The following is a 72,089-nucleotide window of genomic DNA, read 5'->3' as shown; positions in this document are numbered from 1 at the left end:
GAATTGATCATGGTGAATGAGGGGAAGTTATTCATCGGAAAATCAAATATACGATATATTGATTTCAATTCTCACGTCCCTATATAATTCCCAGCGTGAGATCCGTGCAACACTTCGTGTCACCCTGGAAGTGACCTCAATTGGAAAAGTGTTCATCATAGATCAAGACCAAAGTGAATGGGGAAGATAGTTCATAGTAAGTGGGTGAAGGATATGTGTCAACATATGCTATAGTCTCTTCTATTGGTTTGAACCATGAGATTCCTATGTTGCGTCTGCTTGTCGTCTTTAAGTCTGCCTCGCTAGTCGTTTAACGACGACTATCCCCTCAGAGGGTTTTAACATAGGATTCGAAACAACTCAAACTCTAGAAATGGATAGGATTGCAAACAATCTTCGAAAGAACTACTATACACAATGAAGTTGTCCACGAAAATTTCTATGCACTTTTCCACATAATCAGAGAATATGCTCATCATGCATCTTTGAAATCTACCTGGGGCGTTACATAGCCCAAGTGGCATTCTTCTAAATACATAGGTACCATAAGTTCAAGTAAAAGTAGTCTTTTTTCGGTCTTCCTAAGCTATATGTATTTGATAAAATCCAGAAAAATCATCAAGAAAACAAAAATATGGCTTCCCAGCTCACTGTTCAACCAATTGATTAATAAAAGGTATAGGAAAACGATATCTTTTTTTATTACCTCAGTGGGTTTCCTGAAGTCTATACACATTCTCCAACCGTTCTGCACTCTCATAGGGATCATCTCACCTTTTTCATCTTTCACAATGGTCATGTCGGTCTTCTTCGGTACCACGTGTATTAGACTTACCCATTGACTGTTTAGGACTGGATAAATCATACTGGCTTCAAGTAGCTTGAGAATTTCTTTATGAACAATTTCCTTCATAGTTGGATTTAGCCTTCTTTGAGGTTAAACGGTTGCCTTAGCTCCATCCTCTAGAACGATTCTGTGCATGCAAAGGGAAGGGCTTATCCACTTGATATCTTCTAAAATCCAACCAATCACTTTCTTGTGATCCTTAAGATGTGAGTTCTCTAGATATGATCACTGGAAAGGCTTTTTCTCCTCCTAGGAAAACATACTTGAGTTGAGAAGGAAGAGCCTTAAGCTCGATTCCTTGTACCTGAGATTCCAAAACATCATCATTAGAGAGGTTATTATTCAAATCAAGATCATTCAAAATAAAGAAAGAGTCAATCAAAGAGACATCATTGTCAAGGTCAATGGAAGGAGCAACCAAACAATCCAAATTTTCATCAATTGAAAATAATAATTCATCAAACATGTCGCATGTATCTATTGAACAAAGAGACAAATATTCTTTAGGCAATTTCATGCCGTCATAAATGTTGAAAGATTTTACCTCTCCACCAAATTCTACTGACAAAGTCCCTTTATCTACGTCAATTCTTGTTTTTTCGGTTTTCATAAAAGGTATACCAAGTAGAATATTAGAGGAAGAAGTAGAGTATGGTTCATCCATTTTTAAATGTAAAAATCAACAGGAAAGATTAATTCTCCAACTCTCAACTAAACATCCTCTACAATGCCTAGGAGTTGAATATATGACCTATCCGGTAGTTGTACACAAACATTCGTTTTTTGTAGGCCACTCAATTTGAGATCTTCATAGACATGAAATGTAAACCCCAAACTTAGGTTCCTTAGATAAGCATGTTTAGCCAAAGGGACGTTATATTATATATTTATTAAGTAGAAATTAATGTTGTTTTATAGGGATTATGAAGGAAAGGAAGGAAATATATTAAATGAAGAAACTGAATCATTAGTTTGGTTGGAGGCACTAAGTTGGGGTGACGTGGCAATCTGCTCTTTGAACTCAGGAAGTAACAGAAAGATTAAAAGGGAAGTGAAACTTCAAAACCATGGTTTTGACAATTGACAAGAGCAAATTCAGCGAATTTGATGCCATTTGAAAGCTGGGAGAATCTAGTTTTCAAGGTTTTCCTGCTGGAGAAAGATTACAAGAGGAGAAGAACAAAAGTGGATAATTTGCACAAGTGATGAACCATAGATTAATCAGGGCTCGAGGTGAAGTTTGGAAGTTCCAAGCCAAATTATAAGGAATTTTGGGTTGAAATTTTAAGATAAGGAAGTTAACTCAAATCTAAAAAAAAATTAGAAGGAAGTTTCTTGGAAAGAGCTCTGGATTTTAAGTTATGAATTTTTGAATTTATAACAGGGAATTGGTGCATAAGCAGGCAACTGCTTGCGAAGAACAAGCAAACAGTTCATCATGGAGACTTATAGCGAGATTTGGGCTTGAGGATCCCGCTTATAAAGGAAATCCCACTGTTTTCATAAGGAGGATCTCGCTCTAGGAGAAACTCTCGCTAGGAATTAAGATAAGTGTCGCTAAGAATTTCACAGGAAAAGCTTGATCTCGCTCTAGAGGATCTCGCTGGTATCGCTTAAGAGGATCTCACTGGCATCGCTCTAGAGGATCTCGCTAGCATCGCTCAGGGGGATCTCCTGACCTCGCTCAGGGGGATCTCGCTAGTAAAGCTGTCTGTATTGATGGAAGTTCCTTTAATAAATTAATTATTTGAGGTATTTTACTAGGAATTCTAAGTAGTTTAATCGAGAATTATATCTTTTCAGGCCAAGAAGAGCTACGAGAAGTGTATAAACCAATAAGAGCGTGACGAACGGTGAGTGACTAAGTAAACTTAAGGTTTCCAACATGCATATATGATCAAGTAAATCACAGTGACATTAATGATGTATTTATACTTCCTCAAGCAATAAATGGTTGGAGAATAACTTAATGCATGTTTCCCAGCTTGTATGTGTGTAACACAGGCCAAGGTATGTCGTGTAACCATTACAAAAGCTATGTTTCTGATTTTGATATATGCTTCCTAGAGGAAGGCTATGAGAGAATCAGTTCTTATGTAAATGAGTGGCAATGGAACAGCTCTTGTGTAAATACTAGACAATGGAACTTAATTTGATTTTACAAAATATACATTTGATACCGAAGGACGTTGAGAAGGTATCTAACCAATTAGATACCGAAGGACATTTGAGAAGGTACATGGCCAATTTGATACCGAAGGACATTTGATAAGGTATTTGGCCAATTTGATACCGAAGGACATATGAGAAGGTATCATAGTAACTCGATACTGAAGGACAAATTTGAGAAGATATCTGAGCGAAAGTACCTAAAATATGATGGTACTTAGTGTGGCCACATGCACGTAGGTAGTTATGAATGATAGACCGAAGTATGTGTCTCTTGGTCGGAAATAAACGTTTGGGAGCTAGAGCGTTTAGGCTCGTTCTCAACTAGGGAATAATAATGTTTAATGATGTCTTAGAATGGTTTACAGCTACATATAGAGATGTTTGCTTGAGTTTACTCATTGATATATTTATATGTTTATAGTGATGCTACGCTTGTTGCTTTACGATTCTATAGTCACTCACTGAGCTTTTAGCTCACAGAATTTATGTGTTTTCCCTTTTCAGGTAGCGGTCAGTTTCCCCAAGGTTGATCCTCCTACTGCTTGCCACCAAAAGACTCGGCTTATTAAAAGAGTTAAGTTGATGGTCTGTTTATGTACACATGTTTTGTCAGGGACTAGGGCTTTTGTAGGAATGTTTGGGCCACCTGTGAATAATTTTTTTTCCTATAAAATTAATGTCTTGGCTGTAGCATGTATTTATGTAATCTTTGTACGAGAGGTTAGCTGTTTGCATATATTACTAATGAGATGAATAGGTTGGTATTTAGATTAGAAGGCTTGGGTGGTGAGTGCTGGCAGTAGGGCTAGTAACTACCACGGTCATATCCTCTTCCAGAATAAAAGGGTAATCTGGGAGGGGGTGTGACAAGTTGGTATCAGAGCATAAGGTTTTAGGAATGAGAGGGAAGTTTATACATAAGCCTAAGTCCCTAAGTGTGAGTCCCTAACATATGTACATTGTATTAGGTGAAATGCTGAGGCAATGTGGCAGACTGAGTAAGCAGACAGGTGGCAGGACCACTGACCCTACCAATAGGGGCCCAGAGGTTAGGGAGAACCCACCGGGTGGCAAAAAGAAGTTGAGTGATCCAGTGGGTCAGGAAACGATGTCCGAGGTAGAGTCTAGTACTCCCCAAGCAAGGGCAGATTCACAGCTAGAAGATGTAATGTTTGATAGGATAGTGCAGAGGTTAGCAGCCAGTATGAGCTCTGCACGAACCGACCCAGAAAAGAAATATGGTATTGAGAGGTTTAAAGCCTTAGGGTCTGTGACATTTGAAGGTACAACAGATCCAGCTGAAGCTGAGTTGTGGCTGGATGTAGTTGAAAAATGTTTCAATGTTATGTGTTGTCTAGAGGACAGGAAAATGAGATTAGCCAACTTTCTACTACAGAAAGGAGCAGAAGTGGTGGAAAGTGATATCCACCAGACGAGCCAGTACAGATGTGATGTTATGGCCTGAGTTCAGGAAGACCTTTGAAGATAAGTATTAGCCCAGCTCGTTTCAGGATGCAAAAAGGGATGAGTTCCTCATATTAACACAGGGAACGATGTCGGTGGCAGAATATGAGCAGAATTTTACAGAGTTATCACAGTATACCCTGCCGATTATTGCTGAGGAAAGAGATAGATGCAGGAAATTTGAACAAGGTTTAAGGAAGGAAATCAGAACTTCGGTGACGTCTACGGCTAATTGGCTAGATTTTAACCAGTTAGTAGAAACAGCAATACGAGTCGAGTGAAGTTTGGCAGATGTTGAGCATTTGCCAAGAAGCAGTGAGGCCATAGTAGGGCCTAGAGACAGGGAATTCTGGTCTCCAGTGGCAACCCAGACTAGTGGAAGCCATTCCAGGGGAACCAGTTGGCAGGGATCCAAGAAAGGGAAAACGAGACCTGGCCGGTGCAGTTTGCCGATCATAGATGCCACGAGTTGGTGAGCCGGTAGCCAGCGTAGACAAGAGACCAACATGCCTTAGTTGTGGCAAGAGGCATTCTGGGGCATGCTATAGTGGCAGAGGTGCATGTTTCCAGTGCGGACAAATAGGGCATTTAAGAGGGACTATCCCCAGATGAACAGGGACGTTCCAACAGCACAACAGCCGACCTTCTAGATAGTTAACCAACCAAAGAGTTCTGGAAATCAGGGTGAAGGGTCAAGTGGTGCCAAGCAGAAGAATGTCGTAGGTCGACCCAGCAGTAGGGGCAAGTGTATGCCGCATCACACCAGGAGGAGTGGAATCTTCAGATGTTGTGACTGGTAATGTTATGTTATGTGGGCAATCTGCTTATGTTTTATTTGATCCTGGTGCCACACATTCATTTATATCTAGCATGTATGCACCTAGTAGATAGGTTGTTTGAACCTATGCCTGAAGAGTTATTTATCTCTACCCTTTGGGAGATGTGATAGTAGTAGATAGATGTTATAATCATTGTGAGATATTGATCAATGGTCAGGACTTTCATGCTGATTTACTTCCTTTAGAACTGTTGAAGTTTGATGCTATCTTGGGGATGGATTTTCTAAGTAAGTATCATGCTTTAGTAGGCTGTTACAAGAAGAAGGTAGTGCTAGAAATCAAATAGCCAAGATGCAATGTTGATAGGAAGCAAACAATTAGTCACGGGAAATTTGATATCGATAGTGAAGCTCGGAAGTTATTAAGCAAGGGATGTAAAGCCTATCTGGCTCATGTGATGGTTGCTCAAGGGAAAGAGCTGAATCCAGAAGATGTCCCAGTGGAAATGAATTTTGGGATGTACTTCCTAAAGGACTATTGGGATTACTACCCGACAGGGAGGTAGAGTTTATTATTGACTTAGTTCCAGGGACAACTCCCATATCGCAGGCACTGTATAGAATAGCGCCGATTGAGTTGAAAGAATTAAAGGTTCAACTGCAAGAGTTAATTGACAAGGGATACATTCGACCTAGTGTATCACCTTGGGGAGCTCCGATATTGTTTGTGAAGAAGAAAGACGGTACACTTAGATTGTGTATCGACTATATACAGCTGAATAAGGTAACGCTTAAGAATAAATATCCGTCACCATGCATTGATGATTTATTTGATCAGCTAAGAGGAGCCACGATGTTTTCAAAGATAGACTTGAGATCGGGTTATCATCAACTGAAAGTGAGAGAAGTCGATATTCCTAAAATCGCATTTAGAACGAGATATGGACATTATGAATTCCTGGTAATGTCTTTCGGATTGACAAATGCCCCTGCGGTATTCATGGATCTCATGAACATGATATTTCATCCCTACTTGGACCAGTTAGTGATAGTATTCATTGATGATATACTGGTGTATTCTGATAATAGGGAGGATCATATTACCCACTTGAGGATAGTATTGCAGACATTGCGAGATATGCAGTTGTATGCTAAATTCAGTAAATGTGAATTTTGGTTAGATCGGGTAGTATTTCTTGGGCATGTTGTTTCAGAAGAGGGCATTAGTGTAGATACCAGAAGACGGAAGCAATAGTTAATTGGGAACAACCCACAATCGTTTTAGAAATACGCAGTTTCCTAGGGTTGGCAGGTTATTATTGGAGGTTCGTGGAAGGTTTCTTTAAGACAGCCCTTCCGTTGAGAACCTGACCAAGAAAGGCATGAGGTTTGGATGGTCATTGGTGTGAACATAGTTTCCAGGAGCTAAAACGGAAACTAGTATCAGCATCAGTGCTTACCTTGCCTATTCCAGGCAAGGAATTTGAGATTTATTGCGATGCATCCTGAAAAGGATTGGGATGTGTGTTGATTCGGGATGGGAGGGTGATTGCATATGCTTCTCATCAACTTCAGAAACACGAGGGCATTTATCCCACGCATGATCTAGAGTTGGCAGCAGTTGTTTTGGCTTTAAAGTTGTGGAGATATTACCTATCTGGAGAGCGCTGTAGGATATTTACAAATCACAAAAGCTTAAAATATATCTTTGATCAAAAGAAATTGAATCTAAGACAACGAAGATGGATTGAATTGATTAAAGATTACGACTGTTCCATCGAGTACCACCCTGGTAAGGCTAATGTTGTGGCAGATGCACTAAGTAGGAAATCCTTTGGACCCAAGGCCATTATTGGTTCAATAAAAGGAATGCTATTGCAGGAGTTCAGGAATTCCAGAACCGCCTTATCAATGAAACCGTCAGGAGGAATGATAGCTACTTTTCAGATAAGGCCGACCTTAGTAGAAAACCTTAAGCAAGATCAGTTGGAAGACCCTGATTTTCAGAAGATTGCTGATGATGTGAGTAAGGGCATCAGGGTTGACTTTCAACTGGGAACATATAGTGTATTAGAAAAGGAGGGGAGAATGTGTGTGCCAAACAAGTTACAACTTAAACAAGCCATTCTAGAGGAAGCACATAGTTCCGCTTATGCCATGCATCCAGGTAGCATCAAGATGTATAGAACTTTGAAGAAGTCGTACTGGTGGCCTGGGATGAAGAGAGACATAACATAATATGTGGACCGATGTATAGTCTGTCAACAAGTAAAACCTGAGAGACAAAGACCAGCAGGATTACTCAATCCACTTCTAGTGCTTGAGTGGAAGTGAGAGCATGTGACAATGGACTTTCTATTTGGTTTACCTAAGACACCCTAAGGATTTGATGGCATTTGGGTAATAGTCGCTATTCTAACTAGGACGACCAAGTTCATACTAGTAAAAGTTACTTTTACACTGAACCGTCTAGCTAAGATTTATGTGGATAGGATAATCAGTCAATATGGAGCCTCAGTGTTGATAGTGTTGGATCGGGACTCGAGGTTCACTTCAAAATTTTGGCCTAGTTTACAGAAGGCTATGGGCACTAAATTGCATTTTCGTATGGCTTTTCATCCGTAGATAGATGGACAGTCGGAAAGAACTATACAGACACTGGAAGATATGTTAAGAGCTTGTGTACTACAATTCAAAGGAATTAGGATACACACTTATCGTTGATTGAATTTTCCTACAACAATAGCTACCATTCTAGTATCGGAATGGCTCCCTGCGAAGCATTGTATGGCCGACCTTGCAGGACTTCAGTATGCTGGAATGAAGTCGGAGAACGAAAATTACTGGGTCTAGAATTAGTTCAACAAACAACAGAGAATGTGAAACTTATCAGGGATAATCTTAAGGCGGCTCGCGATAGATAGAAAAGCTACGCCGATAAACGAAGAAGAGAACTAGAATTTGAAGTCGAAGAACGGGTATTTCTTTGACTATCCACATGGAAAGGAATTCTCCGGGCTGGGAGAAAAAAGAAGTTAAGTCCACGATACATCGGACCACATGAAATTGTGGAATGAGTTGATTCAGCAGCTTATAGGTTGTAGTTGTCGATGAAGCTAGCTCGTATACACGACGTATTTCATGTGTCAATGTTAAGGAAATACGTGCCTAATCCTATGCACGTACTAGCAACACAACCGATACAGCTCAAAGAAGATTTATCTTACGAGGAGGAGGCCATCGAGATTTTGGACAGGAAAGATCAGGTACTAAGAAATAAGACGATTCCTTTGGTGAAGGTGTTATGGCGTAATCATGGGACCGAGGAAGCAACCTGGGAACCTGAAGAGCAAATGAGGAAGAGAAACCCTCAACTTCTCAAATGACATATCAGGTAAATTTCGAGGAAGAAATTTCTTTTAAGGGGGAGATGATTGTAAACCTCGAACTTAGGTTCCCTAGATAAGCATGTTTAGCCAAAGGGATGTTATATTACATATTTATTAAGTAGACATTCATGTTGTTTATAGCGATTATGAAGGAAGGGAAGGAAATATATTAAATGAAGAAACTTAATCATTAGTCTGGCTGGAGGCACTAAGTGTAGGGTGACGTGGCAATCTACTCTTTGAACTTGGAAGCGGTAGAAAGATTAAAAGGGAAGTGATAATTCAAAAGCATGGTTTCGACAATTGACAAGAGCAAATTCAGCGAAATCGGTGCCATTTGGAAGCTGAGAGAATCTAGTTTTCAAGGTTGTTCTGCTGAAGAAAGATTGCAAGAGGAGAAGAATAAAAGTGGAGAATTTGCAGAAATGGTAGAACCACGAATTAATCAGGGCTCGAGGTGAAGTTTGGAAGTTCCAAGCCAAACTATAAGGAATTCTTGGCAAGGTAAGGAAGTTAACTCAAATCTAAACAAGTTTGTAGAAGGAAGTTTCTCAAAAAGTACTATAGATTTTGAGTTATGAATTTTTGAATTTATAACAGGGAATTGGTGAATAAGCAGACAGCTGCTTGTGAAGAACAAGCAAGCAGTTCATCATGGAGAATTATAGCGAGATTTGGGCATGAGGATCTCGCTTATAAAGGAAATCCTGCTGTTTTTGTAAGGAGGATATCGCTCTAGGGGGAAATCTCGTTAGGAATTAAGGTGAGTATCGCTAAGAATTTCACAGGAAAAGCTTGATCTTGCTCTAGAGGATCTTGCGGGTATCCGCTCTAGAGGATCTCGCTGGCATCGCTCTAGAGGATCTTGCTAGCATCGCTCAGGGGGATCTCGCTAGCATCGCTCAGGGGGATCTAGCTAGCATCGCTCAAGGGGATCTCGCTGACCTTGCTCAGGGGGATCTCACCAGTAATGTTGTCTGTATTGATGGAAGTTCCTTTAATAAATTAATTATTTGAGGTATTTTATTAGGAATTCTAAGTAGTTTAATCAGGAATTATATCTTTTTAGGCCAAGAAGATCTACGGGAAGTGTATAAACCAATAAGAGCCTGACGAACGGTGAGTGACTAAGTAAACTTAAGGTTTCCAATACTCATACATATATGATCAAGTAAAGCACAGTGACATTAATGAAGTATTTATACTTCCTCAAGCAACAAATGGTTGGAGAATAACTTAATGCATGTTTCCCGACTTGTATGTGTGTAACACAGGCCAAGGTATGTCGTGTAACCATTACAAAAGCTATGTTTTTTATTTTGATATATGCTTCCTAAAGGAAGTCTATGAGAGAATGAGTTCTTGTGTAAATGAGTGGCAATGGAACAACTCTTGTGTATATACTAGGCAATGGAACTTAATTTGATGTTACAAAATACACATTTGATACCGAAGGACATTGAGAAGGTATCTAATCAATTAGGTACCGAAGGACATTTGAGAAGGTACCTGGCTAATTTGATACCGAAGGACATTTGATAAGGTATCTGGCTAATTTGATGCCGAAGGACATATGAGAAGGTATCATAGTAGCTCGATAATGAAGGACAAATTTGAGAAGGCATCTGAGCGGAAGTACCTAAAATATGATGGTACTTAGTGTGGCCACGTGCACGTAGGCAGTTATGAATGAGAGACGGAAGTATGGGTCTCTTGGTCGGTAATAAACGTTTGGGAGCTTAGGCGTTTAGGCTCGTTCTCAACTAGGGAATAATAATGTTTAATGATGTCTGAGAATGGTTTACAACTACATATAGAGACATTTGCTTGAGTTTACTCATTGATATATACATGTTTATAGTGATGCTACATTTGTTGCTTTACGATTCTATAGTCACTCATTGAGCTTTTAGCTCACAGAATTTCTGTGTTTTCCCTTTTCAAATAGCGGTCAGTTTCCTCAAGATTGATCCTGCTGCTGCTTGCCACCGAAAGACTCGACTTATTAAAAGGCTTAGGTTGATGATCTGTTTATGTACACATGTTTTGTCAAGGACTAGGGCTTCTGTAGGAATGTTTGGGCCACTTGTGAATATTTTTTTTCCCCTATAAAAGTAATGTCTTGGCTGTATGCATGTATTTATGTAATCTTTGTAGAACCTTAAGAGAGGTTAGCTGTTTGCGTATATTACTAATAAGATGAATAGTTTGGTATTTAGATTAAAAGGCTTTTGTGGTGGGTACTGGTAGTAGGGTTAGTAACTACCACGGTCATATCCTCTTCCAGAATAAAATGGTAATCTGGGAGGGGGTGTGACATGAAAAGGCATCACATTTATTGATGCACCTAGGTCTAGTATGACATGAGTGATAATTCTATCTCCTATTCTGCATGGTAAGGTAAACATTCCCGGTTCTCTACATTTTTTAGGCATGTCTTTTTCTAGCAAGTAGAAACGTTCTTACTACAATTATTCTCTCCTCTTCCTTCCCTTTTCTTTTCTTAGTGCACAAGTCCTTTAAAAAATTAGCATACCTAGGTATTTGTTGAATAGCATTAAGAAAAGTGATATTAATTTGTACATTTTTTAACATTTCAACTAAATCATGGTCAGTGTCTTCTACCTTAGGTCTTGATATTCTACTAGGGAATGGTGCCTTAGGCACATACGAACCTACTTTAGGGGAGAGTAATCACATACTTTGAGAAAAATGGGAGTGTCTTTTGGCTCACTTACTTTGCTCTCTTGAGAACGAGTTTAACAGTCTTTAGTGGTACCTTTTCTTGCTTCTTGGAAGGAGATTGAACCGAGTTTGCATCTTGAGAGGAAGAGGGGATTTTCTTACCACTTCTTAGAGTGATTGCGCTCACATTTGCATGCTCTGATTGAGTGGGGAGCTTTTCGAATGATTTACTCTCAAGCTTGCTTACCATAGTTGCAAGTTGTGTGATTTGTGTGCTCAAGTTTGAAAAGCCTTGTCTAGTCTTTTGTTGAAAAGATTTTGTGTCTTGTTGAAATTGTTTGGTTTCTTGATGAAGTTGAATATCGTCCTTTTGCAAATTGAATAGTTCCTGTTGAAATTTTAATGAATGGTCAGCAAGGGATTTCACTACGTCTTCTAGAAACATACCTGAGGACTTGAAGAAGATGGTGGGTTCTGGTTATCGCCCTTGAGATGCCCACTTGAAATTGGGATGATCTCTCAAGCCTTGGTTATAAGTTTTCCCACGAGGGTCGTATTTTCTATGAAATCCACTAATGGCATTGACTTGGGCTTGTGGGCAAGCCTCGAAAATGTGCCCGACTAATCCACACGCCTCGCATGGTTTGACTTGAGGAAGACCTCCTTGAGCTACCTGAGTAAAAAGAGAAACTAGATTAGATACTTGGGATCTAAGCTACCTTACTTCACTAGATTGAACAATAGAGTTCTCAAGAGTCCTTGTCCAGAAATTCTAGAAGTTCTCCGCCATGGTTAAAATGAGTTCGCTCGCTTCGGTCGATGTTTTGTCTGCTAGAGCTCCACCGATAGCCGCATCTATATTGTTTCTCTTGGACGAGAGTAAACCTGAATAGAAATATTGTACTAAATATTGCTAAAAAATTTGATGGTGTGGAAAAGATGCACATAACTGTTTGTATCTTTCCTAATATTCATACAAAGACTCTCCTAAACTTTGTTTAATTCCGTAAATTTCTTTTCTTATGTTATGGGCCTTAGATGCCAGAAAGAATTTTCCAAATTTTTTTTAATTCACTCCATGTAGAATCTGCCAATAGGTTATAGCCAATCCTTAGCCACATCTTTCTAAGAGAAGGGGAAGGCTCTAAGATTAGGCTACTCTTGTGTCACTCCATGCGAACGCATTCCATCACAATCAAGGTGGAACTCCTTCATGTGCTTGTGAGGGTATTCGCTGGGTTGCCCTCTGAAAGTAGGTAGTAAATGTACTAGCCCCGGTTTGAGTTCAAATGTAACAGTTGTCTCCGGGTACACGATGCAAAGAGGTTGTTGATTATAATCCAATTCCGTTAACTCACGTAAAGATTGTTCTCCTGCTTTGCCCATGATGTTTGGTTGTGGTTGTTCTTCTTATTGATCCAACTCTTCAAATTCTTCTTGCTCTCTTCTTGCTCTTTCCCTTTGTAATCCCCTCTCCTCGTGGTCAATATATAAAATCAAATCACATAGTAAACTCCGAGAGGAGCGGGTCATACACAAAAAGAAAGTTTAAAACCTACTATTTTTTTGTTTTATTATTTCTTTTTTTATAAGGAATTAAAAAATTCTAAAAGACCAATTGCTTGGTTCTTCGACAACGGCGCCAATTTGTATGGAGCGAAATAGGTATCGTTAATTCTATCTTGCCCAAAAAAAATGAAATTTATAAAACTCTAGCTATAACTAGAATTAACACGTAGTAATAGTAGAAGTAAGAGGTCGATCCCAAGAGAACCGCTATTAATTGGCCTGGGGGAGGGGTTGGTTGTTTTAAAAACTAGAAACTATCTAAATGAAAAAGACAAGAATTGATATAGGAAGTTTATTGATGAGAGAAATAAGAGAGATTGTGAGATAAGATTCAATTAAAATGAAATCCTAGGGATTTTATGTAAACTAGGCAATTCTATCATTGACTTAACAAAGAATCATGCAATTAGATTATTCAATAGTTCATTAAGAATAAATTCCTAATACCCTAATTAGTTAATTTCAAAATTAACCTTAATCTAGGTCTTAATTGCTTCCTAAAGATATTTCACAACCAACCCCTAAATTGCATTAAACTCATGAGTTTTCTTAACTATTCCGATCCTAAAATCAAAAGATTGAAAATTCAAGATTAATTGCATGAATGTTCTGAATTAATAGATTCTTTAAAGAAAAGAGGAAAAGAGGTCCACATTTTCTATCAAGACTATTAATTCTTGCAACTATAATTACAATTTTGTTATAGAACCATGTAATTGTTGCATATAAAAGTTGATTAATCTTGAGTCTTCAATTCAGTCTTAATCAATTTTATTCTAACTTAGCAAGAACATTCAAAAGAAAGTAATTACATGAAAGAAAATTCAAGAAAAACCTCAAGAAAATGTTAATTTACATAATTTCCCAAGAAAAAGAATTACCTACTAATGGATGATGAAATTCTTCAAGTAATCCATTGATACAAAGTCTAAATACAAATCGATTGATTCTCGCAGAAAATTATAAGAATCGCTCTTGAAAATTCGAATCTCTCTCTAAAAAAAATGGATTTTTCTTCTCGTTCGAAATTTCACTCTCTAAAATGAGTTTCTCTTTTTTCGAAAAGTGATATCTCTTTCTTTTGCTGAAGGACTGAACCGAAATTTAAAAGGTAGCTTAGTGTAGTGAGGCGTAGGGATGAATTGCATCAAACTCCGAACAAAAGAATGAACGCATCGAGTTTTATGTAGTTTAAAAAGCGAGTTTTCTGTTTCATACTCAATCCTCGATGGACGATGATGCAATACTCGACGCTCGATGCTAGATGTCCTTTACTTGATAGCTTCTACTCAATGGAATTTTATGAATAAGAAGAAACTTGATGACTCATTGGTTGATTACTCGATGGCATAAAATATAGAATACTCGATGACTCGATGGTCTTTTACTTGACGATATTTGATGGTATTTTGCTAAATACTCAATGTTCGATAACTCAACAACCTTACTTGATTGTATTCTGGGTATTTACTCGATTCTCTTCAATTTATTTATTTTCCTGGTTATTTTGGATCTTTTTGGCTCAATTTTTTTTGTAATGACTCCTAAACGCCTCGGGGAACATTTTACCTACAAAATTAGCATTTAAAGCAAATAATCAACACAATTTTGAGAAAATTAACATAGAAAATATACATCCTTTAATAACCTATCGTGATCAAAATGATTTTGTTGATTTTAAGGTCCTGAGAAGTTAGTCAACTCTGTATCTTCCTAGATCAGTATGAAGCAAATATTTTGGCAACAACACATTCCCCTAGAGCCTATATTTATAGAAACTTTTAATCCATAAAACCATAAGAACAACTGAAAATTTGAATCATTTTACACTTGTTTTGCTTCATTTCACTAATCATGGCTAAGAACACACGCTTGACTTATTTTTACATAAAATCACTCATAATGCTATGAAATATGACATTAAACACATCATTTTAACTCAATAAGTTAAGTTTTTAAGGTTAAAAACTCTTAAAAGTTATCTTCACCTGCTCCTTCTCGTTCACCCTCTCTTTTGGTGCATATTTTGTGCAAGAGAAGTAGAAGTTGGGAGAGTAGAGTTAACTCTAATGATCCTTTCCCCAAATCTTGTTTCTCCCTCCTCTGGTAAAGATTAACTATAGGCATCTCAACGACAAGGGTGGTGACATACAAAGCTCTACAACGACACAAATGACATAATGGTGATGGGTAACCTCACTGTGCTAGCGTAGTAAATTAAGAGAAATCATTTTTAAAAAAAAGTGCAGGAAAGAAAGGAAGGAGAAACTAAAGAAAATGGAAAGAAGAAGAAGAATGAAGAAGGGTTATCTGATACACACATTAGCAAGTTACACGTAATGTTGTAGGATCAATATGGCAACCCTAGAGAGGAGGTGAATATGATTTATTAAATCAATTAAAACTTTTTCACTAAGGTGCGTCCAATTAAGTAAATTAATAAACTTTTTGCTAGTAAAAAATTTAAACAATAATTTCATGCAAATAAATTTAATCCAAAATAATCAAGAAATTAATAATAATAATTGAAATCACCCTATTTGATTTTGATAACAAGATTGGTAATAAATATACAAAGTTAAAAGCTACCAATCAAAATCAACAATTAATTTCTGGAAATAAATTTGCAATGACTTTCAAGCAATAAAATCTATTAGCAAATTAAATTTCAAAATTAAAGTAGTATAGTGATGGAAAAATTATAATAATTTGGCACAACCGGCCTACATCCATTCTCCAAGCTCCTTTTAGGTACTTTACTAGACGTTTTTTACTCTTTCCACGTCTTAGGGTCGAACCGCTACAAGTTCTTTTTCCAAGAGCAAGAAAAACTCAATCCTTTTAGCGATTGAGGATCAAACTATTACACCAACTTTTTTCTAGGATCAAGAGCAACCCTTACAAAAGTTTAAAAAAATAAAGAGTACACTTGACAAACTCTTTAAAAGAGTGGATTTAGAAAATTTAGCTCACAACAGACCAATTCTCACAATATAATATATCTCTCTAAGAATAAGATGAAAAGAAGAAAACATGAAGTTTGGAGAGAGCAACGATGGAGGCTTAATAAATTATAGAGAATTGAAAATAAATGAAAATTATTATTATAATTTGGTGAAGATGTTGAGTTTAAAAGAGATGGGGTAGGTGAAAATCAAATTTAATTTAGGTCATTGGATGTTGGTAAAAGAAAATTGAACAATGTAAATTTAAACTCAATTAGTTGTTAGACACAAATATAATATAGTATAATATAATAATATATTTTTTAATCATTTTCTTTTGAAATCCAACCACAAGTTCACCATGTGTCCAACTAGCTGTTAGACACAAAAATAAAATAATTTTAAATTTATGGGAATAATACCTTTTTGGTCCATATGTTTTAACTCTAGTTTTTATTTGGTTCTTAGATTTTAAAATATTACACAATTAATCCTTAAGTTTTGAGTTTTGTTTCAATTTAGTCCCTAAATTTCAACAATTTTCCACTTGAAATTTGAGTTTTGTTTCAATTTGGTCCACCGATTTCAAGATTTTATATTTCTATAATTTTTCATTAAATACTTACATTCAATCATTGACATCAATTTTTATTAATTAATAAAAAACAATTAGAAGTGAAATTTTAAATTTAATTTTAAAAGTGATAAATATAGTGAAACTTAATTAATTATAATTTTTAATTTATTAACATAAATTAACTCCAAAAGACAGAAAGAGATTATTTGTGAAAAATTGAGGTTAAAAGTGTAAATCTCGAGACATAGGGACCAAATTGAAGCAAAATTCAAATTTCAAAGGTGAATTGTAATATTTTAGAAATTATGAACTAAATTAAAATCAAACTCAAAATTTAAGAACTAAATGTGTAACATTTTGAAACGGTTTGTACCAATTAGAAACTAGACCTAAAACCTAAAGACCAAAAAGTTATTTTTCCCTAAATTTATTTTCCTTTTAAAACAACTTTAAGAATTAAAAGTCAATCATGTGTCATTCCTCCTATGTTCTAATTACCATCTTTCAATTGATCCATTTTAATGAAAAATTTATCACATCGTCAGCTCGGATTTTTCCATTAAGCTTGTTTCAGCTATATCTTCTTTGTTTGAACTCCAATTTGAATAATTCAAATGTGTTGGAATTTTTATTTCAAGCTTTACGTAATGGAAACTTTAAAATATTAAAATTATTAGTGAATAAGAGCAGGTTTGTTATCATCAAGATATTAATTAATTAATTTGAGATTAAGAACCAAAAAACCAAAAAATGTTACAACAATCCTTAGAACATAAAATAGAATATAGATAAACAAAGTAAAGAACATAATACAAGGTTTGGTGCAATACCATCTACCTTTTGGGGCAGGATGCTCAAGAAAAGATAATTTCATTAATAAAAAGTCAAACGATTACAATGTTGTACTTATTTATAAACATACAACAATTAGTCACACACGAATAGCCCAACTTAGTCAAAGAATACATAGGCTTCCCTTAAATGTGAGAGTTTATCTCAACAGGAACTTATATCTTTCCTCATTCAAATGAAGATCACTTCACTTGAAATACTTAGACTCTCCCTAAGTTAGAGAATCCTTTCTCGTATTGCAGATGATGTTTCCAGATGATCTAGGGACATACTCAAGATTTGCTGTGAACGACACTTCACAATCCCAAAGATTGACTCACAATTTGTTGGAAATGGTAGGACCTTCAGAACGACGAACAATAAACAGTCAAAGCAAATAGCAAAACCTGAAAACAAAAACTCGTTATAGGCTGAGTCGCGAAGCTCGCTCTCTTTAAGACGTTTCGCGACACTGCCCAAGTATGCAAGCAGGTCTGAAAATTGTCACGTCGTTCCCAGGATAAAAAAAACCAAATGAAACCCGATCGAAAATGTACCGTTACTGACCGAAACACACACTCTTTCTAAACCCACCGCTCAGAAAACTAAAATGGAAGAGTTAAGAGAGAAAAAATGAAGTGAAGTGAAAATGAGTTGATTTTCAAACTGTTGAAGGCCACGCCTTTTATAGGCCTTCAGCATGGAACGATAGGGAATGGAAAAGGTGGTGAGCCTTAGAACGTGCACGGACGAATTGCTTGGGTGCGAACGAAATGCGAAGGGGGAGGACCTTTTCTTTTTTTTTTTTTTTCTTTGGTTAAAAGAAATAAAAAATAATATTTTTATTAAAAATTAATAATCACACACACTTGCCTCACCTTGCCACGCCCAACTGACTAGATGGATGCGGGTGGCGGCACGTTGTGTGGGTTCACCTAACCCACATTGGTTTATCTTCTCACTCCCTCCAAAACATGGGTACCCCTTGGGGCCCAAACCCAAAACTCAAGATTGGAGTACATAAGGGAGACTTCCAATACCAAATTTTCCAATGTGGGATTCTCCAACCAAAAGGTTGGTTCTCTCTTGTTTTGAAAGTTAAATTTTTACCCAACAATCCCCCAGTTGGAAATTTAATCAAAAAGAGAAAGAGAGAAAAGATTTTCATCGAGCAGTTTCAGTCTATACAACACTATGCATAAGCAAAGATGTCTTACGACGTGAACCTTTTAGATGATTCAGAATATACTAGAGTAACCCTTGGTTTTGAATTCTATCTCTAACAGCATCTCACACAGAGTGTCATTAGGATGTAGTACGAAAATCCATGCTTTAAGGTCTAGCACGTGTATCCCAGTTTAGTGAATGCTCTAGAGAGTTTGCCTAAAAACTCCATAGGAAACGACCCTCACTTCCACATTCACACAGGTGAGTCTATCAAGAGTACTCCTGTAGCTAGATACTCCACTTGTCATCAAGTATAGATCTCATTAGGAACTGAGTTCAACCTTTCTTACGCTTCAAGATATCATGCTCAGACTATAAGTCATAGGAATGGAACTCTATGTTTGGTTTAGCATGATTCACTATATATCACTCATGATAAGCTATTACCCGTTGAATCTGTTTCTTGGGATCTCTAGTCTACAGGTTGGATTTTCCTCACCGTGATTCATCTTTCTATAGGCATGAGTCTCATCCTTTCTGAGGTTTTGAAAACCTTTTCTCTGGCCAGCTCTTTTGTCAAAGGATCTGCCAAATTTTCATCAGTACGTATGTGATCCACTCTAACTGCACCAGTAGTGAAGAACTCTCTAATAGTACTGTACTTACGACATATTTGACGTCTCTTTCCGTTGTAGTAACGGTTATGAACTTTTGCAATTACTGCAGTACTATTGCAATTGATCAATATGGCTAGTACCGGCTTTTTCCATAAAGGAATCTCTAATAGTAGACTTCTAAGTCAGTCTGCTTCTTCACTAGTTGTTGCTAGTGCTATCATTTCTGACTCCATCATAGATTGAGCTAAAATAGTATGTTTCCTGGACTTCCAAGAGACAACTCTGCCAGTTATATTAAAGATATAGCCACTTGTAGCCTTTGAATCATCCAAAAGAGAGTTTCAATCAACATCGTTGAACCCTTCCAAGACAGTGGGAAACTTTTGATAATGTAATCCTAGGTTTTAGGTTTTCTTCAAGTATCTCATTACCCTTTCTATAGCATTCCAATGCTCTTTACTAGGTCTACTTATAAACCTGCAAAGTAATCCTACAACATAAGCTATGTCAGGCCTAGTGCAGTCAGCAGTGTATCTAAGACTGCTTATGATGCTCGCATACTTAGATTGATTAACACTGTCACCAGTATTCTTGAACAACTTGACACTATGGTCATAAGGAGTACAGGCTAGTTTACACCCAAAGTAATTATATTTCTTTAGAATATTTTCTATATAATGATATTGATCCAAAGAAATTTCCTTTTCAAACCTATTTACTTTTATGCCTAAGATTACACTAGCTTCTCCTAAGTCTTTCATGTCGAAGTTTGCACTCAATATTGATTTTAAATTATTTATGATATGCAAGTTCGACCCAAAGATCAATAAATCATCTACATATAGACACAAGATAGTGTAGATGTTATTATTAAACTTATAGTAGATGCATTTGTCACTTTCATTGACCTTGAAACCTTTAGATAGGATAAGGTCGTCAAATTTTTCATGCCATTGCTTAAGAGCTTGGTTTAGTCCATAGAGATATTTGTCTAATTTACACACCTTTATTTTCTTGACCATGGACAACAAAACCCTCAGGTTGTTCCATGTAAATCTCTTCTTCAAGTTTACCGTTTAGAAAAGCGGTCTTTACATCCATCTGATGTACTACGAGGTTATAAAGGGCAATGAGAGAGAACAGGACACGGATTGATGTAATTTTAGTGACAGGGGAGAAAGTGTCAAAGAAATCTACGTTTTCTCTTTGTCTAAAGCCCTTTGCTACTTACCTAGCTTTAAATTTTTCGACAGTCCCATCAAGTCTAAATTTCCTCCTTAAGATCCATTTGCACCCTATTGCCTTACAGCCTCGGGGTAGATCTACTAAGTGCCAAGTCCTATTTGACTCAAGTGAGTTCATCTCATCATTTATGGCTTCTTGCCATAGGTTGGCATCTATTAAGGATAGGTCAACTCTCAGATCTTCAGGGTCTTCTTCTACATTGTAGGTCAGGAAGTCATTTCCGAAATCTTTGGCGGTTCTAGCTCTTTTGCTTCTTCTAGGTTTTGGGTCAGTTTCCTCTCTAGGGTTAGGATTTCCTACTAGGGTTAACCACTTGATCTAGAGCCCTCACTATTCCTTGATTTAAAAGGAAATCTGTCTTCAAAGAAGTCGGCATCATTTGACTCAATGATCACTTGGTTCACTAGATCATAAAACCTGTAGGCTTTACTATTTAAGACATAACCTATAAAGACACACTCGTAAGCTCTACTAGCTAACTTTCTCCTTTTTGGGCATGGAATCCTTACAAAGGCTAGACAACCGCATGTCTAAAGTAGGACAAGTTTGGTTTCTTATTCTTGAGAATTTCGTAAGGTGAAGTTTTGTTTTTAGATTTTGGGATTTTATTTAGGACATAACACACGGTAATGATGATTTCATCCCACCAATAAGACGCGGCTCCTAAACTAAGTAAAATAGCAATTACTAGCTCAACTAAAGTTCTATTTTTCCTTTCGGCTTTTCCGGTCATTTCAGGAGAATAAGGTGCAACCTTTTCATGTATTATTCCATGTGAGTTAAAGAACTCACTAAAACTGTCTGAGGCATACTAGGTTCCCCTATCACTACGAAGTCTTTTAACCTTTCTATTAAACCGATTCTCTATTTTAGAAACAAAAAGTTTGAAGACATTAAAAACATCACTTTTTTTTCAGTAAAAATAAAAAATAATGGATGAAAAAAATTTGACCTGATCCCCGAATGGGGATTTCTCGACCTCGACCTCACTCCTCAAAATGGGGAATGGGGTAGAGACATGGATTAAAAATCCCCATGGGGACGGGGATGAGGAGTGCATCCTCGGCCCCTCCCCGTCCCATCGTCAACCCTAATTAAGATAGACATCCTATAGGACATTTTCATGATACAAAATAATAGACATTCTATGAAATAGAATAACAGACATCTTATGAAACAAAATGCAATACAAGGTTATCAACAACCATAATACACTTAAAAAATATAGCAAACATCAAATCTCTAACAAAGAAGAAATGAGGTGAGGGAAGGAAAAAAAAAGCATATAGAAAGAAGAAAGATGAATAAGTTGTAATTAGAAAACACACACCCACACAAAAAAAAAGTTTAAAAAAAAAGTGAAAATTTGAAGCATTTTTTATTTTGGGGAAAAAATAATGTATGGTTTAGGTCAATTTTATAGATGTTGGTTTAGATTTAACCCTAATTGATTTAAATTTTCAAGTGAAATCTTATTAAATGGAAGAATCTACTTGAATTTGACTTTATGTATGAGGTTTAAGTAGGATTGGCAACGGGGCTGAGGCGGGGCGGGGAGGCGTCCCCGTCCCCATCCCCACCCCCGTCCCTACCATTTGAAGGCGGGGACGGGGCGGGGATTCCCCATCGGGGAAACGGAGTCCCCATGGGGCCCCATTCCCCGTTTCCTCGAGGATAGAGTGGAGAGGGCCTGTTTTAGAAGCAGTGGTGGAGAGGGTCGGAGGGATTTGGGCGAGAGGGGAGGGGATGGGGTCAGAGGGATTTGGGCGAAAGGGGAGGGAAGAATGAGCGAGAGCGAGAGGGGAGGGATGTTGCAGATTTGTAGAGAGCGAGAGGGGACTAAGGAGGGATAAAATATATATATATATATTATATATATATATATAATTATATAATATATATATATAAATATATATTATATATATATATAATTCGGGGTCGGGGTTGGGGACTGGGTTGGGGCGGGGATACTGTCTCCGTCCCCAGACGGGGCCCCGAATAAATTCCCCAGTTTGACCCCATCCCCGATCAAACCGGGGAATCTCCGTCCCGTCGGGTTTTTTTGCCAACCCTAGGTTTAAGGTAAATTCAAAGTAATTTTTACATGGAAAATCCTTTGTACACTATATCTGTTTTAGGTTTTGAATTATTTCTTTAATTTTGGACCAATTTAATTTTTTCACTATTATTTCAAACTTTTTGAAATATTTAATTCTTTTTCTTATTAACATTATTTTCGAATTTTGACTTTATTTTTGTTATTTATTAATTTCGGTTGATATTCACTTAATGCATGACATTTCAAATTAATGTTCCATTCATTTTAGGAGATTTCGTTTATTTTCTTCCATAAATCAAGTTGAATTGATCAATGTCCATCGAGATCTTGAGTATATGTTGAATATACTGATAATATACTAGAAAAATGTAAATATACGTTACATAACCAACATGAATGTAGCTCAATTGACATAGTACTTGTACACTTTAATTATAATACCTTTGCAAAAAGAAAAATATACACTAGATATATTGTTTACAATATAAGACAGTATATTTTATAAATTTATCTTATTCATGCATTTATCAAATACTAGTATTTGATCATGTACATTGCACATGTGTTTAATAATTTGAGTGAAAAATTGTTTAATATAACTTTCTTTTAATTACTTAATATTAGTTTTATATACTCGTAGTATAGGCTTGAATTTAGTTTGTTCAATATTTTCATGACTATATTGTATAAATTATCTATAATGTTTGTGCTTTTATTTTCAATTTAATTTATAGATGTCTTAGAAATTAGGATATAAAATTAGAAAACTATCTTTTTTTTCCATTGGAATTATTTTTTTAATCTCAAATGCATAGATTTTTTTTCCATTTAAAAAGCTTTATTTTAGAATGTTTCGTATAAAATAATATTAATTACAATAATTTTTATAAACAAAATTTATTTTGACCATTAATTAAAACTATTTTCTCATATCACTTCTGAGTTTGTTTTTGCTTCATTAGTTAAAAAATGAATTTTTTTCATATTTCATTTTTTGAAATGAATTCTCATTGTATACACCTTCTTTTCATTTATCATGATTTGTGCCTGCTGTTTATCTTCAATTTTTTTTTTTTTTTTGTTTATTGTTGTTCTCTCATTCATTTTCTAACCTTAATTACATTCTTGCATATGTTTGTTCACAATGAAATGATAAGACTTGATATATTATTTTAATTCTTCATACTTCATACAAATTATTTTTTATATTAATTTTTAATTTATTATTGATTATTAAACATTTAAAATTTTGTGAGACATTATGTTACACAATTACTCAATCAGCTAACATAAGTTAGCAACATATCACTAACTTTTCATTTTATTAAACCAAATAAAAAATGATATTTTGATTTATAAAAGTGAAAAGGAAAAAAAAAAAAAAGACCCTAAGTATATACTCCTATTTTCTCAAATAGATTTGCTCATAACATTTGGTAGGCAAAAATTCTTATTTAACTTTGTCAAAGTCGAGTCGTAACATCATAAACATAAAAATTGAGATAATAGATATTACACCATTCATCATTCTTTGTAATTTGAGTATACCGTCATCATCTTTGAGATGCTTTGAAGATTAAAATGGTTTGAGAATGATGAAAGAACAAAAATGAGGAAAGAGAGTGACGTGGAGAGGAAGGACAAATATTAAAAATATATATATATTCTAAGTCATTTGCTACATCATCTATTGACTCAATTTTATGTTTAATTTAATAGTTGATCGACCTTTTAAACAATTCTTAAAAATTTAGGGGCTAAAATGGTCAATTGAAAAGTTCAATGACCAATTGCACCTATTATAAAAAACCTAAAGACCAAAAAAGTATTTTTCTTTTTCTAGATAATATGATTTTTTTTTACTTTAATATTATTGAAATGGCATAAGTGTAATAAATTAAAATTAAAAAGGGTATAGTAGTCTAAAAATATTTTTTAAAAACTTCTAGCTTTTTATATATTATAGATATAGATATAGATAATTTAATATATAATGTATTACAAATTTTTTTAAAATTTCAAAACTCAAATGCCATTATTAATTATTAATTATTTAATTTTATGACACACTAATTTCATGAGAGATAAAAGGGACCAACTTTTATATTAAAATTTTAGTTTCTATAAATTTACTATGGTTGATTATTAATTATTTTGAGATTTATGTGGCTTTGAAATTACATTATTAGTTATAATTAATGTGAAATAATATTTTTTTTTTAAAATTGGTTTCTAAATATAAGTATGTATATTTTTTTTAAAAAAAAAAAGAGCCAAATTTCTCACATTTAGCCTTTCTCTATATTCTTAAAATCCTTGTAAATCAAATTAATTAAAAATTGAGAATGACATCCTTGATAAATGTAAAAGTAAATCAAAAGACATAATGATGTTAAAATATTTTTTTACGGTTGTAGTTATTTAGAATAAAAAAATAGTGAACAATTTTGTTACATCTAGTAGGAATAATTGATACATATATTTGAGTGGGGTGTATATATATATTCTAAAAATTGAATTAAAAGGCTTACAAAAACACTCTCAATTTTTTTAAAGGAAAATAAAACACTAACATTTTTTTTTCTAACATTAACAATCATTAATTATAAAATAACTTAAACGTATAACAGGAATAATTTATATCTATGTTTGAGATCATATATTTTGTTGAAGCCTCATCGTCTTCCATTGGTGCATTACACTAATATACATTTATCCAAACATATAGATACGAAAACATAAAAGAAAAGGAAGTTGAGAGAAAAAATGAAACATCTAATAGGAATAATTGATACCTATATTTGAGAGTATCTATTTTGTTGAAGTATCTTCGTCGTCTTTCATTAGTACATTATACTAATCTACATTTATTCAAACGTATAGAAACAAACTAAAAAATGAATAAGAGACTATCACAAGTTTGTGGAAAAAAAGAGTAGACGATAGCTATTTATATTATAAGTGGGAGAGAAGAGGTTACAAAACCCTTAAAATTTCATTATTAAGTTAAATATAATTAATATAGAGTCATTAATTTTGTAATTCATTCATGAAAATTAAATCACAAAAATTTGCTATCACCAACATGAGCGTAGTCCAAAAAATGTAAATAATTAGTATTTAAAGGGAGTTGATTTGATTAATTTTTAATAAATAATGTAAATGGCATACTTGTAATTTTAAATATTAGAGTAAGGATATAGTAGTCCAAGAATGTTTTTCAAACATTCTTGTTTTTTAATATATTATAGATACTTTGATTTATTTTTAAAAAATTCAATATATTGTGTTATATAAATCAAATATATCATGTTTTTTCTTTTGAATTGACTAACTTGAAATTAAAAATGAAAATGTCGAATTTCATATGAAGTTAAAAATTGGGACCAATCTTGTGTCCAAAATTAAAACTCCATCAAGAAAATTCATTTATTTTGAATTTCTATTTGAATCAAAATTTTGGAATAAAAGTGATTTCATATTAAAAATTGGCCATAATTTAAGATACAATCCCTAAAGCCAAATCAAAATTTAGATGGAAATAACAAAACATTTCTCCCAAGTCAAAAGCTGATTGAAACTAAAATTCACGTTTTGAACACATCAAAGGAGCAAAATCAATAATACAATTTGATTGAATAGGCTAGCTTGGTCGAATTGGGTTATATAATTTGGGCCCTAATTGATCCGTAAAATAGGCTCTTTTGACCCAAATCTCAATAAGCCCAAACTTTACGTTTTTATATTTAGATTTTTTATACTAATAGTCTAATTAAATAGGTTAAATTACAAGAATATCTTAAATTCACTATTTTTCTTCATGAATGACCTAATGAGTTACGATATTACATAAAAATTAAGCATAAAAGTCCATAACATCCCATTAATTTATGGCCATTAAAAAAAGAGAAAAAATTTGAAAAATACAAATATGAAAAAGAATATGGAAATCACATGCATTAAATTAGCCCTTTTTGGTAACCATTTGGTTTTTTGTTTTTAGAATTAAGCTCATTTCATCCACATATCTTACAATGATTTACATATTTCTTAAGTAAAATGGTTGAATCTTTGGCCAAATTCCGAAAACAAAAACAATTTTTTAAAAGCTACTTTTTCTAGTTTTCAAAATTTGGCTTGGTTTTTTAAATCATTGATAAAAACTAAGTAACAAATAAATAAGTTTGAAGATGAAAGTAGTGTCTATAAGCTTAATTTCAAAAATAAAATAATTATCAACGAGACCTTAGTTTTTCTTAAAACGGTTTATTTTCAAAATCCATCACAAAAAAATAAAACAACTATTATCACCATCAAAGAAAAAGTGGTTCATATTAATTACAATGGGCATAGACATAGGGTTAACATTGTAGAGAATACGGCATTGCATAGTTGGTTTAGAGACTTTAGATGAAAGGATATGAAGATTAGGGTGAATAGTTATCAATCATCAAGGAAAAAAACTAATATATATATGAGTTCTATCTTAAATAATTTGAAATATCATTAATCTTAATTTATCGTATTAATATTATTATTATATAATATAAGATATATATTCATAAAATAATTGAATATACATGTATTTATATGACAAAATATAAAGAATATATATCTCAATAGAAATGAGACTGAAACTAAAATATGAAGTATATATTCTATAACAATGTTAAATTTGTATCTGTTATAAATACATTTGAATAAAACTTGTATATATTTAAAATAACATTATTTATATTTGAAATAAACTTTGTATGTGTATATATAGAAAACGAAACAAGGATGAAATAGCTATAATTCTGCATTAAATATAATCCGTCAAAATTGGAGATTTTGAATTTTAAGTCAATGTTCGAAGACTGTAAAAAGGAAAAAAATTGGACAAATTTGTTATAACCGGAAAAAATATCCATCATAAACAAAATTGATTTTTCTAATATTTTTAGAATAATATTAAAATTAAATATGAGAGGGAATATACCTGTCATATTTCTTAATTCTAGTTAATAAATAAAATTAAAAAAAATACATGACAACAAATTTAATGATGATATATATTGTAATTAATGTTTATTCAATAAATAAAATTTCTAAAAAAATTAATGTGTTTGAATGTTAGTCATATTTTAATTATAAAATAATACAAAAATTAAATATGACGTAGAATTTACCAAAACGTTAAAACTTATGTAGATATCTAGCTTTGGAATATAACTTGTAAGGTAGTTTAATTCCTCAAAATAAAATTTAATATTTTAAATTAGAAATTATTGTAAATATAGTAATCAGACTCAAAGTATTATAAGATACAGTAAAATATAGGTCACCAATAGAATCTATCCTTAATAGGAGCCTATCAGCAATAGAGTCTCATAGATTTTGCTATATGTGCAATTCCTTAAAAATGTTGTTATACACTTAAGCCACGTTTATCTCAGTCCAAAGGTAATAAATCAATTTGAAAAGTGGGTCCCATTTGGTTACATTTGGTATTGTTTACTTGTGTTTTGTATTCGTACTAACACATGAAGCTCATTTCCAAATCTTTAATAAAAAAAAAACGTAAATTGATTGACAAGTGGAGCGTGTTGAATCCAATTGCGTATGAAAATTACGTCCTATCATTACTGTTACCATTATAGTTACCGTTACGGTTACCATTATTATAATTGTGCTAGAGAGAAAATTTGTGAATTTTGACACAAATAGTGTTGTCGTTACCGTTACAATTTAACCCTCAAAGGTAATAGTAATAGTAAATGTGTTAAAATTAACAATTTCAAGTAAACGCGATCAAAAGCAATCCAATTATATTTGCGATTTAGGCTCATTACAATTGATCAATCAATAGATTTCTATTAATATTACACTAATTTTCATTACAGTTTGTAAATGTGGCCTTAATTATTAGCTCTAAAAGTGCTACCTATTGCAATTATACTTTAAAATAAGATTATATAATTTTACATATATTCCATGTTTTTCTTTCTAGGATCTAAATGTCAGGAAATTGAGAAAATGATTGTAACGCCCCGAGTTTAGGAGGGAGACAATAAATGAACGAGATCAAATCTGAATGAGAAGAATTCTGAGGATATGAAAGTATGGTTAAGAAAGGTTTAAAAAGAATTGTAAGCCATTATCTTTACCAACAAACTACATCTTCCTTTTCGGTGGCTCAATCATAGGAACTAATTCTATGTTGGGTGACCTATCAAGATAATTTTCACTTCTAGAAGCATTCATAACATGTAAGGATGATGTAGCCAGATAGGTCGTAGGATAACTTTAAAGGAACTTTGATCGAAGAACATCCATGAGCTCGTTCGGATCTTTCCGATTCCATTGTGATTGAAATACCATACAAACATTCTAATAAATAGTAATGCAATTTACACTAATTAACGACATTCTTTGATAAATAAAATACAAGGGATTGAGTTCACATACCAGTTAAAGACTCTTTTCACTTCGAACTCAATGCAGCAAAAGCAACCTCTACATTCTTTATTGCCCAGCAAAATAGTCGGCTACGGCAACACGATCGTCTACATGAACGGCAGCAAACGAGCAAGTAGGAGCGGGGGACGACACCACCACTTAGAGCTATTGGTATTCTCGAAGTGAGAATCCAAAGAGTGGTCTTTATTGAATTTCGTAGCGGAAGGAGGAACGGGCTGATTGTGTAGAACGATAAGCAAGTGGGAGAAGGCTATCGTATAGCGGCGATGCTTATCGTTTAGATAAAGTTACACGATCGTGTAGGTTTTACTAAGCGATTGTCTAGTAATAGGTAAACGATCATTTAGAAAATACGGCACGCTAGGTGATCGTATAGAAAAGCTAAGCAATCATTTAGAGAAAAGCGTGTGATCGTTTAGACGCGCGATGTGCGATCGTTTAAGCGATAAGGCTCTATCGTATAGGCTCTCAGCTAAACGATCAAAACATTTTCACACCTTTTGCAATTTTTTCGAACTACTTGCAAAATGAAACAAATTTTCATTTTATTCTTCAGTTACAATAACCGAATAAGGGTTCTCCCACTAAAGCACAATTGAGGAGAGGTTTTCGGCCAATTATCACATACTTAACCAATTTAATTAATAAATGAATATAATCATATTATATTCTTACCCTATAGTTTGATGTCATATATCTACTATAGTAATTTCTTCTTCACTTGATATAAATCATATTTATATATAATTTTCTCCAAAATAATGTATCTCATACATAGTCAATTATATCATATATAATTAACCAGTTTAATTACATCATATATAATCAAACTCTCTCTTGTCAATTTCAACATTTCAAACTGACCCAAAAACTGATTCTCGACTTTATCCAAGTTGCCTAGGGGACCTTGTGGACCTGTAGCTCGAAGCTTCAGCGGTACATGAATAGCTGACTAAACTCTTTAGCCACAAGACCCACCATCCGCTAACTGTCAGGCATTCAACTAAAGACCAACAACTAAACTCTTCTTACCACAGATATATTTCTGTGTCCATCGGATATAACCAATCATGAGTACAATGACCCTTCACAGATGCTCGTAAGTACAGCTGGGCCAATTTACCGTTTTTCCTCTGTAGTTACATCTCACTTCTTAAGTACCACCGATTCTTCTAATGAACAATACAACATAGTCCAACTATGTGTGAACACCTCCTGAGCCAAGAGAAGGTGTGAAACCCAGATTTCTATTTTTCCTACTTAAGCAGGTGATTAAGGGAATTAAACAAGTGAAAGTTAAATCCTATGTTGAAATGAAGGAAATTTCTAAGTGTTGAATAGATTTTCTTTGAGTAGTTTTGAGTTAAGCCTTAAATGGTGAAATTTGGCTAAGTGTAAGGTCAAAAAGGATCCATGCGTTAAGTGTTAGGAGACATTAATGCATAAGATGAGAAGGTAACTATGCATTTGTAAGGTTGGACGCATGATTGACAGAAGTATTGGCAAGAGGCGTTGCCAAGAGTTGCTCATGCGTTGGTTATGTGTGAGCAAAAGCAGAGAAAGCGAGAGGTTAAACGCAAGGCACTGGGCAGACAATCGTGTAGCAAATAAGTGACGCTACACGATGAGGTAGACGATCATGTAGCAAATGAGCAGTGCTACACGAAGAGGTAGATGATCGTTTAGTAAGTGAGCGGTGCTATACGATGAGGTAGGCGATCATGTAGGCAGGCACTGATAACTTGTAGAAATACAAGTTATTTATACTGTTTTATTTAGATATTGTGGCAAAAATAAAGGAAAGTTGCGTTGATAGTATACAAATTGGCTAAGAAATATAAAAATCACGAAATATCGTAAATACACCCACTAACACTATTGCGATGGTAGAATAGAATGTTTCAGTTTTTGTTTGCAGGAAATAAGTCACCGTAAGCGTTCATGGCTCAAAGACAAAATGAACAACGCATCTACGTCGCATTGCGCCCATTAATTAAGAACGAAAAGATGATCAATGCAATGACGGCGCATGCGACAATTGATCTTGAGCTTAGCGATCAACGTAATTTCAACCGCATGCGGTAATAAAAAACAACACCGCATGCAGCGATTGATTGAAGATATAAAGAGCAACGCATTTGCGGAGGATTCTGACAAGTGTACAACTTTTAGTTGTGCATTTCTAACGAATTGATTGCGTAACAGAAGGAATTTTCCATTCCGCCATTTCAGGAACTACCATAACTATATAGTGGGGACCACAAATTCAAAGAACCAAGGTCTCGCCTATAAATAGCTTCTTCAAATTCACTGAAAGATATACATAGATACGAGATACTGGTACATACAGATATACATGTATACATAGAGACGTGTATATACTGATTCTGAGAGAGAGGCTGGTCTAAAGCGACTGTCCAGAGTAGATTCGGGAGAACGACGAGACAAGGCCGAGAGGTGAGTCTTTGAGCAGAGAATTCTTCTGATTCCTGTAGTTGAAGCTCCGTGCAAAGGTCAATTCTACCGGGAAAGTAAGCCGGAGAGAGAAGCTTTCCTCTCCAACACATCCACACGTAGGCAAGCGCAAATCTCCGATCAGAATCTGTGTCAAGACGTTGACACTCTTTCCATATTTGTTTCTATACTTTATTTCATCTTTTGTGTTCATCTTCTGAAATTCTTCATTCACAACATGTATCAAACGCTTAACTTTAGAATTAAATGTTATCATCGTCACCATTATCATCTCTCTGTCTCTTTCCATATATTCATAATTCATTTTCTCCATGATGTGTTCTTAATCTCCAGGGTAAATATCGACGATTAAACGAGTGAGGTAAATTGTGTTAAGGAATTAATTAAGTGTAGCTAAAGCATGCTCGATAGCATCTTCACCTGTGAGAGTAGAAGTGAAAATGTTATTCCGCCTATCGAGAGAAGGTTGGAAGAATGTGTTAACTAAAGCGAGAAGTATTTCCAGAGATGGAAATAACCTTGCGTTCATCACGTCCATCCCTATTTCACCATAGAGATATGGGAACACAGCTGATCACCGAGAGGTGTACGCCAAGGGAAAGTGGAACCTTAGTTGCGTCCTTAATGCAATTGACAAACTTACAATGTTTTTACTCTTTACTCTTTCTCTTTCTGCTTCATTCATAAGACTTGCCATCACATACATCGATTCATTTGTATAACTTCACAATCAGTTCTCGACCTCAGTACCATGTATCATGTATCTTGTATCGTGTATCATAGTAGCTTAGGATTTTACTTTATCAATGCATTTTTACTTTACTTTGTCAACGCATTTTTACTTCATTGCAATTTATATTTCTATACAAACCAACATCTTTTATTCATTATTAAAACCGATCGCATGTATCACATAAGTATCGCATTAACGACAACAATCCCCGTGTTCGACCTCGGATCATTCTGAGAAACTTGCGTTGGAATTATACTTCATTTCAGCGCAAGAAAACTTGTGACACGTACTACTTCATCGCATACTACGAGCATATCACTATCAACGCATATATTTAGACGTAGTATCGCATAAAAATGTCTTTATCACAAAACACTTGAGCGCATATTTAGCACATCATTCATTTCATTCACGAACCATGCGTAGAGTTAGATAAAGATAAAAAGCAATCAATTTTTTAGTCAACAAGTTTATGGCACCGTTGTCGGGGACATGAGCTTGTATGATTATTATTCACATTGTTCATATGCTTTAAAGAACATTTTATTTATTTTAGTCATCAGGCGCTGGACGATCGTATAGCAAAGCGGGGAGCTACACGATGAGGTAGGCGATCGTATAGGCGGGCGCTGGGCGATGACGCTAAGCGATCAAAGGATGCGTTAGACGATAAGGCATCAGCACTAAACGATCAAGGTAAACGATGCTCGCAGTAGCTAAGAGATAGGCTATGCGTGAGATCATTGAGAGGAAGATCAGCGAGATCGTTGAGAGTGATCGTTAAGAGCGAGATCAACGAGATCATTGAGAGAGAGATCGTTTAGAGTGAGATCCTTTGCTAAACGATTGAGCTACACGATGGACTATTGAAGCTAGGCGATAGAAGCAGGAACTAAACGATGGGGTGGTGCTGAGGATTGTGTTACCCAAGATTAATGAGCTCATAAGGATAAATGGCTCTACCAACGAAAGTCTGAAATAGAGATAGTAGGAGCTGGACGAATAAATATTCATGCAAGGTGAGTTTTGTGCATGAAGAAGACACATCAAATAGGAGGTGGATGAAGCTGGGCATTAGCAAAGTGAGAGGAAAACGTCTGGATGTGATCAAAGAAGGAGGTGTCGGGTAAAGGAGAAGGGTGAGAAGCCTATAAAAGGAGCGGGACGCTTTACTTTAGCCCACAAAACCATTTAAGTTCATAAAGATCACTGAGAAAGGAGTAAGTAAGAGACATTCGTGTGTTGAACAAAGGAAAAGAAGTATTGATCGGACGAAAGTCAGAACAGAGGTGCTGAAGGAAGCTGAGTGTAAAGAAGAATGTTAGAGGATGGTTTTGAAAGATACCATGCATTGGGAGTGAGATCATGCGTCAATCATGAAGTTTCAAAAGGAGGAGATGCTGTCGGACAGTGAAGTCTAGAAGTAGCATCAACTTGGGACAAGGATATCTCCCAGAATACTCATGTGTTTGGAATGATTCTAAAGCCACCTGAAAGCTCTAAGAGTCTAGTTTTTAAGGTAGAGTTTCCAGAGAAGAAGCTCCAAGGAATCGGGCTGGAGAATGAGGAAAAGGTAGAAGGGTCGATCTGTCGAGTAAGCTGGGCCAGTCTTGATATTTTGAAAATTCCGGCTAAACCACGGGGAGTTCTAAGCTAAGATTTTGAGGTAAGCTTCCTGAGACATTAGTATATTTGTAGAAGGAAGTAACTCGATATTAAGCCTAGAACTATGAGTAATCTGAGCTTTAAGTTGAATCTGGAATTTAGGGTTCAAAAGAGGAGCCCGGGTAGATCAAGGAACTTCTAAGAGAAATATTCCTATCCTTACCAAGGTGAGTGGTACTTTCCTTTTAAGTATTAAGCATATCTTTTAGAGTAAATTGTATATGCTTATGTTATGAATGAGTATCTAGCATGAGAATGAGATTATGTGATCGGGATGGTCAGAGGGTCAATAGACCTAATTCCTGAGCCCGAAAGCAAAACCTCATGGGATGGTCAGGGGATCGGGAAGTCTAGTTCCTGAGCCTGTGGGAGGATCCTTGCATGGAATGGTCAGAAGGCCGACGGGCCTAGATTCTGAACCCATGAGCGAGGAGCTATGTACACATAAGAGACATTGGGAATAAAAGGGAACTCAACAGAGTAAGCATTCATGATTAGTATTAGTTAACTATCTACCATATGTGTAGGTAGATAATAGATTCATTCTAAGTAGTTATCAGTTTAGCTATCTACCGTGCGTTTAGATAGAGTGGAGAATAGACTTATTCAAAGCGAAGCTTTGAGTACTAACCTCGTATACCTATGATATGCTTGTTTTTATGAGTTGAAATAGACTTTAGAAGTTGCTTACCACTCACTGAGCTTTGTGAATCTCATTCTTTTCTTTCATGTTTTTCTTCCCAGGTAGCGAAAGGTGAGGAGTTCCAGGATGCTGCTAAGGTCAAGGTCTGCCACAAGCCACAGTTACACTTCCAGAGGGTTTCAAGAATGGTTGTTGTAAACTTTGTAGTTAAGTCTTGGAGTTGTATAAACGTTGCTTTGTTGTATTAAAATAGGCCTACTTAATCAGTTGTTGTTTATCTCCTTGACTTAAAGTTTATTGAGTGTAGTAAAGAGGTTCAGTTAGACAATAGGTATCACGAAAGGGTGGCATCTACGGTCCCTCACGCCTCTCCTCGGGCTCAAGAGTGTGGGCTCGGGGCGGGGTGTGACATAAGGTGTGTGGCGTCACATCATTCAAGCCCTGGAATTAGACCTTAAGGGAGCTATCTATCTACTTGCCTCTGCTTCGAGGAAGAAGTGAATTCCATCTTGTGTAGCTGAGTTCCCAGCTCCCAAATCAGACGAATCCTCAAAATGGTAGGTTTGAATCGACGACTTGGCCACTCACACCCATACAAATCAAAGAACTGCCCTCAATGGCAAGAGTTCCCAACTCACTCAGGATCAAAACTAACATTTTGTTTGAGTTACGACAGCTTTAAACAATTCTGTGTTATGGAGGGAATTAATGGCTAACGACCTTAGCACATATAAATTACTTTCCAGATATGTTGTAATAATAACACCATCTTTATGAATAAACATTTTATCCACATTAAAACTAACAGTGTATTTACATTGTAACAAGCACTTTTCAGAAAATGAGGTTCCTCTTAAGTTCGGGAACAATATATACATCATTCAAAACTAAAAACCTATTCTGTAAACCTAACTGAAGCCTTCCCAAAGCCACAGCTGAGACGACGTGCCTGGTACCTACTCGCATCGTCATCTCATCAGCCTCGTTCTTGAGGTCGAACCTTTATGGAATGTCCTAGAAAATGAGCAACATCTACCTCACCCTTCTTTCTCTCCTTACTTTTCAGTAAAGATTGGTAGGTCTACAACTCTGTGAGGAGAGTTGTAAGGTTATATTTCACTTTGTTAAGAATCACATTACTAACAAAGTGCAGGAAGCTCTCCGACAAAGAATGCAGGATTATACTAACCTGGCTGCCCGCCTTGATGGTAGACCCATTCAACTCCGCCACATTGAAGTGGTCCTGTTCAGACGGTTGTCCAAATATCCCCCGCAAGGACTTAATGATCTCACACACTGAGACCATAAGCTCATGTTTCTTGGCCAAGACTTCAAAAAGACTTACCAAGATGTAGGCTCGGCCCTTCTCATTCGCCCGTGTCCATTGCTCATATGCCTCCCGAACATTTCAAACGACATTTGGAGTTGGAATAGAAGGGCAGACCTCCGTAAGGGCGAACATGAGATCCTCGATAATAAGAATCGTCGTGATCATGTGTTTCCATGTCGAAAAGTTATCGCCATTTAATTTTTCGGCGCTAAGAAAATCTAATGTGGCTGTGGTCATTTTGAAAACTTGTTGTTGAAAATACGAACAAAACTTTGTTAGATTTTGCTAAACCACGTTTAACCAATTATTTTTGCAAAATAGTTTCAAGTACCCTAAGTGTAAGACTTCTATTTTGCAATGATGCCCTAATGAGGTAGGACAAACGTCACTGGTGGGATAATCAGATGCCCCTTCGCTGGGATGAGACATTCTCAACCATTAGGCAGAGCCAACTCTTGGAACTGAATCTAATAGCCACCATTCATTTGGTCCAGAACTGTTAACCTTTAACAAATCCACGTAAGTGTGACCCCTCACTTTCAATGCCAGAGTCTCACCCTAATGAGCCCACCGTAGGGAAGAAGCAGATTAGGACAAGAGACCAAGTAACCTTATCCTCTTACAGGAGATCAAATAAAGAAACGCAAAACTTCCATCCTTTAGGGGGATACTCACAGGGTCCCTCAAGACGATGCACAGTAACTTTATTCAATCTAACGAGGGAGATCAAGGGATATCGCACTTCCCGCTCCCACTTACTATGAACACTCTCTCCATTCACCTTGATATTGACCTACCCAAACACCATCTGTTAGGGGGAACATGCCAAAGATGCCTCGAGGCTGAGGGTAGATCTCATGGTGCAGACTATTTAGGAGAAACGTGAAAAGCTTAAGTGAAGCATCATATGCCCCAAGTACCTCCCACTGAATGTTCTACCTAGGGGTTCATTAACCTAGACAATCCGGCTACTGATTTTAGTCTAAATCATCTTTTTAAAGTCCGCTCATAAACAACTTTTGTCTATGAAATATGAACAAGTTCAAGTGGTCTCATTTAAACACTTTAATGGACTATCCTTAACTTGCATGCATGCATCAAATCTATCTAATTCACCTTTCCAGGTAAGTTCCCAGGTAGGGGTGTTGCATTTCCGTCAACTTAAATACCCTAGCCTAGATAAAACCCGCCTTAGACAAAAGGTCCCTTATAGATAGATTTGCTACACTTTAACCTTTTATTAGTCAATTTAATCCTATTAAACTGACTAAAAGATTAAAGCCTTAGGGTTGCTAATCATGGTAGAACCGTGATCTTAGGTCTATGTGATCCAAGTTTTAAACATTTTAAAACATAAATTAAACCTAAGTGAGCATGCATGTCTTTCTTATTTCTTTTAGTTCTAATCTCTCTTTAACCTTTAAAAAGAAACAACTAAAAAACATCGCGCACAACTAGGTGTTTATAACATTTATAAAGTAACCTATGTGTCATGTTTCATGCAATGTCCGATCATTACTATACATAACTTTTATATATACATGTAATAACCAAGCAAACATGCTTTCTATTCACCCTTATACTATAACAATTATAATATAAAGATGATGCATGTCAATGCTTCTTATGCATGCATAAATATAACTCTTATATTATATGATGCATGAGTATGCTCTTACATAATTAAATCATGCTTCTCTAAATTATAACAATTACAATAAAGAGATGATACATGACCAATGCATAACCTAAGGTGGGATTTACTATATGTGCATACCATATGACATATAAAAACCATACATTGCATGTAATAAACCAAGAATTAATAGACTGGGATGAGCCTTTACAAAAAAATCGGAATAAAATAACTCTATCTATTACATTTTCCATCAAGCAAACCAGTTCACAGGCGAATCGGGTCTTGAACCGCCAGGAGAACTCCATTGTTTAGTAAACGCCAAGGGTGAACGATCGTTCAGCACACACTAGACGATAGGAGCAAAAGCTAAACGATCAAAACGTTTTCACACCTTTTGCGATTTTTTCAAACTATTTGCAAAATGAAACAATTTTTCATTTAATTATTCAGTTATAATAACCGAATAAGGATTCTCCTACTAACGCACGATTGAGGAGAGGTTTTCGGCCAATTATCACATAATTAACCAATTTAATTAATAAATGAATATAATCATATTATATTCTTACCCTATAGTTTGATATCATATATCTACTATAGTAATTTCTCCTCCACTTGATATAAATCATATTTATATCTAATTTCCTCCAAAATAATGTATCTCATACATTTAGTCAATTATATCATATATAATTAACCAGTTCAATTACATCATATATCAATCGAACTCCCTTTTGTATAACATTTCAAACTGACCCAAAACTGATCCGACTTATCCAAGCTACCTAGGGGACCTTATGAACTTGTGGCTCGAAACTCCAACGGTACGTGAATAGCTGACTAAACTCTTTAGTCACGAGACCCACCATCCGTTAACTGTCAGACATTCCACTAAAGACCAATAGCTGAACTCTTCTTACCACAGATATATTTCTGTGTCCATCGGAATAAAACCAATCATGAGTACGATGACCCTTCACAGATGCTCGTAAGTACACGCTGGGCCAATTTAATCGTTTGTGCCCTGTAGTTACATCTCACTCCTTAAGTACCACTGATTCCTCTAATGAACAATACAACATAGTCTAACTATGTATGAACACCTCTCGGGCCAGAAAAGGTGTGTGACGCCATATCGTTCAAGCCTGGAATCAGCCCTTAAGGGAGCTATCTATCTATTTGCCTCTGCTTTGGGGAAGGAGTGAATTTCATCTTGTGTAGTCGTTCCCAACTCCCAAATCAGATGAATCCCAAAATGGTAGGTTTGAATCGGCGACCTGGCCACTCGCATCCATACAAATCAAAGGATCGCCCTCAATGGCAGGAGTTTCCAACGCACTCAGGATTGAGGTCATCTTACTTATGGTCATCCTAGTAAAGTGAAGTTCTTGTCATGAACGGTGTTATATAACGAGAGTTTAAACACTTCATGGTTTAGGTCTTATACAAACTATTTGTATAGGATGCCCCCACTCGCATGTCCCCTACACGAATGACCAAGATCAGACCATCTGTGACAAGTCACAACACTGGTGACCATTCCACAAAGCGGGCCGCATCCGTAGCATTACCAGGATAAGGTTTCCCTCCCATATCCATATATTACAGACCATTTTGGTTATCACTCAAGACATGATTCACTTGTATGTCACGATATACATACTTAAGTTACATACAGATAACCAGGGATTTTATGTTTATTAGTTTGTGGTAAAACAAATAAAACATACAACTGAGCAAAACCAAGTGTGAAGTAAATATCATATATTATACAACACAAGCGTTTGTACAAATTGTTTACAAACTACAGGACACGAGACTTTAAGGCATCAACCCAACAAACTTTTGCTTCTAGAAGCATTCGAGACAAGTAAGGATGACATAGCCAGTCGCAAGAGAATGTTGGGGTCATCAGGTGCCGAATCTGGATTCTGAATCATGGTCTAAATCCTAGGCCTGGAGCGTTACAATGATAAAATAAAGACACAATAATTAGGTTAACAAAGTTATTAGTAAGGCCCTATTTGCTAACCATTTCTTTTTTTTTCTTTTGAAAATTAAGTCTATTTCCTCCTTATTTCTTACAATGATTTCCATCTTTCTTAAGTACAATGGTTGAATTCTTAGTCGAAATTCTAGAAACAAAAACATGTTTTTGAAAGGTATTTTTTTTTTTTTTTAGTTTTCAAAATTTAGCTTGATTTTTTTTAAAACCATTGGTAAAAAGTAGATAACAAAGGAAGAAATTTTAAGGTGGAAGTATATCTATAGACTTAATTTTCAAAAACCAAAAATAAGAAATGAAATGGTTACCAAACGAGACCTAAGATTTTTATTTCTGATTATGTTTCTCTTTTATATTATTTTAATAATAGAAAAAAAATAATATTTGGTAACTAATTTTTTTTTTATATTTCTTGTTCCTTGAAAATTTAAAATAAATGGTGAAATGAAAACTAGTTTTTTAAAATTAGATATCCAAAATATTTATGTAATATTTATTTTTAAGTATATTATGGATTTGATAAGCCATAAATGATAAAATAAAAAATTGTTTATGTTTTAGAACCAATAGAAAAAGAAACAAGTAACTTGGGTTTTTTTTTTTGTTTTCAAAATTTTTTCACGTTTTAAGTGTTGAATGAGAAATTTCAGCGAATCATGAGTTGCAACATCATCAATGAAAGTCCGAGCCTATTGGAAAAATTATAAGTTGGATTGGGCCGAGTAATTAAAGTCGCTAGGGCCCAACCCAATTCAAACTCATGGTAAAGTTTTGGGTTAAATTAAAGATTAAGCTCAAGCCCAATATTTTGACTTAACAACAAATGAGCCCAAGCCCAACTTTAGCCCAAACCCAATTTTGGCCTAGTAAAGTAATTAGGCCCAAGTCCATGTAAGGCCCATGAGAAACCTCTATAAATAGAGGCGTTATCTCTTCATTTGAGGGGAGGTTGGAAGAATTGAAGACAAAAGCTCTCTGAAGATCTGAAGTCTAAAGCTCTAAGGATTTGAAGAACATAACTCCTACAAAGATTTGAATATCAAAAGTCACTAAAACTCTGAAGATCAGAAAACATATCAAAGCTCTAAAGATCAGAAGATACTAAAGCTCTGAAGATCAGGAGACATTAAAAATCTGAAGATTTAAGTTCCCAAAATCCAAGACTCGGGCTCTCAAGTGCTGAAGATCGAAGCTTCTCAAGCTTCGAAGACTGAAGTTCTCAAATTCTGAAGAACTGAAGATCTGAACTATTTGAAGCTTTGAAGATTAGAAGATTTCAAAAAACTGATCGTATCTTCACAACCTACAAGCTGAAAATTCAATCTCCTCAAACCCAAGGGCCAAGCCCAAGCCCACCTGTGAACTCTATAAATAGAGAAGCTCTTCTCATTTGGAGAGGTCAACAATTCTATACTCCAGAGAGCTTAGAGGGAATTCTCTACAATCAGAAGACTTCTTAACTTCTGAAGCTGACCACACTTAAAGACTGAATTCTTTTGAAGATACAAGCATTCTGAAGACTAAATTCTTTTGAAGATACAAGCATTCTGAAGACTGAAGTCCTTTGAAGATAGAAGCATTCTAAAGACTGAAATCCTTTGAAGATAGAAGCATTCTAAAGACTGAAATCCTTTGAAGATAGAAGCATTCTAAAGACTGAAGTCCTTTGAAGATACAAGCAAGACTCGAAGCTCAAGAACATCCACACGCCCTACTTCTATACATCAAGCATAGCATTCAACCGAGAGAGAATCAGAGGATCAAGTACTAGAGATCGAACCACATTGCATCAAATCAGCATCAACATCAACATCAACTTAAGTTCAACTCCACAAAACAAGTTTCTCCGGAAGCCTCGTGCGAGCACTAATCATCCAAGAAGATCAACAAGCCCAAAGGCCGATCATCCAAGAAGATCATCAAGCCCAAAGGCCGATCATCCAAGAAGATCAACAGACCCAAAGGCCGATCATCCAATAAGATCAACAAGCTAAAGGTCGATCATCCAAGAAGATCAACAAGCTCAAAGGCTGATCATCCAAGAAGATCATCAAGCCCAAAGACCGATCCTTTAAGAAGATCATCAAGCCCAAAGGCCGATCATCCAAGAAAATCATCAAGCCCAAAGGCCGATCATCCAAGAAGATCATCAAGCCCAGAGGCCAATCCTCCAAAAAGATCAACAAGCCCAAAGGCCGATCATTTAAGAAGATCAACCAGCTTAAAGACTATAGTTTATTTTGAAAGCATCAAAATATTATGTATTAGAGATTGTACTCACTTTCTACAAAATTAATACAAATACAAAGTTCAAGTTCCACAAAATAAATTTCTCTTGAAATCTCGTGCAAACATGGTTGTTTGGGACACTGAGTTGAAATATGATGTATAGAATTCATATGTATGTAGAGTTCACATATATGTAGAGTTCATATGTCTGTGTGTTTGTGGTGCAGAGTTATCTAGTTTGAGTTCATATGTCTATGTTTGGGTACAAAGTTGAGTTCATATGTTTGAGGTATTTGTTGTAGTTTTTTGAACTCTAAATAATCTGATTTTATGAGGAATATTTTTATTTTGAAACTTTTTTATTCAATAGTTCTACCCATCTTTGTGTTGAATAAAAATATGGATTGCAAATTTTGTTCTTCTAATTTATAAAGTTTTTTTCTTTTTTCTTTTTTCTTTTTTCTTTTTCTTTTTTTTTTCTTTTTTTGTAATGAACAACAATTAACTCACTACATTTCTTGCAAGAATATAGTTAAATAAAATGGAAAATAAAGAGAAATCAAAATTTTTGATACCTATTATTTCTCCATGGATTTCATCATCATCATCTTCTTCTTCTTTTTCTTCCTATTGTTACTCTGTATTTTTACTTTGTCATGAATTTTTTAATTAAATCTCCTTCATCATCTTAGCAGCCAATAGAATGTCACCACATTTCTTCAATAATCACTTTCAATTATCCCAAATTTGGAGGATCATCATAGAACAAATCTCCATTTTTCACAAATTCTTGCTAGAAAATGTTCCAAGAAAAAAAAACTTCATTTTATGACTTTTTTTTGTTATGTGTTATGTACATACTTTTCTAAATTAACATTCATTTGATATGTAGATTCAATTAAATAAAAATCTATTTTAAAAATTTCTACGTATAAATATTGCACTTAATATAGACAAAATACTATTATTTATATAATCAACAACCTTACAACATACTTTAACAGTCATCGGTCTTATAATAGTCAAAATTGGTTGTCGAAACTCATTATCAAAGATGATTTTCACTACTATTTGTAGTTGGAGGTGGTTGTTTGCATGAAGGTGGTGTTGGTGTTGATAGCTGGAGTTTGTCGTCGGAGGTAGCTTTTGAGTTCGAAATTGGTCTTTAGAGTTGGTCACGTGAAGTTGGTAGTCGATGTTGATCATCGAAGATGATTTTCGTCGAAGTTTGTAGTCGGATGTAGTTGTCTGAACTTGAAGTTGGTTGCATGAAGATGGTATTAAAATTAGTTGTCAGAGTTTTGTCGTTAGAGGTGGTTGTTGAAGCTCGAAGTTGGTCATTAGAGTTGCTTACTTGAAGGTGGTCATCAAAAGTGATTTTCGTCGGAGTTTAGTCAGAAGTAGTTGTTGGAGCCTACAAAGATGGTTCTCAGAGTTGTTCATCAGAGTTGCTTGTCGGAAGTAGTGGCTAAAGCCCATAATTAGTCGTCGGAGTTGGTCGTGCAAAGGTGGTCGTCGGGCTGGGTCACCGAAGTTGTCATCGAAGGTAGTTACGGAGCCCAGAATTGGTCGCCAGAGTTATCATCGGAGGTGGTTGTCAAAGCCCAGAGTTGGTTCCTGGAATATGACAATGAAAACATTAGAAGAAGAGAGAGTTGGGGTGTATTGATAAAATATACCAATTTAACCCACCAATATTTAAAATTGGTAGATCAAATATTGAGTTGGTATATTATATCCGATAGAGTTAACATGCAATAAACGGAAACAATTAAGGATCTAAGCACTCTAACTACATCAATTTTAGTCAAAATGCATGCATGTTCATGGTTTTCAATATCTTAGGTTTTCTGGAGAATACCTATGATATTTCCTCCGAATTGCTTGAATTCTCCACAGATTTCTTCTTCAATCTATGCAGTAGATCACCACAAGAATCTTCTCTACTAATCTCAGGTCTTAGATTGAGGGGTGGAACTCAAATTGGGAGGACTTTGGTGTAAGTTTTGAGAGGTGAAGAAGTAAGAAAAACTAGATTTTTCTTTTCAAGTTTCAGTTTTGCATGAATTGCAAATTTGATCTAAAAACTCAATTTATATCTCTAATCATTGCCGATCAGATTGCTAGAGATGAAGCCACTCAATTTTCTATTAAAAACTGAGTGGCATGAGGTGGATTTAATAAAAAAAAAATGTGAGATTATCCCACTTTCCATTAAATCTCCATTATTTAATCCAAAAATTGAGTTAATTTAAATATAAAATTTTATTTTAAAAACTAAATTTCAAATTCAATTTTAATTAAATAAATTTATATTTTTGAATTTCATAAATTCAACATTTAATTAATCAATTTCATAATTTTCAATTTCATAAATTCAAAATTCAATAATACTAATTTGGATAATTAATTAAACCAATTTAATCAATTTAATTTAATATCAAATATTAAATTAATATAACATCTCATTAAATATTTAAATCATATTTAAATATTGTCAACTCTAAAAAAACCATAATGTTTAATTCGACAATTAAACATCAATTATATCAAATATAATAATCCAAATCCTAAACCGATTTTGAACATTTCAAATTCTTTCAACACATTATTCTAAGGTTTAAACCTTTTACGAGCTAGTAGAGGGACCTAATGAACATATAGATCATGAGCTCCAATGATTTGAGATTAATTGGAAAACTCTTTAGACTGAATTAATCAATATTCATTAACTACCGAGATACACTACTGTAGCTCAATAGTTGCACTCTCCTCACTGTAGATATATTTTTGTCCACTTGATTTAATTATAATTAGTAAGTCGATCCTTTATAGATCGTTTGTATTCTCAGTTAGGTCAAAATTAACGTTTTACCTCTGTAATACATCTTGCTCCTTAAGTCTCCATTGATCCTATATCGAACAATTGATTTATGGTCCAACCAATAAACCAAATCCCTCTCAGCCACGAGAGGGCGTGGCCCCTTTGTTCAAGACCAAGAGTCAATTCTTAAGGGAATAACCTACTTGCTAACCCTAAGACGGGTAGGAGTGAATTCCGTCTTGCAAGACTATGTCCCCAGCTATCTATCCGGTCTTATTCCTAAAATGGAAGGCTTATTAAGCAGTAGTGTTGAACCACTCTCACCTATGTAGATTAAAGGATAATTCCAAATAAATAGGAGTTCATAGTGAGCTCAAAATTAAGATCGAATTACCTTAGGTCATCGAATTGAAATAGTCAATTTAACAGTAAACAATCGTTATAAAGAAAAGTGATCTCATGGTCTGGTCTTATGCAAACATCATTTGCATAGGATGCCCCCACTCACATGTTTCCACAGGAATGACTTTAGGATTACATCGTTTGTATCAATATACAAAGCGGACTGCATCCATAGTATCTAAGGTACCCAACCCTATCCATATACTTATAAGTCCTTTTAGACTTGATCCTCTTTTATGTCTCTACATAAAGTTTAAGAATTCATGTTATAGCCATGGGTTAGTTTATTGGATTTAGGAATGAATGCAATTCAATAACATCTTCAATTATATCTTTATTGAAAAAAATCTCAATAATATCTTTACTGTGAATATAATATGTTTAATGTTTACAAACTGTGAATTTTAGGACATTCCCAACAATATCAATTCAACTCAACGAGTTGGTGAGGCAAACCCCTCAAATGTTTTTGAAAATTATGAACTATTGAACAAATATTTTCGTGTTTTAAAAACTAGAAATAAAAAACATGAAATGAGAACGGTACCAAACGATCTTGTAATAGTAATTTAAAGTGATTTGAACCTTCGATCTTAAAAAAAGATAATTCATATCAACAATCGTCGAACTACGTTTACTTTTGACTCAAGTTGAATTTAAAGGGAGGTGATCCTTCAACATCACTATCTTATCTTCAAATTAAAATGTAAATTCATTTGATGATAATATGAATAAAATATTGATATCACAATACATATTTATGTAAAAGAATTGATATCTTATTCAATGCTCATCCCACTCTGCCAACAAATTTATCATTAATGGAAATGAACCCATAGCCACCCACCAAAACTTCAAGGGCCCACATTGCCACAATAATGAAGAGCACTATTTATAAAATAAATCTTTTTAAAAGATTAATGTTGTATTTGGAATATCTTTTTAAGTTTCTAATTTAAAAATAAATTATTTTAGATAAAATTCAAGTATTTGGAAATAACTTAAAATAGATTTTGAAAAAATTAATTTATAAAACAAGGGCATATTGCCTTGGGAAAAAAATGTGTTTTTTCTATTAAAAAAAATATATTTTTATTTAAAGAAATTTTGATACAAAATTATTAAAATACACTTAAAAAACTATTTTGAATATTTGCCAAACACTTCAATTTCTTCCAAATAACTTATTTTTTAAACTAAACACTTGAAAATGTATTATAAACACGCCCTAAATTGAGGATAATCACTTGAAATCAAATTTTAGAAAAAGAAATTTTGAGTGTTTAATGATTAATCTCTCCCTAATTCCTCACTTCCACTATATTGTCGTGGCTACCACCGCCTTCCAATGGGACCTCTGGCGACCACTATTGGTGGTCACCTCCGGTCAACTCTAACTACCGTTGCTACCACTCTGGGCAACCACCACGAGCAAACTCCAGGCACCACTTTTGAAGACCGCTGCTGACCAACCTCTACCACTAGCCAATTCCAGCCACCACTTTTGAATACCATCGTCGTCATCCAACTCCAGCCATCACAACCAGTGGCTAACTCTACTACCACTCCATATGACCAACTTCGACAAACCATTATTTTAAATTATTAGTTTTAGAGTATTTTATAGTCGTCCTTTATAATAATCAACATTAATAGAAAAGACTTTTAGTATATAAAAACAAACAAAACAAACTTGTACAAAAAATACTTTTGAAAAAGCATTACCAAACTCAGGTATGTTTTTTATTTTAAGGAGTTTTTTATCAAAGTATTTAAATGAAAATGAATTTTTGGAAAACATTTTTTTTTCTAAGATTCAAAACAGGTCCTATAAAATAAAGGTTTTAAATACTACTTTGATTCTTGTATTTTTTTATTTTTGTTCGTTTTGGTCACTCTACTTTTAAAAGTTTATTTTGATCCCTACACTTTCATCTTTGGTTTCATTTTGGTCCTTATATTTTAAAAATGTCAACTTTGGTTATCTTGATCCTTGATGAAAAAAAAAAAAAAAAAAAAAAAAACAATTTTAAGTGAAAACGAAGGAACTAAAATGATAACTTTTTAAAAGTATAAGGACTAAATGAATCAAAATTAAAAATACAAAAACTAAAATGAATATTTTTAAAGTATAAGAACTAAAAAAAACAAAAGTTGAAAGTATAAAAATCAAAATAAATAATTTAAAAGTATGAGGACCAACTAAAACAGAAAATATATTGAAATTGAAAGCATCATTGGAACTCGAAGAAGACTTCCCAACAAACAATAGTGAGATGAAAGGGTAATATACCAATAATGACTTTGGGTCAAAATTTGAGGCCCAGTGGGGACAATGTGTAGGCTGTTGAAAAGGAAATATTTGAAAGGAGGTTGGTTTATTATATATACTTTTATGAAAAATATCAATCTTAACCCTAAAATTTCGACAACTAAAACACTAAAAATCAAATCAATCCATTGATTTAGTTCGATTTTTAAATATGAAATTGAACATCTTATTTATATTTGGATAAACAAAAAATTATTGGTTCGAATCACTTTTTTGATCGAAAAAGTATTCAAAATCGAATTGAACCGAATGTATATATTACCTTTAAAAATAAACCATAACACTAGGTCTTTAGTATTTTAATTATAAAAAGTGTATGTATATTTGTTGTTTAGAAAAATAGACAATTATTATGATGTATGTATATTTGTTATCTTAAAAAAAACCAAAAAGCAAAAAGACTCAAAATTGAAAACCAAACCGATGATAAATCAAACCAAATAAAAGTGATCTATTGGTTTTTTTTCTTGTATTGGACATCAAGTTTGATTCTCTTATTTATAAATATGTATTGGTTTGGTTCGGTTCTTAGTTGATCCAAAACCAAAAAATATTCGCAGCATAAATCACATGATATTTGTTGAATTTTAGTTTTTTTTATTCAATATCTTGTTCATTATTTGGGCTTCATTACTTTTTTTTAGCAAGATTAAACAGAAGGGAAAAGTTTGGGATTCAATTTTAAGGATGAAAATTGATACACCTCAACAAGTTCAAAAGATAAAAACTAGATTTATTTTCCTCTATTTTCAATCTCTATTTTAACTTTGTAAACACTTATGTCCATATACTTTTAAAACCTTCTATTTAGCCCCTATAGTTTGAGTTATATTCATCTTAGTCCACTGTAGCTTTAACATTATTAACCTGGTCTCCATGGCTTGGTTAAATTTTATACTGGTAATAATTAGATCTTAAATTAAAAATGTTCATAAAAAATGGTTTAATTATTTATCAATTCATATAGCTAAATTCCAAAAAGATTTTCAACCTCAAACTCCATGATACATTTCTTTAAACATACAGAGATGAGATTAAACTCTAACCAACAAAAGAATAGTGACAAAATAAGTTACCAAAGTCAAAAGGACAAAAACTTTATTAAAAAAAAGTTTACCCAAAAAAAATAATTCATCAGTTCAGAAAGCCATTACTAAACTGACAACTCCCTGTCATGATAAGGTACTGTGGAGCCCTAAGGACTCTGTTTTTATTATCTCTGCAAGTTGAAAGTCATCATAATGACAAAAGGGCAAAAAATAAAAAAGAAAAACAGTAAAATAATAAGTGGGTTTTTGAGGTACTAAACAGTAAAGAATCAAAGTTTTGATCCCATTTTTTTCTTCTTTTTTTTTTTCTCAAGTAACACAAGCAATGGTACTACTATAAAAGCCTTGCACCCATTTTCTACATTCAGCTAAAGCTATATAAACTACCACAAAAACACTAATCCTAGAAAATAAACCAAAGGAAAGGGCAAAATTTACATGATACTGCAACTATCGGTATTCTCGTCACTGAAGAAATGCGTGTAGTGATCGGTTGCGACTGGAGGGAACATCGGGGGCGGTGGAGCGTAGTTCACGGCTGGGTTCGGGCGCGAATACATCATGTGTTGGTACATATCATTCCCAACTCCCCTTTGTTGGTTCATCATCATAGCCATGTACTGTTGTTGTTGTTGGCTGTAAGGATTCCCTTGTCCCATTCCTTGATAATATCCTCCACCTCCATTCATCATTGGTTGAGCTGGTAGACCTTGTACTGCTGGAATGTTACCCATCTGATTCATTGCATAATTTCCCATTGGTGGGCCCCTATTGCCACCACCATGGCCCATCTGGCCCATCGGGCCCATCTGTCCCATATGACCCATCTGTCCTTTGTTTCCATTAGCATGACCCATTTGGCCCATTTGGCCCATATTCTTACCATTACCACCTCCATTTCCACCACTTCCTTTTCCTCCTTTGCTTGGTTTGGTAATATCAAGGTCATGGAAGCCAATATCTAACTTGTCAAACTCATGGAGGCCATCATTTTTCCCTCCTTTTTTGGCCCCATTGCCATTATGTTTTCCTCCACCATTCTCAGCACTTTTATGATTGCTGCTCCCTTTGTTCTTCTTACTACCACTGTCTTTCTTGCTACCATTTTTACCACCAAAACCAAACAGCCCCTTTTTACCTAGTCCTAGAAATCCACCCCCTTTCTTCCCTCCATTTTTATCCTTCCCCCCTTTCTTCTGATCCCCTCCTTTGCTCTTACTCTTCGTCCCACTGCCGCTATCGCTACCGCTACCGTCTTTCTTCCCTCCTCCCTTGTTGGTTTTACCTTCATTACCCCCTCCTCCTCCCTTACCCTTCATCATAACAGGAAAGTCAATAACTTCACCTTTCTTGGCAGTACCTCCATCCCCACCTTTCTTACCATTCATAGCATTGAAATTAATCATTCCATTGGACTCATTAGGCCCAAATGACCCTCCTTTTTTACCCATCACAGGCATCATATTGTTAGGTAAGCCATGCCCATGTCCATTTCCATGTCCATGTCCATGGCTAAACTCATCATCTTCATCATCAAACTCATCATCATCATCAAATTCATCATCAAACTCATCATCAAACTCATCATCACTAAAATCAGAATCTTCCTCAGGCAAATTGAACTTAACAGACTTCTTATCTTTAGGAGGAACCATAAGACTATGCATATTATTGTTGTTATTACCTCCTCCTTTGTTAGAGCCCTTCAATTGTTGTTGCTGTTGTTGTTGATGATGTTGAAGAAAAGCTTTCTCCATTTGAAACTTGTGGTTGTTCATATTGTTGTCTTTTCCTCCTACTCCTCCTTTGACATTCTGAAACTGCATCTGCTTAAACTGATTGTTGAAATTGTTCATATTGTTGTTTGAACTTATCTGAGCTCCCCATAACTCAGCATGTTTCCCTGATTTCTCAAGCTTCTTTATCAGTTTCCCTGGATCTATGTTTCCTGTTACTGTCACTTTCCCTTGTTCTGCATCTATTTTCACAGTGTAAACTCCTAAAACAACAAAAACAAACAAACAAACAAAAAAAAAAAAAAAAAAACCCACAACAGAAAACAGTAAAAAATCTCTCCAAAAACACAAAAAAAGTAACAAACCTCTGAACTAATCAAGGGTTTGAGTTCTAGTTTGGTTAAATCAGGGAGAGAAACAAAAAAAAAACCCTAATGATTACCACTTACCATCAATTTTCTGAAGAATTTTCTTGACCTTCTGTTTGCATCCATCACAATGAATGTTAACTCTAAGGGCACAAGCCTGTAAACAAACATCAATTTCACTAAAAACCCACCAAGATTTTAAACCAAACAGTTCCTTAAATTGAGGGCAAACACAAGAATCAAGGGAACAAACAAAATAATAATAAAAATTCCTCAAATGTACCTGAATGTTCATGAAATCCTGTTTACTCATAGTGTGTTAGAGAGAATAAAGTGTTGGAAGGTTTTTGTGTCTTGTGAGAGACAAAAATGAAAGTGGGTTTTGAGGGGATTTCACTTTTAAGGTGTTCTTGTAATTGAAGCTTCTTCACAAAGTGGGGTGTGTCTCTGTGTTGCAAAATTTTCTTCTCTTCTCTTCAAGATTTAGAAGAAGAAGAAGAAGAAAGAATTGGGAAATGGGGAAATGGGGAAAAAGAAAAAGTGTTGAGAAGAAAAATTGAAGAAAGAGAAAGAGAAATGGAATGGAATATTTTGAAAGAGAGAAGAAGAAGAAACAGAGTGTGAGCAGCTCAATGGGTGTGTCCCCTTTTGAGCTTTTATCCCCTTCTTTCAGGGCTTTCTCTCTGCTATTTAAAACAGGAGAGAGAAAGAGGCAGTTCTCTTCTTGTTGAAATTGCAATTCAAAATTATTATTATTTAAAAAAAAAACTATTTTAGTTGGTAAATTATCATACCTTTTTTTAAATATTTTATCTACTAACAAATAAGTATTATTATTATTATTATTAAAAAAGTGAATATAACCCAACTAACATATGAATGTGTTAGCAAGTAAAAAGTTTGTGGTTCGAATCCCCTTACTTTATTGAACTAAAATGATATTTATACTATTAATTTGAGCTTTTCATTCATGGTTTAAAAATAATCCCTACCTCTTTAAACATCTAATCGTTTTTTAGTACGACAATTATGGAGATGGAAGATCGAACTTTCAACTTTTAGAGAAAAATGTTATGTCAATTATTGTTGACAAAAATTTAATTGTTTACCGATTGTTGTTATATGTTGTTTTAAATATTTGTCTAAATTGATATCTATTTATTAGTTAAACGTTTCAACTGTTGATATCTCATATTTTATGAAAATATTGACAAAAAGTTGATGTCATAGAGTAGTACTAGAAAAATTATAAAACCAAAATTTTGAAAAAAATATTAGATAAATAAATAAACAATCTATTATTTTTTTACAAATTAAAATGTTTGTTAGTTATATATTATATATAAATTAGTGATATTTTGTTGTTTATTTTTTATACTACATGAATTTTTTCATGATATAGTATAAATGTTGATTTACTCTTCATATTAACATCAAATCTACAAAAATATGAAAATATCGATGAAAATATCAGTATATAACGCAAATTTAATATTCTTAATTAGTTAAGAGTTTCATCGTGTCATATTTTTTTAAAGAAAAAAACTAAGAATAAAATTATGTTTATTAATTGTATCTTTTTTCTCATTTGTGAAAAAAATATCTTTTTTTATATTTATTTTCTATTCTCATAAATATTAAGTTTTATTTAATATAAACATAATAAATATTCATACTAGTTAAACTAAGTTTATTTTTACCATAAATAGAAAGTTAAAGATTAAAGTTTAAAGATATGATACAAGAAGTGTCAAAATTTGACGTACGAAAAATACTTTATATAATGAAACAAATGTAACATATTCAAAAGATATTTCTATTACAACAAGTCAATAATAAATTATAAGAGTACGAAATATTTCAACATTGATTGACCAAGATCTAAAGTCTAATTTTTTTTTTCAAAAAAGTTAAAAGAGAAATATATATATATATATATTATGATACAAATTTCAACCTTTTTTATATATATTTAAATAAAAGAAAACTGTAGTGGAACTTGAAATTGGGGACCGACATAGATAAACATGAATAATTAGTGTGATAATAAAATAATAATAATAATAATAAGTGATATTTTAGAAAGAAAAAAAAAATGGCAGAGATCTTGGGCCAGCGGCTAAGCCATGTGAAGCTAATATGTATACATACTGTTGGCAATTAGTCTTCTCTTTCTTGGAATTTTCCATTATTATTAGGTTTTAATTTTTTTTTTCTTTTCAAACATTTTTGTTAGTTTTATTAATTTGAGAATATTGGAATTTTCCTTTCTACTTAATCCTTATCCATTCATTTTGCCCTAGTATTTTCTTTCTTTTTTCATTAATTATCCCTTTACAATGTACATGTACAAGCCAAAGTTAATTTTTAAAAACACACTAGTTGAAATATTTGAATAAGGTAAATTCATTTGGACTAATAAGTAAATATTAGTACTGCATAAAAAATAGTTCAGCTAACATAAATTAATATTGTCAACTACGACGTTTGAGATTCAATTTTCTATTCTACATATTGTTTATGAAAAAAAATTAAGTATTAGTAAGTTTGATTTATCAAAATAAAAAATAAAAATTAAGAGTAACTTACAAATTTATTATATTTAATCGATGTTGTCGTAGTAAGTGGAGATGATTAGATAAAATAACAGTCGGATATAAAATGGAATTCGACCAGTCTTAGGAGAAAGAGTTTACATAGTAACTTAGCTAGGCTCTTGAACATTTCGACGCACTTAGTTTGTTAGTGACTTTAAACGATAGAGAAGTAAATCATGATCTAAATTATGACTTTTAAGATTATAGGAACTAAGTCCTATAATTCTTGCAATTATAAGGACAAAATTACCAAAATTCAGAACAAAAATTGAAATTCAAATTAAGCATCTAATGTCCCCAATATCCCCTTGCATCTCCTGCAACTTGGTAATGTGATCTTTACTTGTCTTGAATTGTTTCTAAAAGTAAAAGCCACCCGCACAAAAGTCCTTTTAGCATATTTGTCCTCATTCACATACTTCATAAGAAAATTTACAGGAGGTCACTCAACATAGGATTTTGCTCCAAACCAACCATACTTAATTTTAGAGTTCCTATGATTGAATCACTAAAAAGGAATGTGCATTTTGTTAGACATAAGTAATAGCTACCAATTCCTTTAAGACATTTTTAACTAGACTTTCATATTTTCACAATCCCTCTCATTCAAATTTGGTCTCTATTCATTCACGTACTCTTTCTCTACTCAAGCACTACATAAAACATAGCTTAATCGATTAATCTCTATAATAAAATAATTATTAGATCCATATTTGTATTATTTATATTAGTTAAAACAAAAAACTACGAAGGTGTAGTTTTCCCTACTAGAATATACTCCAACTAATTAGACATTAGCAATCTCTCTTATTAGTTTAGAGTTAAAGTCTCACCCCTACATTTATAATGTTCAAGATTGTTATAGATGATTTTGGACTAGAGGACATAATCAACCTTATAGAGTTCGCAAACTATCCGATCAAGAGAATGGAGAAACTTGAGCTAGAAAATCACACCATAGAACCCAATTAAGCATGGGAAGAGGGGAGACCCAAACTGACCTACTCAGCCTCAGCCTTAGGCAAGGATGAGGTAGAGGCCGACCCTCCCCATTTGATGAATGGAGCATACTACAACCTATTTGAGCCTTATCGCTTGAGTCCAAAACTCAAACCAACCTCCTCAACCTCAACCTTGGCCAAGGATGAGTCTGAGGTTGAGCCTCCAACTGTGATGAATGGAGTATGCTAAAATGCACGTCTTGGTCAATTTGACTCCAAAACTAACTTAATATGACTCGAAAACCCAGATATGGACGCCATAGGTCAGAATCTCACTACAAATAATATATCATTATGACTTTAGAAGAAATAAGTCCATTCCAATACTCAAACTCTCTACTTGCTACATAGTTATACTTTATGATTTAAGCATCAAAACTTTTGTGGTAAGTACCATACCTGTGTGCATATCTTTTCATCTTGCAGGTTATGTTCTTTCTCAAACTACAAATTTTTCGTTGATGTCATGTGAATATCAGATATGGCTGTTGGTCTAAATTTGGACATCAACAAAGATTAATTGTGAAAGTCATACTCCTAGAAAATCAATAACCTCGCTTCTTAAATTTAAAGGACTGTGCGCATGTGTGTGTATATATACACATATATGTATATTATGATAGTTGAGTTGTAACTTTAGGTAAGAATGTGAATATAAAATTTGAAAATTGAAGTGCTTATAATTGCTTTATTGGTTTTTTTTTTTTTTTCCAAAAAACAAATTGATTAGGAAGGAAGAAAGAGAAGCAAAAGGTGATGAGAGACAACAAAACACAACGTCTCAATTACATGGCAGTTGACAGACCAGATGTGTAAAAAAGCAATAGATTAAAAATGGCTTAGAAAAAGAAAAAAGAAAAAAGAAAAAGCAAAAGTAATATCAATATGAAGCACGTAAAGCAATTCAAATCCCCAATCCCGAGTAAGTAGAAAAATAGATTGGTAAAGAAAAAGTGAAAGTGAAAAAAGAACAAAAATTTTAAAAAAATAATAATAACAATAATAATAAAATCCAAAAAAAAAGGGGGAGAAAAAGAAAATTTGAAGAGCTCTAAACTTGAACCCTTTTCTTGGAATTCAAAGTTTTGCTTTAATTCATAAAAAACCGAACCAATTTTGAGTTATGTAGAAGAATAGTATTTTACTATCTTCGATCTTTTTATATTTTTAATAGTTAGTTGAAGAGTGTTTTGATGTGAAATTAGAAAAGTGTTAATCTTTTTATATTTTTTTAGAGATATCTTCACGTTTTGTTCAAAAATATTTAATCTAAAGAGGACTCGATCAACCAACCATTGTGACATGATTTAAGAAGAAAGTTTTTTTTTTTTAATGCATAATTCCACAATGATTTTAAATTGTACCAATCTTTGATTAATTAATCTTGTTCTCTAATTGTGGTCTCATGGAGCAGGTTAAGAAACCGAATTAAATCATCCCATGTCATCTCTCTGGAATTGTTTAATTTTTTAATTTGTCGGTACCTTTTGATAAAAAATTTTGTTGTAATGCCTTGAATATGTTCACTTCGATGACCAAGCATAGGGTATTACTAAATTGCATACACTTTATATGTTATTTACGATTTTGGATCTAGGGTTTAAATGGGTGTCATATATTCTCCTCTAGTAAGAAAAATATTATTTCCCTTTACTCGTGGATATAGTTAACAGTGAACCACGTAAAAAATAACAAATCTTTATGTCATATGTTATTCAAAACGTAACATTTTAACACCTAATTAAATCCTTTAAAAAATAGTTTGAAATTGACAAATTAATTTCTAGTTTTTTGTGATTCATAATTTGTATAATCCATAAGAACAACATGGGTTTAGTTATGGCCGGTATTCTAGATTTATTTTGCAATTTAGTGGGCAATGAAGCAAGTCGGTAGTGTGAAATAAACAAATGAAAAGTGTTCATAACAAATGTAAACTCTAAATTCTAGATTCGAATTATACAAATTTGATTCAACTTCTCAATCACTATCTTAGGAAAAAAAGAGAGTGAAAGAAAAGAAAAAAAAAAAAAAGAGAGAGAAAAAGATATTTATATATTATAATTTTGCAAAGAAATTAAAAAAAAAATGTTTTAAGTTGGGAAAGTAAAGTAAAGGGAGGTGGGAATAGGGACAACAAAGAATTGACAACCTGATCTTATAATGCTTTATAGGGATGGGAGATGGTGAGCTTTGGGACCCTTCCATCTTTGACTAATCAACTACTCTTTCATTCTTTCTTCTTTTTTATGTTTCAAAAATAACAATATTAATCATTGTCATTAGATTCAAATTCCTTTTTTATCCCTATAATTTCTCTTTTTATAATCATTCTCGTAACTCGATTGTGTATAGCCTTATTCGTACGGAATATTGCTGGATTGGGATTTTTCTGTGATTTGAGCTGGTCTTCTTCCATGGAAGATGACAAGGTTTTTTGGTATGGAGTTATTATTTTTTTTCTATGTGACTAGAAGATGGTCATGTTTCTATGTTGTTAACTTTTTAATGAATTTATCTAAAAAAAAATCTATATGTTTAGCTTAAGTTTAACACGTTTTTATATGAATTTTGAAAATATATTCACAAAACGTATCATTGATAGTAATTAGTATTATAATTATTTTATCGATTTTGATAAATATTAACTTCAAAGTATCGATGAAAACTAAATTTAAAATTTATAGAAAGTTGAAGAGTAAATTAATTCAAATATTTAAAAGTATAAGGACTAAAACCATCCAATAATCTCGTCACTTTTTTTTTAACAATAATTGCACTTAATCTCATACTTTCATTTTTTTTATGCATAATTTTTTAAAAAAAGAAATCATTTTTTTAAGAACAATAAAATTACCACATGATAATTTTTTAATGAAACAATGATCTGACTACACAAAAATAGATGCAATTCGATATAAATTTTTTTCTTTCTTTTATAAGAGTTGGGCAGCAAAAACAGAGGCCATTATCTTAGGATATTTAAAAACGCATTGGAAGATTCTTAGGTGAAAAAAGTTTGTCCATAGAGTGATATGCTTGTATGTTTTTTTTCCCCCTCTATCTCTCTCTCTTTTTATCTGATATTTGCAGGCTGTGTGTTTGTGAGCTTTGAAGAGGGAAGTGAACGAGTCTTTGTGAAGCCCAAAGTTTACCCATTGGGGAGCCCTTACATAAGTCAGGAATGATCATTCTCACTTTTCTTCTTTCCCTTTTAAGTTTTTAGGTGTAACCCACAAATAATTGAGAAGATTTTTATTCATTTTCGATGGTTGGGTCTCTTCAACATTTTTGAGATGGTTCATTTTCGACCTAGTAAGGCCACATGTGTTATATTCGCCTACATATCTTGTGAGGTTGGTTTTTTTTGTTGGACAATTGTTTGAGCTAAAATGCAAGAAAACTTGCATCGATGTGGCCAATGCCAAGTCAAATACACTCTGCTACCTGAAGTTAGTACACCAGTATTTAGTAAAGCTAAACACACGAAATGTTAGATACCTTGTAAGGTGGTTTGGTTTGAGGAGATTATTTGTATGCCTCATTGTTGTCTGACATTCACTTCGATCATGTTCAATGCTGGCAATGTCAGTATGAGTGGAGTTATCGAGAAGGCAAGTTTCAAGACTAGTGTGAGTTGGATTCGTTCATTTCCTCTCCCTTAAACAGAAACAAACTCGACTAAGCCATCCCAGGAATCGAGTTCTTATTTTCTTACTTTGGAACATGTTTGTTTCTCAAAGTTTACTTGGGGTTGAGCCTTGCCTAGAACAACTTTCTAACATAATCAAACATTAATTTGAAGATAAAAAAATTATAGGGGAGATCACTTGTGTAGACGGTTGTAGAGCAATTTATTTAATTTTTCTTTTCTGGTCTATCATCTATCTTCATCTCAAATGTAAGAAGAGAACCCATAAGTTCATAAACTTTCATTGTAGCAATATCTTAAGCTTCTTCTATCGCAATGACTTTCATACCAAACCTCTTAGGTAGGCATCAGAGAACTTTTCTAACTAGTTTTTCTTCAGACAATTTTTCTTCCCGGAGCAATTGTTTCATTTGCTATATCTAGTAGATGAACATTAAAATCATATAATAGATACATCATTGAGCATCTTCAAGTTTTCAACTTTGGTCTTAAGAAGTTGAAGTATATTAACATCTTAACTTTAGAAGTTCCCTCATGCGCTACTCCCAATATATCCCAAGCCTTTTTACTAGAACTACATGTATTATAAGATGAAAAACATTTTTGTCTACACCATTGAATATTGTATTTAGAACACACAAGTTTTCTAGAGAAACTTCATCTTCCTCCCCAGTCCCCAGTCCATTCTCTTTCACCATTCTGGTTTGTAACCTCTAGGTAAGTTAAGCTAGTAACTATTGATTTTCAAGTTTTGTTATCAATAGATTTGAGAAACACAATCATACGTGCCTTCTAGTGGAATAATTTGTTCCATCCAAAATAAGGGGTCAAGTGGTAGATCCACCTTCTTTAATAGTATCCATATCGACCACAAGACAAGCTTAGGATCGTGATAGGTGATATTTAGAAAGTAGAGCCCAACTCTGATAGCAATTGAAAAATAGATGAATCTAGTACTGTTCACTCATCAGCCACAATGTCATAACAAACCAAATGAAAAGTATGTGCATTAAATAAAAAGTAGATATAACGAGACACGAAGATTGGTAACCCAGTTTGGTGCAAAATCACCTACTCTAGGGAGCAGTGTGCTCAGTGGAAAGAAACTTCACTAATAAAAGTGTCAATTATAATATAGTACTTATCTGTTAGATTCCATCTACAGTGACTCACTTACAACCAACTCCTCATTTTCAACTTATGCTTTCTTTAAGTTTGAAATTCCTTTACTTTCACAAGAACCCTTCACTCGAGCTATGTTTGAGATCCCCTCAAACCAACTTACTTAGGTTCCTCGTAAGTATAAGCTCCCTTCATCTCCACGATATATGTGGCTTCTCTCAAATAAATATGAGAAAGCAATGAAACTTAGGATCCTTTAAGTATTCTATGATCTCTTCAGCACTCACATGTAAATCAACAAGTAGAAACCCTTTCAGCTTATTCTACATAACCATGGATAACACACTTCAATAGTAAGGGTCACACAACTGCTCACAACTTTGAAAATAGTCTAAGAACAAAAGAAATCTTTTGCACAAGACATAAGGAAAGCAAGGTCGCAAATCTGCATGAATAAGAAAAATATTTTTAGATAGATTCTACATTCTAGATAACAAGTTGCTTGATAAGATGCAAAACATTTTACTTGTAAAAAATCTGCCAACCATTCTATAGTAATATAAAACAAGAGATTCGATAAAAATAAAGTTGTATCTCATGTTTTCATATATGTGTTTGGTTGTAGATTATGGGAATGTATACTTAGTCCTCTTAGTTGGAGAGTCTTTAGCATGGTTAGAGCTTTTGTAGGCTTTATTCTTAGACTGTTAGTGTAGTATTTATACTTCTGTATACTTCTTGTAAATACATATTTTTAATAAATAATATTTTAACATGGTATTAGAGCTCTTTTTCTCATAACTTCTCTTTACTTCAAATCTGTCTGGTGGATGTCTCCTCAGATTCGACGAGTTAACTTGCTTCCGTGCACTTTTAAATCCGATGAGCTTCAACGCAACCCTCTGTTCTCTGTGCACCTCCTCTGAACGCAGAACCAACCCGAGTCGATCCTTCTTTGTACACAATTTGTCCATGTGAGTTCCTCCTCTGTACAAAACCCGAGTTTCTCCGATGAGCTTTGATGCAAGCCTTCCAGCTCCTCTGTTCCATGTCCGGTCAAGCCTTCTAGATTTGGTGCTTCCAGATCCAGTGTGCTTTCAGATTTGATGCGATCCAAGTCGATCCGATCCAAGTCGAGCCAAGCCGATCCTGTTAAGCCGAGTCGAGCCAATCTTATTAAACAGAGCTGAGCCGATCTTGTCAAGCCGAGCTAAGCCGATCCTGTCAAGCCGAGTCGAGCCGATCCTATCAAGCCGGTCGTTTTCTCCAACTACTTAACAAACTCAGGTTGATTCCAACCTTACCACCTTAAGTTTGAGGGAGGATGCGAATGTATACTTAGTTATCTTAGTTGGAGAGTCTTTAGCATGGTTAGAGCTTTTAAGGCTCTATTCTTAGACAGTTAGTGTAGTATTTATACTTTTGTACACTTCTTGTAAATACTTTTGATAAATACATACTTTAACAAATTCAAAAATTGGATCCCAATTTAAAGAATTGTTTAAAATGTGTTTAAATACAATATATTTATAAAATAGAAAACTTGTATTTACATATTAAATATTAGGTTGAATATAAACGATTAGTTAATTATTTATTTAGTACACAATTGGGGGTGAGGAAATTCTTTTTTTATTTTTAGTACTATAATTGTGGGTTGGAGGATTGAACTACAAATTTTTAGAGATAAAAGTCAGCTCAATATCACTAAGCCAAGCTCATTTTAATAAGGAAAGTGAGTTCAAACCTTTAACCTCTTAATTAATAATATAAATCTTATGAAAGTTGAGTTATGTTTTTTTTTTTTTGCTAATAAATTTATGATCACATTTTATAATACTTAAGAAAAATGTATAATTATTATATATAATATATAATTTGATTTAATAAAGTGAATTGAATTTATGATATGAAATACAATATTTGTATTTATTTTTAATATAATCTAAAATTTGAAAGTTTAAATTAAGAATCCAAATAAAATGAAAAGTACCCATATTTGTTTCAGAATTTACACTATTTAGATGACAGAATTCGAAAATTTAGGATAGGGTGAGGGTAAACTTGGTATAAAATTCTATAGTGGGGAAATGATGTAATGGCCGGTTACAAACTCATGCTCGTGATTTAGTTATACATAGACGCGTTGAATTTCAATGAAAATATCAAGTGATGAAAAGATCAAGTGATGATGTGACAAATAAAATTCTCTTATTTGCATTTTAATTTATTGATTCTTTTAATTTTTATTTTTTATTTACAAATATGGAACGGTAGGAAATAATTTAAGTGGCTCTCAATCATATATGAAAGGAGAGAAAGAGAGAAAGGGCAATTTTGGTAATGGAGAAACCATTACTTTTATACTTTGTCCTTTGCTTCCTCATTTTCAAGAAACAAACACATGCATATTTATGCCGTTAAAATACACACTTTGACCAAAACTAAGCCAAGAAGAAAACACACACACAACTTGGTAATGTGAAGATTTGATTTTAAATACTATAAACAAAAAACATGATAAGTTACATATAACATCTTTGACCTAACATATTCAATGTTTCTAAGAAAAAAGAAAGAACAAATTGAATTTTGATTCACATAATTAACTTATACTTGAAATAATGAAATCAACAGCTCTAATAAATTAAGTTGTCATGACTTAGTTTGAATGTTTATAATGGAACGATATTTGTTATGTATAGTTATATAACTAGTCACACAAACCAACACTGGTTCTCCCAGTATGCCTTGTTCTTATTCACATATTTTCTAGGAAATTTTCTAAGTCACCCAACATAGGACTGCTTCAAGCGAAACATATTTAACTTTAAAGATTCTATGTTGAGCCACTGAAAATGAAAGTACATCTTGTTGAGATAGGTATAGTAGTTATAAATTCTTTTAAAGTCTTGTTATCCAATTGCCTAAGATTGAGTAATCGCTAATGTGTTAAGTGTGCTTTCCATGTTACGCGCATGAGTTCAAGAGAGGCACATGAATGAATTGAGATTACGTTCAAATGCAAGGATAAAGCATATTGAAACAACTTGCGTTGAGTTTGTGAGGATAGTCTTCACTCTTAGAAGTGGTTTAAGACAAGTAAGAATGATATTACTAGGTCGTAGAAGATGCAGAAAAATGTCAGGGCCATCCGGTGTTGAATCCGAATTTCGAATTTCGAATTATGAGTCTAAGGAGTTACAGAAGGTATCAAACCAAAACTTCTCCCAATAAGATGTGGTTCAAGAACAAATTAAGACAATAGTGGGCATGTAATGTCTAAGTCCATGAGGAATACATGAATAATAATTACGTTAGAATAAGAGAGATTCGAAGGATATGAAAGCATGGTTAAAAAAAACTTAAAATTATTGATAATTACAACCTATACCAGCAACAAGTATCTGCTATTTTAGTGACTTAACCATAGGAACTCAAAAGTTTCCTAAGTTAAGTGTTCATAGTTGAGAACAATTCTATAATAGATGACCTCCTAGAATTTCTCGAAGAAAAGTGTTGAGAAATCGACAAATAAAGAAAGCGAGAAAACGTAAATAATAAAGATCGACACAAAGATTTACATGGCACTAATAATGTATTAGCTACGTCTAGGTGCAAAGGGAGAGATCAATTTATTAATAGAGAGGATTATCAGATAATATAGATTGCAAAGGTACCTTAGGGTTAGAGGGTTTATATATAATGTACTTCTCTAAACCTTATGGTCAAATTCGTAAATTCTAAAGTACACTTCTTTAAAGGTCAAATTTGTAAATAATATAAATGCGTATACTATTTAGGTTGAAGACATTTTAAAACTCTTGGACTTGGTAATTCAGAGTGTCATGCAGACAACAAATTCAAAGTATCTAACAAAGAAAGTGAGTGAGGACTCATATTGTTTGTGAGAATAGTTTTGAATTTATTTTAGTTGAATTGGGCTTGTGTACAACTTTTTTGGTCGAATTGGGGAATTTAACCAAACTTCAGTTTTTTCTTTTTTTGTTAGTTACATTTTAACTATTTTATTTATTTATTTTTTAAAATAAATTTTAAGATAATTATTTTAAATAGTAAAACTTGTGAATATTTTTAGCTATGGTAAAATATCACAGTAGCAATAGATATTTATCAGTGGACGATAGACTTCGATAAATTCTCACTTAACTCAAACCAAAATCAATAAATAAAATATAAGACTTAAAATGATGTATAAAAAAGCAACAGGAACACAAGGAAATTTTCCACTTGCTAAAAAAAGGAAAAAAAAAAAAATTTTAAATGTATGATTGAGATGAACTTTAAAGGCAGCTATATACAATTTCTTCTAATGTTTATAGTTATTTTCCTTCTTTAACTTCCATGATTTCAAAACATGAGAAAGAGATGTGACCAAAGTGAAAATGAAACAAAAGCTTGGGGACAAAAATGAAAAGAGAAAAGGAAAGGAGAAGTTAAAGAAGGAATTAAATTATAACAATAATTGTTATAAAAGATGATAAGAGAATAGAAGAGAAGATAGACCTTACTTTTCCAATCTATGGGTGGTGGGGTTAAGATTATTATTATTATTATTATTTTTTTGTTTTGTTTCAATATTTTTATAATAGTGGTGGGGTTAAGTTTTGTAATTAATTAAAAGATCCCATCATTTCTTTTGACATATAATTCAAAAATAAATTAAGAAAATTCAATTATTCATTTTAGAAAAAGAGAGAGGGACAGAGAACTTTGTTGGTGTTAACAGCTGGTGTATAGATCTAGACAAAACCTAGGGTGGGTCCCAAGTTAAAGAAGACATAGAGTATACTATTGTGTTATCTTATAAATTTTGTATTATTTGGAAGTTGATAGTATATGTATTGTGCTAATAGAATTGTGCTCATATTGGTTATTTTATTTTATTTTTCCTTTCTTTTCTTTAACAATTTGGATAGAGTGATTCAAATTATAAATCTTATGTCAGTTGAGTTATGTTCATATTATCATTTTATCATTTACTTTTTTTAAAGGGACAGTTGTAAATATAATAATAATATTCAAAATAATAGCATATATAGCAACATTTTTAAAAAATTGCAAATATAGCAAAGTCTATCGGTGAAAACTTCTATTGCTGATAGACTTGTACGGTCTATCAGTGACAGACCACCAATGATATGGTCTATCAACGATAGAAGTCTATCGCTGATAAACTTTGTTATATTTGTAAATTTTTTAAAAATGTTGCTATACACTTAGTTATTATTCTTAAAATTGCTACCAATTATAATTATCCTTTTTAAAAAGTCTTCTATACTAAAATTTGGATAAGAGAAAGCGCATCTAACTTTTACGTGGCAATAACGATGAATTTTCATTCAAGGAAGACGTGACTGCAAAAATAAAAAGAATCTTAACATCGATGTAGTACTTGCCACAACACCTCTAATGTCTAAATCAATATAAAAAAAAAAAAATTGGTAGTAAGAAGGATTTTTAAAAATGATAATGAACTTATTTCTGCTAAATTTATCGTAATGTATTTATGAGAAAAGTTTTACGAAACATATTTAGATAGTATTACTGAAATTGAGTAGTAGAATGATGTTGTAACGTTCCAATGTATACCTATATTTTTAAATACTAAATATCTTTCTTATTTTTATTTGGTTTAAAAATTTAGCTAGTGCTAAAAAAGAAAAAAGCAACACAAATAAATAAATAAAAATTAAATGGCACAAAAAGATAGACTACAAGTTGTGAGATGTACGAACAAATGGATAGTATTTAAGGTAGATGTGTCATATATTCCTTGTTTTATGGCTTAGTGAGCTAAATTATGAGCTATTTTATTCCTAGTCCTTTGTGAAAGGAATTTGATATCTTGAACGTGTGTTGCTTTAGCTTGTACAATATAGGTTGTTATGGATATTCCAAAATGTTCCTTCTTTTTCTTAAAAAAGATTCACACAACTCACATTGGCTATCGTGGCTTCTTTCTTTCAAAGAAAGTTATTTGTTCCCCATTGTTATGAAGAATATTCACAAATTGAAGTGAGCTGTGTTTGATGCAACATGAAATGAAACGGAAACATGAAACGAGAACATCAATATTTAATATCGAAAAGAATTGATCAATAACCTATTAAGCGTCAAACATATGGCCAACTAAGGTATGATATAAATTGACTTTTATCATTTGATTCTCATTCACGACCACGTTTAGTAACTATTTTATTTTTTGTTTTTGTTTTTTAAAAATAAGCCTATGGATTGTAACGACCCGATCTTTTGAGTACTCTGATAAGGGCTGTTACTCATAATACACATTTAAAACTCAAATATTTTGACCATAAAATTCATAAAAACAATAAAGACAATTTTTCAAAATAAACTAGAAAATAAATAAATAAATAATTAAAACTCTTATTCGGAGTCCCATAAAGAAACATTTACAGAAGGAGAAAAAAATATTCAAAACATCAAAATATTTTGTTTGATATTAAATTTCAAAATCTCAAAACATTCAAATGACTAAAGACATGGCTGAGCGGAAGCGATTTCTTTTGTCCCCATATGACTCTATCACAAGTCCCATCTGTCACCTATGTTTCTATCATTACCTAAGAAACATAAAGTAAAAAGGGTGAGTATAAAAATACTCAGTAAGTAATCCCACTACCGGAGTCAGGCTACGCATGTATATCCTATAAATGCAAACATGTAGGTGGGACACACGCATAATGTTTAACCACCCATAAGTGGTCGTCTAGTGAATGATTTAACCCATCCTAACACGAAGCTGTTATATGGTCGTGAACTCATCAATTCACGAGCTGTCATATAGTTATGAACTCATCAGTTCACAAAGCTGTCATATGATTGTGAACTCGCTAGTTCATGAAACTTTTATATACTTGTGAACTCGTCAGTTCACAGACCTGTCATGTGGCTTTGAACCAATGGCTCACGAAGTTGTAATATCATGGTGTAGGAGGGTAGTTAACACTACCACTACATGGCATCTATAAAATTCGTAATAGTCTCATCATAAAAAAAAATGTAGTACACGTCTTAGGGTCCCAGACATAAACATATGTGTAAATAACATCACATGAATTGACTCTATTCAGATCACGTTTATCAATGCTAATGGACAAATCTAACAATATCATACTCATAAAAAGTTCTAGACATGTCATGCTTCTAAATTCTATCCACACCATTCAAATAACATACTACGGTCTGAGTTGCCTGGCACGAGGGCGGTTCCAGTAGTAAAGCTACTTACCTCAAAATTGAGTCCAAACATATCATTCTCCAAGCAAGCAATTGATGATAAAATAAAGAGTGTGAACTAGAACCTTCAACACAAAAACCCAAATTTAATTTAACCTTTAAAGCCCGAATTTTAACCACCAATTTATGCCATTAATTTTCAAATAATTTACCCAAAGCGAACTTGATCAATGGTCACTTCCAAGCTTCAGCTCCAAAATCTCCACAAAATACACCGAAACAACCTTTAGTTCCAACCTTCAAGATCACCATAAAAAAAAGAATTTGATCAATGGTCACTTCCAAGCTTCAGCTCTGGCGGCTGGGCATTGAAGCGGTGCAACTGGAAGTCCGAGCAATGCAGCTACACGTTTGAAAACTCTCAAAAAGAGTTATTATTCCTAACTTAATTCGGGCTTGTTATTGGATTTTAAGTGTTTATTGTGCTATTTTTTAAGTACCAAGCAATCAAGAGGTAGAATTTCGTATTTTGAGTTGAACGGGGTTGTTTTGAAGCAAATTGGAGTCGATTTGAGCATCCGGGCTTCAAAGGAGCAAAAAGACCAAAATGCCCTTACTTCAGTGTCACAACGCTCAACCCATGCCTTGGTCCAAGGCTCGTTTGACGCTAAAAGGCAGAACGTGGGTGTGCAGGACAGCGTTACAATGCTCCAATTGGAGCAGCGCTTCTCATGACCATCTGCGTGCGTCTTCTTTGACCCAAACACAAGGCAGTGTTGCAACGCTGCAATTTATATTATAAATGCCTCTCTTCATCTTTAGGTCAAAAGATGCTGAATTTTAGGGCCGAATTTGATGGAGGCCAAGGTTGATCTTCATTCTTCTTCTTTTCCATTCAATTTTTAGTATCTTTAGGTTAGTTTTTCCTTTTATTTTGGGTTGTAATCTATGAATCGGATGTTTATCTTGGATTTGTCTATAAATTAAGAGTGTAATTTATAGCTAATTTCTTTGAGCAAGAGCCCTATATTTAATTTCTTGAGAATTCTGTAATTGAATTTAATGTTCTTTAATTCTATATTTTTCTTTGAATCTTGGTGTAATTAGATATGCATTTGTGTGTTGGACTGACGACCCTATCATAATTGCATGTCTTCGCTAGTTAATTTCGAGCTCGCGCTTTTCTTGTGTTTGTCAATGCTTGAGTTTACCCCCGTAGCAAAAGAATGTAAATGCCTAGATTTATAGGCCGGTCTTGAATTTTGGTATTGCAGGTTTAATCTAGATGTGAGGAATAAATTGGCTAATTGAAAAAGGCTTGTCCTGACATTTAATCAACATGATTGAATCCTGATTCTTAATGCATATGATTTTTAATTCTATATGTTCGCTAAGAACCCAATAGAATTAAGAGCATATAGTTTGAGGCGTGGTCTTTCCGACCTTAATTAATAATTAGGATGCTTGATTGATTTTGATTTAATTGATTGACTGCCTTTGTAGAGATTAATTAAGTGGAATCGATTTAGTAATCGTGCATGCATAGAATAGAAGTTTGTTTAATTATTGTTTTCCATGATAGAAATTGCATAAGATGTTGGGATTGGTGTCCTAATTCTCCTAGTAGTCTTGTAGTTTATAAACCCTTTGTGAACATATTGTTATTAATAAAATAAGTGTTATTTTATAAGCATTTACTCAATCCAATAAACTAAGATTCGTGGTTATTTTATGTAACTTAAGAATGTATGTGAGACATACAAGTGGATCATGCCTTAAGTAATAACCTAAATGGTCTGTAGTATAAAGATAAAGGAGGGATACTATATCCTTGTGACACTATGGATACGACCTGCTTTATAGATGTTACAAGTGTTGTAAAGTGCTACAAATGGTCTGATCCTGACCATTCATGTGAAGACATGCGAGTAAGGGTATCCTATACAAAGAATTTGTATAAGACCAGGCCACGAGATGATTAGTCTCTTTATATAACGCCGTTGATAATTGAGACTTACATTTTATTAGGATGACCATAGGTGACATGACCTTAATCCTGAGTGAGTTGGGAACTTCCACCTATGAGGACGGTCCTTTGATTTGTATGAGTGAGAGTGGCCATATTACCAACTCAACAAACTACCATTTTGGGGATTTGTCTAATTGGGGAACTGGGAACTCAGCTACATAAGACAAAACTCACTTCTTCCTCGAATAAGGGGTAAATAGATAAATTGCTCCTTTAAGGGCTGATTCTGAGTCTTGAACATAGTGGTCACACCCTCTCTTTTGAAGAGAGGACTCAGTCATAGTAAGACTATGACTTATTGTTCATTAGAGGAATCAATGGTACCTAAGGAGTTAGATGTAACTACAAGGGCAAAACGGTAAATTGGTCCAATTGTACTTGCGAGTGATTTGTGAAGGGTCATCGCACTGTTGACTGGTTATATTCAATGGACACAAAAATATATTTGTAGTGCGAAGAGTGTAACTGTCAGTCTTTAGTGGAGTGACCATCAGTTAACGGATGGTGGATCTCGTGATTAAAGAGTTTACTCAGTTATTCACGTACCGTTGGAGCTTCAAGCTACAAGTCCATAAGGTCCCCTTGGTAGCTCAATGAGTTCAAGTTGAGAATCAGATTTTGGGTTAGTTTGAAGTGTTCAAATTAACAAGAGGATGTTTAATTATATGTGACATAATTAAATTAATTAAATTATATGTGATATAATTGATATGATGTATTAGATAAATCAATCGGAGGAATTAATATAAATATGATTTATATTAAAAACCATAACATAGAAAAAAAAACTATGGGTTGTATGTTTCATATGATGAAATATTAAAACTATAGGTTATAAATATAATATGATAAGTCGGTTATTATATTTATTAATAACATATTAATTATATGATAATTAATTATTCTTTTTCTCTAATAATTTAATTGAGTGAGAGGATAAATGAGCTATTACACGATCAAGGAGACGCAGCTTTGCCCGGACAGATCATGACCCGGTTCGCCTATTTGAACCGGTGGACTCAAGCTATTTGTAATAGTTAGCTTTATTCTTCAGTATTTGAGGCTAATTATCCCGGTTCATCGACTTTTATCTAATGTACATGTGATGTAGTTTGTTTATATGCTATAATGTATGACATATAGATTTAAAACCCACCTTAGGTTATGCATTTATTCATGCATCATATATTATAAGTGTTATAATATAGTGGATTGCATGATTAAATTACATTAAGGCATGCTCATGCATCATATAATACAAGATTTATATTTATGCATGCATTAAACATATTCATACATCATCTTTATATTATAAGTGTTATAGTATAAGGGTGTATGAAAGCATGTATGCTTGGTTCATTACTTTGTTATATAAGAGCTATAAAAAGGTAGTAATGAATGAACAATGCATGGAGCATGACACTTAGGTTTATTTATAAGAGTTATAAATTCCTTGAGAATGTGTTACTTTGCATTGTGGATGGTTTTAGTGATTTCCTTTTATAAGAGTTATAATGGAAATTATAACTAAAATCAATAAGAAAGAGTTGCATGCGAACTTAGGTAAAATCATGTTTTAAAAGGGTTTTAAAATTTGATTAAGATAGACCTAAGTTCATGGTTCTAATGAGATTAGAAACCTAAGTTTAATCTTTTAAATCGGTTTAATAGGATTAAATTGATTTGAATAAAAGATTAAATTTGTAATAAATCTATCTATAAGGGACCTTTTATCTAAGGCGGGTTCTAGCTAGGCTAGGATATTTAAACCGACGAAAACCAAATACCCCTACCTGGGAACCTACCTAGAAAGGTGAATTAGATAGATTTACTACAAGTATCCAACAATTGATCAAAGAGTTCGTTAAAGTGTTTAATGAATGATAATCAAAAGTTGTTTAACTATCCAAAGTAAGAGTTACTTTTGGACAAACCTAAACAGTCACTTAGTTAAAATGATTAGCCGTGTTTTTTTCTAAGTAAACTAATCCCTAGGTTTTTAAAATACTCAGTGGGAGGAAAAGATATATATGATATGTCAATTTCACTCACGTTTCTCCCTGAATATTCACATCGTGAGATTCATGCTTGGCTCCGTGGTGTGTTGGGAGCATCCCCCTTCGAATGGTATTTGCATAGGTCAATATAAAGGTGAACGAAAAAAGTATTTATAGTAAGTGGGAGAAGGATGTGTGTCAACAAGTCCTAGGGTCTCCTTCATTGGTTTGCACCATGAGATCTTCTTGCACGACCTCGTGGCGCCCTGGAAGTGTCCCCCTTCAGATGGTTTGTGCGGTTGGTCAATATCAAGGCAAACTCCAGAAATGGATAGGGTCGCTTTAGTTTTTGTTCCAATTTGATTTTTTCCCTTCGAATTGGCTACTTGGGGTGGAACTCTAGGATCTAAAATGAAGGGTCACACTTATGAGAAATTGTTAAGCAAGTTAATGATTTCTTGATCAAATCAATGATGGCTAGTCGTTATAGGAACAAGAGTTGTTCTAGTGAGAGTGTCTCAATTCAGAGGAGAGATAAATTGACTACACTTTGGTGGCTTTTGTCCTAAACGATTGAAGCGTCATTGCAAAACTAGATGTCACACAGGGTTCATTTAAATTTTGATAAACCAGATTGGATATGTTTTCAAGAGTATTTGCTAAAATCTAGCGTAGACCAATATGTTTGTTTTTTCAGCAACATATCATTGTATGATTTTCCGTTAGTTGCCTTTTCTAATTTGACACATACATTGGAAAGATTCTCTTAAAACATATTTTGTGGTAAACGACCTCAAGTTTTTCATGGTTGATGAGTGTCCTCAAGTCCCGACCCCTGATGCATTGCGAAATGTTCGTAATGCATATGAGGTGTGGATGAAGGCTAATTCGATGGCCTGACTTTACATTTTGGAAAACATACTTGATGCATTAGCCAAAAGGGTTGAGAATATGGTCATTGCACGTAAGATCATAGACTCGTTGCAAGAATTATTTGAATGTAAGTTCTTACTTTTTTAGAAAAATGGGATGGATGACAATGAAACCAGTGGTGTCAGTTCTCAAGATAATCTTTAGTCCTTATTGGATGTCAAAAGATTAAAAGAGAAAGCAATTGTTGCTGACTCAGATGAAGTTCATTGACAAGAATTGTTCTCTGAAACGGAACTTGAAGCTTATATAAATTCTGATATTGATCCCAATGAAGTATCTCATATCTAAGATTTCCATGAGCGTGTTCGGATCGCTCCAATCTCACAGTGACCAAAATACAAATTATAAACACTCAAAATACAGTTATGCAAACAAATACTAATTATTGGCATGCTATGAACAAGATAATAACAAGGGAAAGAGTGTCATACCAGTTGAAGATGTTCTTCACACTTCGACACTCCAAGCAACGGAATCCTCTAAGCGATCTACCAATGCCCAACAGTAACGTCAACAACAGTAGCACGAACAACCGCACGAACACGAACGCCGCGGGGACGACACCACCACTAAAGAGCCCCGAGTATTCTCAGAGTGAAAACCCAAAGGGTGGTCTTTGGTGATTTTGGTAGAGGAAGAAGGAAACATGAATCGTGTAGGCGATAAGCAAGTGGGAGGGAAAAAGACGCTGTCGCATAACAGACTGCTTATCGTTTTGGAGGAGCTACATGATCGTGTAGGATTTATTGAACGATCATTTAGGAAAAGGTATACGATTGTTTAGCTAAATCGGCACACTATACGATCGTTTAGAGAAACTATGTGATCGTGTAGGCGACAGTGTGGATCGTTTAGGCACGAGGAAGACGATCGTTTAGGCAGAGAGAACTATCGTATAGGCTCTCGTTTTACGTAAGCGATCGTTTACAATTCTCAAACGTGCGCTTAATTTCTTTTTGGACGATCTAAACAATGAGGATTCAAAATGAAAAATTTAATTCATCGGTTACAATAACCGACGGATCCCACTAACCCACGTCCGAACGTGAAAGTTGGATTAATTATCATATAATCAATCAATTAATTAATAAATAAATATAATCATATTATATTTTTAACTTATAGTTTGATATCACATATCTACTATAGTATTTTCTCTTCTACTTGATATAAATCATATTTATATCTAATTTCCTCCAAAATAATGTATCTCATACATTTAGCCATTATATCATATAATCAAACACTTTCTCTTGTCAATTTTGAATATATAATTATCATAGGTTTGAATTTTTAC

At 33.8% G+C, this 72,089-nt stretch overlaps 1 protein-coding gene and 1 long non-coding RNA gene across 2 annotated transcripts; one reads left to right on the top strand and one right to left on the bottom strand.

The window, feature by feature from the left end:
• Positions 1-48,254: 48,254 nt before the first annotated feature.
• LOC120071102 (heavy metal-associated isoprenylated plant protein 34-like) lies at positions 48,255-50,929 on the bottom strand. The gene is made up of 3 exons (XM_039023155.1): positions 50,521-50,929; positions 50,319-50,394; positions 48,255-50,132 (listed from the first exon to the last, which is right to left on the bottom strand). The coding sequence occupies exons 1-3, from the start codon at positions 50,548-50,550 to the stop codon at positions 48,568-48,570; spliced, it is 1,671 nt and encodes a 556-aa protein (XP_038879083.1). The 5' UTR covers positions 50,551-50,929; the 3' UTR covers positions 48,255-48,567.
• Positions 50,930-56,070: 5,141 nt separating this feature from the next.
• Positions 56,071-60,086, top strand: LOC120072263. Its single transcript, XR_005480400.1, has 2 exons — positions 56,071-56,275; positions 56,929-60,086. It is a non-coding gene; the product is annotated as an uncharacterized LOC120072263 (long non-coding RNA).
• The last annotated feature ends 12,003 nt before the right edge of the window (positions 60,087-72,089 follow it).

The sequence above is a fragment of the Benincasa hispida genome, chromosome 2 (genome assembly GCF_009727055.1).
Source record: "Benincasa hispida cultivar B227 chromosome 2, ASM972705v1, whole genome shotgun sequence".
Taxonomy (NCBI): Eukaryota; Viridiplantae; Streptophyta; class Magnoliopsida; order Cucurbitales; family Cucurbitaceae; genus Benincasa; species Benincasa hispida.
The sequence above is the reverse complement of the archived record's forward strand: the minus strand, read 5'-3'. Positions and strand labels throughout refer to the sequence as shown.

Excerpts from the sequence above, each read along its gene's own strand:
- LOC120071102 (XM_039023155.1), bottom strand. The coding sequence starts at position 50,550 with ATGAGTAAACAGGATTTCATGAACATTCAG. Across the intron at positions 50,395-50,520 it reads AGGATTTCATGAACATTCAG|GCTTGTGCCCTTAGAGTTAA; the intron begins GTACATTTGAGG and ends GTTTGTTTACAG. Across the intron at positions 50,133-50,318 it reads AATTCTTCAGAAAATTGATG|GAGTTTACACTGTGAAAATA; the intron begins GTAAGTGGTAAT and ends TTGTTGTTTTAG.